The sequence below is a fragment of the Acinonyx jubatus genome, chromosome E2 (genome assembly GCF_027475565.1).
Source record: "Acinonyx jubatus isolate Ajub_Pintada_27869175 chromosome E2, VMU_Ajub_asm_v1.0, whole genome shotgun sequence".
NCBI lineage: Eukaryota > Metazoa > Chordata > Mammalia > Carnivora > Felidae > Acinonyx > Acinonyx jubatus.
The window spans coordinates 58,680,265-58,752,353 of NC_069396.1; the positions used below are offsets into that span (position 1 = coordinate 58,680,265).

Here is a 72,089-nt window from a genome sequence, read left to right on the forward strand (position 1 = left end):
AGGTGATCATGATGGTAATGATGGTGGTGATGGTGATGAGGATGGTGGTGGTGATGGTGATAACGGTGGTGATGGCGATGATGATATTGGTGATCCTGATGGTGATGGTGGTGATAATGATGGTGGTGATGATGATGATGGTGATGGTGATGATGATGATGGCGGTGGTGATGATGATGGTGGCGGCGATGATGATGGTGGTGACGATGATGATGATGATGGTGGCGATGGTGATGATGATGGTGATGGTGATGGTGATGATGATGGCGGTGGTGATGATGGTGGTGATGGTGATGATGATGGAGGTGATCCTGATGGTGATGGTGGTGATGATGATGGTGGTGGTGATGATGATGGTGACGGTGATGATGTTGGTGGCAATGACGATGGTGATGGTGGTGGTGGTGGTGATGATGATGGTGGTGATCCTGATGGTGGCGATGATGATGATGGTGGTGATGATGATGATGGTGGTGGCGATGGTGATGATGATGTTGGTGGTGATGGTGATGGGGATGGTGGTGGTGATGGTGATAACGGTGGTGATGGCCATGATGATGGTGGTGATCCTGATGGTGATGGTGGTGATTATGATGGTGGTGATGATGATGATGATGGTGATGGTGATGATGATGATGGCGGTGGTGATGATGATGGTGGTGGCGATGATGATGGTAGCGATGGTGATGATGGTGGTGATGGTGATGAGGATGGTGGTCGTGATGTTGATAATGGTGGTGATGTTGATGATGATGGTGGTGGCGATGGTGATGATGGTGGCTCTGGTGATGATGGTGGTGATGATGGAGGTAATCATGATGATGATGGTGGTGATGGTGATGAGGATGGTGGTTGTGATGGTGATAACGGTGGTGATGGTGATGAGGATGGTGGTGATCCTGATGGTGATGGTGGTGATCCTGATGGTGGTGATGATGATGATGATGATGGTGATGATGTTGGTGGCAATGACGATGGTGATGGTGATGAGGATGGTGGTGGTGATGGTGATAATGGTGGTGATGGTGATGATGATGGTGGTGATCCTGATGGTGGCGATGATGATGGCGGTGGTGATGATGATGGTGGTGGTGATGATGATGATGGTGGTGATCCTGATGGTGGCGATGATGATGATGGTGGTGGTGATGATGATGGTGGTGGTGATGATGATGGTGGTGGTGATGATGATGGTGACGGTGATGATGTTGGTGGCAATGACGATGGTGATGGTGGTGGTGATGATGGTGGTGATGGTGATGATGATGGATGTGGTGATGAAGATGGTGACGGTGATGATGTTGGTGGCAATGACGATGGTGATGGTGGTGGTGGTGGTGATGATGGTGGTGATGGTGATGATGATGGTGGTGATCCTGATGGTGGCGATGATGATGATGGTGGTGGTGATGATGATGGTGGTGGTGATGATGATGGTGGTGGTGGTGATGATGATGATGGTGGCGACGGTGATGATGATGGTGGCGATGATGATGATGATGATGGTGATGGTGATGATGATCGTGGTGATGATGATGGTGGTGATGATTCTGGTAATGTTGATGGTGGTGGTGATGATGATGGTGGTGGTGGTGATGATGATGATGGTGGCGACGGTGATGATGATGGTGGTGATGATGACGATGGTGGTGGCGATGGTGATGATGATGGTGATGGTGATGAGGATGGTGGTGGTGATGGTGATAACGGTGGTGATGGCGATGATGATGGTGGTGATCCTGATGGTGATGATGATGATTATGATGGTGGCGATGATGATGATGATGATGATGATGGTGATGATGATCGTGGTGATGATGATGGTGGTGATGATTCTGGTAATGTTGATGATGGTGGTGATCATGATGGTGGTGGTGATGGTGATGGTGGTGGTGGTGATGATCGTGATCGTGGTGATGGTGATGATGATGGTGGTGATTGTTGCGATGGTGATGATGGTGATGATGGTGGTGGTGATGAAGATGGTGGTGATCCTGATGGTGATGGTGGTGATGATGATAGTGGTGATGATGATGATGATGCTGGTGGTGATGATGATGGTGGTGGTGATGATGATGGTGGTGATTCTGATGGCGATGGTGGTGATTCTGATGGTGATGGCGGTGATGATGGTGGTGATGATGATGATGGTGATGGCGATGATGATGATGGTGGTGGTATAGGTGATGGTGCTGGTGGTGATGATGGTGGTGGTGGTGATGATGATGGAGGTGATCCTGATGGTGATGGTGGTGATGATGATGGTGGTGATGACGATGATGGTGGTGGCGATCCTGATGGTGGTGGTGGTGATGATGATGGTGGTAATGGTGATGATGGTGGTGGCGATGATGATGGTGGTGGTGGTGGTGATGGTGATGATGATGGTGGTGGTGGTGATGATGATGGTGGTGGCGATGATGATGGTGATGGTGATGATGATGGTGATGGCGGTGATGATGATAGTGGTGGTGGTGATGATGATGGTGACGGTGATGGTGGTGATGATGGTGATGATGGTGATTATTATTATCATGATTTTGCTATTATTTTCTTTCTGCCTGGAAAATATCAAGATTTAACTCCTTGGGTCCTTCTCACTCAGCTTATGAAAGTCAAGCCTCCTGGGCCATTGCTTATTCTTTGGACTCAAATTCCCTTACAGATCTGGGGGCAGAGAGGCAAAAATACCCAGGCATTCTCTATTCCTTTCCAAGCTTTTATAGTCTGATATCACTGAATCTGCTAGATTCAGCCATGCCTGAAGCCAACACTCCCCTCCATTGCACTTATCACCACTAGACATGCTATATAATTCTCCATTGCATTTATCACCACTAGACATGCTATGTACTTCATGAACTTTGTACATTGTATGACTTTCCCACCAGAATGTAAGTTTCATGAGGAAAGGGCTTTGGTCTGTTTTGTTCACTACACTATCAGCAGTGCTCAGAGCAGTGCCTAGCACATAGTAGGCACTCAACAAAGATTTGCTGGTGGAATCAATGAATGGATAACTTAAGCAAAAACATTGAAACTATTGGAATTGTATGAGGCAGCTGCTAAAATCTATGGAAAAGCCAAATCACTTTATCTCAGAAAATACAGAACTGAGACTAAAGTATTGTCTTCTGGAATCTCTGCAATGAGTTGACTCTGAACATTTCCAATCCTTGAAGCATGAGAAGGAATAGTGGACAAGCCACCTTTTAGTCAAAGGAGGACACGGCACCATAATTGGGTATCTCACCAAGCGTAAGTACTGTACTTACCTGTCTCTGGAAGAGTGCATTCAGCTGCAAGATATCAAATGTCTTTCAAGAGTGGCTTCTGTTAGAGAATGAGATAAGCTACAAACTAAGAAGAAATACTGCAAAAGGCACATCTGATAAAGGACTACTATCCACAATATACAAAGAACTCCTGAAATTCAACAATAAGAAAAAGAGATACTCATTTTAAAAATGGGCAAAAGGCCTTAATGGACACCTCACCAAGGAAAATATACAGATGGCAAATTTGCATATGAAAATGGGCTCCACCTTATACACACAAGGAAATGCAAATTAAACAATGAGACACTACTGAACACCTATTAGAATGCCCCAGATCCAGAACACCAATGTCACTAAATGTGGGCGAGGATGTGGAGAACAGGAACTCTCGTTCATGGCTGGTGGGAACACAAAATGGTGCAGTCACTTTGGAGGACAACTTGCAGTTTCTTACAAAACTAAACATAGTCTTATCATATGATCTGGCAACTGCACTCCTTGATATTTACCAAAAGGAATTGAAAACTTATGCCCACACAAAAACTTGAATGGGGGGATGTTTCTAGCAGCTTTACTTATAATGGCCCAAACTTGGAGGCAACGATGATGTCCTTCAGTAGGTGAAGGGATAAATAAACTGTGGTCCATCCAGACTATGGGATATTAGTCAGTGCTGAAAAGAAATGAGCTATCAAGTCATGAAAAGACTGGAGGACCTTTAGATGCATATAATTAAGTGAAATAAGCCAATGTGAAAAGACTACATACTGTGTGATACCAGCTTTATGACATTCTGGGAAATACAAACATACAGAGGAAAGATCAGTGGTTGTCAGGGGATAAGGAGAAGTAGGGATATATAGGAAGAACCCAGAGGAACTTTAGGGCTGTAGAACTATTCTGTAGGATGCTGTAGTGAAGGGCACATGTCATTATTCATTTGTCAAAACCCCTGGAATTGGGGCATCTGAATGGCTCAGTCGGTTAAGCACATGACCTTGATTTTGGCTCACTGACAGTGCAAAGACTACTGGGGATTCTCTCTCTCTCCCTCTCTCTCTCTCTGCCCCTCCCCTGCTCGCTTACTCTCTCTCTTTCTCTCTCTCAAAATAAATAAATAAACATTAAAAACTAAAACCCTGGGGGGCACCTGGGTGGCTCAGTTGGTTGAGCTCAGCTCAGGTCATGATTTCACGGTTTGTGGGTTCAAGTCCCGTGTCGGGCTCTGTGCTGACAGCTTGGAGCCTGGAGCCTGCTTCAGATTCTGCGTCTCCCTCTCTCTCCCTCAAAATAAATAAACATTACAAAAAAGATTTTTAAAAGTGGCCTAAGCAATAATAACTTAGTTAAGGGCTTACCGTGTGCCAGGCACTGATAGCTTTTCATATATTATGAATGATTTCCTTACAATAACCCCATGAGGTAGGAATTATTAGTATCTCCACTTTACAGATGAGAAAAACAGAAACACACAAGGGGTTGGGTTCACGCTAGATAGGAAACAGCTGAGCCATGTTTCAAACCTGGATGTCTGATGCCAGATCCCACATGCTTACCCACATTATAACATCCAGCATTTAAATTGTACGTATATGGGCCAGGCACACCTTATGTGACTTATGTATGTCAATTTAATTCTCATAACAATGCTGTGGGCTGACTATCCTCACCATCATTATCATCACCCCCACTTTATAGATGAGGAGAATGGAATTACAGTAGGTAACTGTCCTGACACCACGTAGCTCCTAAAATAAAGAAGTGGGATTTGGATTCATGCAGTCTTGCTCCAGAGAACATATATCCATTACATTCTACTGCCTCTAGAAGTAATAATAAGTTTACTGTCTCTTAAAATTGCCAAGTAAAATACAGGACACTCAATTAAATTTAAATTTCATATAAATAAAGTTTCCTTAAAGTATAATTATACCAATGATTTTTAGAACAAGTATGTCCAAAACATAGCACGGGAGAGGGAGGCAAACCATAAGAGACTCTTAAATACAGAGAACAAACTGAGGATTGTTGGAGGGGAGGTGGGTGAGGGGATGGGCTAAATGGGTGATGGCTATTAAGGAGGGCATTTGTTGGGATGAGCACTGGGCATTGTATGTACCAGATGAAATATGCGGAGCGCCCAGGGTGGTTCAGTCAGTTGAATGTCCAACTTGGGCTCAGGTCATGATCTCCCGGTTCATGAGTTCGAGCCCCACATTGGGCCCTGTGCTGATAGCTCAGAGCCTGGAGCCTGCTTCAGATTTTGTGTCTCCCTCTCTCTCTGCCCCTCCACTGCTCATACTGTGTCTCTCTGTCTCTCAAAAATAAATAAAAGTTAAAGAGATGAAACATGGAGTTCTATTCCTGAAACCAAGACGACACTGTATGCTAACTAACTTGAATTTAAATTTAGAAAAGAAATACTTTTAAAAAAGCTTGTCTATCTGAAACTCCAATTTAACTGGGAGTCCTACACTTCTGTTTGCTAGATCTAGCAACCCCACCACCTCATACAACAAAATGACCATAGATGAGTAGTTCTAAATTGGTCAATTCAAGGTATCAATGATATCAGACTTGCTTCTCTGTGAGAATCTAGGATTTGCCCTCATGATCACAAAACAGCTGCCAGTGCCCCATCCTCACCAGAAAACATCCAGAAGAAAGGACGGGAGGAAGATGGAGAGTGAGGAATGCAGTCCCACCCTTTGCCTCATTCTTTTTTATGTGGAGGAAAATATTTCTTTGGAGCAGGAGGGAACTTCTCATTAAATCTCACTGGCCAGATTGGGTCACATGCTCACTCCTAAACCAACCACCAGCAAAGGAGAAAAGGGCTGTTGTGATTGGCTAGTGCCTACAGATCATCTCCCAGAGCTGAGGCCCCAGTTCCCAGAGCAAATCGCCTTCTGGTTCTGCACAGGGTCAGGGTTCTCCTGGGAGAGTGGTGCCTGCCCCTGCTTGGGTTATTACTGCTGCCTGACAAGCTGCCTCAAACCTAGAGGCATGAGGCAACCCTATTAACATCCTCCTGATTCTTTGGGTTGAGATGTAGGACAAAGCTCAGCAGGATACTTTGTCTTTGCTGCACTATGTCTGGGGCCTCCGCTGGGAAGCCTTGAGGCTGGAGGTAACACCACGGCTGGAAGCTGGAGAGATATGGAAGTGTCTGTGCTCATATTTGGGAGGTCAGCTTGTGGTCAGCTGGAACCCCTACCTGTGGCCTCTCCAAGGGGTGTCCTTGTGAAATGGTTTGGGCTTCTGGAAGCAGGACACTCAAGTTCTGAGGAGGTCCTCCTCTGCTCCTCCTGCTCTCGTCCTCCAGAAGGTCCTCCTCTGCTCCACCTGCTCTCCTTCCCCAGAAGCTCCTCCTCTCCTCCACCTGCTCTCATCCCCCAGAAGGCCCTCCTCTGCTCCACCTGCTCTCCTTCCCCAGAAGGTCCTCCTCTGCTCCACCTGCTCTCTTCCACCAGAAGGTTCACCCAGGCATGCTTTCATTGCAAGGGCAGATGAGCAAGACTTATCCCAAGCTGTAGTGTGCATCACAAGTACCAGCATCTCTTTGCCAAAGTGAGTCACACGAATGCATGCGCTCTGTTGTTACACAACACATTGCCACAAATTGTGGCTTAAAACAACGCATACATATCATCTCACAATTGTGTGGATCAGGAACAGCTTCGGTGGGTCCTTTGCTTCAGAACAAATATCATGACGTCCAGTGGGTCTTCATCCCAAGCCAAGGCTTCCTCTCAAGTATATCCAGGGTTGGATATACTTCCAAGATGACACAGTTGTTAGAATCCAGTCCCTGGTGGGCAGTTAGGCTGATGACTCCAGTTTCTTGCTGGCCTTCTGTGGTAGATAGAATAATGCCCTTTGACCCCCTCCAGAGAGGTCCACATCCCAATCCCCAGAGCCTGTAAGCATGTTACATTACATGGCCAAAGGGACTTTGCAGGTGTGACTAAGGATCCTGAGATAGGGGATGAGCCTGGATTATCCAGGTGGGACCCATGCAACCACAAGTGATATGGTGCTAATAAATCAGGAAAGAAGGGGTGGGAGGAAGAGAAAGGTTGTACATCTCTGTACCAAAAGCCTCAGTTATTGCTCTCTGTACCCACCTACTCTGGGCATCTTCCTTACAAGTGCCAAATAGTCCAGAGACACCATCTAAGCTGTGACAGGCTGTAACAGCCCAGACAGTCCTCTCTTCCAGGTCTGCATGGAAATCTTATCATGCACGACATCTAAAGATTCTACCTCCCAGCTCACCCTGATGGCCTTGAGGACAGACCATCTGAAGATTCTACCTGCCAGCTCACCCTGATGGCCTTGAGGAGGATGGATTTCAAAGAGGCAAGTTTTGGTGCCTGGAGGCCAATCAGGAGGTGACAGCAGGTGTCCAGGCAGGAGATAGTGCTGGTGATGGGGAAATTTGGGGTATATTTTGGTGGTAAGACTTCAGGTTTATTTCAGCAGCAAATGTGACCAAAACCCAACCCAAATAAGGTTAAGCTGAAATAGAATTTTCTGGATCATGGAACTGGGAAGAATGGAGGAGGTCACAGAGTCAAAGAAAGAAAGCGAAGGAATGTAATCCTTGGAAGAACTAGGGATCCCGTCTTCCAGATCTTTCTGTATATATCATCTATCTATCTATCTATCTATCTATCTATCTATCTATCTGTCTATCTATCTATCATCTATTATCTATTTATCTATCTTCTATATACCTATCATTTATCTATCAAATATATATCTATCATCTATCTTATACCTACCTATCATTTATCTATCATCCATCTATCTGTCTGTCTAATTTTTTTTAATGTTTATTTATTTTTGAGACAGAGAGAGACAGAGCATGAACGGGGGAGGGTCAGAGAGAGGGAGACACAGACTCTGAAACAGGCTCCAGGCTCCAAGCTGTCAGCACAGAGCCCGACGCAGGGCTCAAACTCAGGGACCGCAAGATCATGACCTGAGCTGAAGTTGGCTGGTTAACCGACTGAGCCACCCAGGTGCCCCTGTCTGTCTATCTATAAGTAAACTATCTACTATCTATATATCATCTATCTATCTATCTATCTATCTATCTATCTTCTACCTATTATCTATCTATCTATCTATCATCTCTCTACCATCTATATATCATCTATCTATCTATCTATCTATCTATCTATCTATCTATCTATCATCTCTCTACCATCTATATATCATCTATCTATCTATCTATCTATCTATCTATCTATCTATCATTTCTCTCTCTCTCTCTCTCTCTCTCTCTCTCTCTCTCTCCATACCTCCACCTTTCTAGTTCCTTCTCCACCTCTCCATCTCATTATCACTCATATCCATGTGTTCCTTACACGGAATTTCTCACATCCTGGGCATGAAGAAATATGGCTAACATCTCCCCAACTCCAGCAAAATCTTCATGATCCCAAAACCCTTCAGTCCATCCCAACAAAAAACTAATTAGCTGTGTTTGTGTTGCTGCCTTCACTGAGAACCGACAAATGTCACCAGGGGTGGGAAGCTATGACTGGCTAAGCCTGGACCACGTGCTCTCACCTACAGCCAGTGGGGCAGAGTACTGTGATCCAGAGCCTAGTGGGACTTGCAGGAATGGGGTATATCCCCAAGGGGACAGAGAAATGTTGGCAGACATACCCCATGCTATGGCAGGTAGTCCTGAGCCACCAGGACAAGTGAGAAGCCTCCTTCCTACCGGCCTATGGAGCTCTTCTCAGAATATGCAGCCATGTGCAAGCTCCTGGGAAGCACAGGTCTCTCAGGATGCCAACTCCACTGGAGCATTTGGAAAAACCCAGAAATATCATTTTACACCCAAACAAGTGTGGCTCTGTTATGAAACTCCCCAACCCTCCACATGTGGTTTCTTTTTTCTATTTGAATCTCACGTCAAATGTCACCAGACCCTCAGAAAGCCTGATCACCTGTCTAATGCAGCCATCTCCTCATTCACTCTCTGGTATTCAGTTATATTTCCCCTCATCATTCTCTGAGCACAGAGAATACAATAGACAACTTACTAACTTGCTTTATAACATGTCTACCCATATCTCCATCCCTCTATCCACCTGTGAGTGCATCTTAATTTTTTATGCATCTCAAAGTAAGTTACAATCACTAGTATGTGGTCTTCCAGTATTTCAGCATGTACATTGCTAACTGGAGTTCACTGACAGTTCTTTTTTTGTTTTATTTTGGGGGCAAAGTTTACCTAGAGAAAAATGCCCAGATAATTTTTGATAAGTTTTAACAAATGCACATGCCTGGGTAACCCAAATCCCTTTCAAGACACAGACTGGTACCATCGCCCCACCCCCAACAAGAAGTGGGGTTTCTGTGTCCTAGGATAGATGTATGATTAACTTTATAAGAAACTGCCACCCTCAATGACAGAAATGATTAAATAAATGGTGGTATATTCATACAATAGTGAGAGACAATGGAAACCAGCCACAAGCAACAATATGGATCTATCTAGAAACCTAATTTGAGAAAAAGAAGCCAGAAAAGATTTTGTATGCTTTAAAACTTCGTCAAGTTTTAAAACACGTAAAAACTGATCAATGATGTGAATGCCTTTGTGGGATGGTAGAGTCTGGTAGGGGGGGATGGGGATTTCCAGGGCACCGATAATATTTGTCTCCCAATAAGTTGCTGGTTGCAAAGGCACGTTTATTTGGGAAAACTCACCAAGCTTCACAATTATGATTCATGTACTTTTATGTATGTAGGTAACACTTAAATAAAAAGGATATTTAAAAAAAACTAGGTCCATGCATGTTGTTGCAAATGGCAACATCTTAGTCTTTCTTATGGCTGAGTAATACTCCAACATGAGTATAACACTGTATGTTAATTATACTTCAATTAAAAAAATCTTTTGAGGGGAAGCTGGGTGGCTCAGTTGGTTAAGCGTCGGACTTTGGCTCAGGTCATGATCTCAAGGTTCATGAGTTCAAGACCCACATCAGGCTCTGTGCTGACAGCTCAGAGCCTGTAGCCTGCTTCGGATTCTGTGTCTCCCCCCACCCTCTGCCCCTCCCTTGCTTACTCTCTCTCTCTCTCTCCCTCAAAAATAAACATTAAAAAAAATTTTTTTTAACCTTTTGAAAATAACTAGGTTACCTGACTTGAGATCTCATGCCCTTAACCACTATGCTGTCAAGATAGCAAGTGCCCCACCAGTTCTTCAACAAACAAAATGTGGGGGAAACTTTAGAGGGAAATCCTCATAGATTAAAATACATTTAAGAGGGGCGCCTGGGTGGCGCAGTCGGTTGAGCGTCCGACTTCAGCCAGGTCACGATCTCGCGGTCCGTGAGTTTGAGCCCCGCGTCAGGCTCTGGGCTGATGGCTCAGAGCCTGGAGCCTGTTTCCGATTCTGTGACTCCCTCTCTCTCTGACCCTCCCCCGTTCATGCTCTGTCTCTCTCTGTCTCAAAAATAAATAAACGTCAATAAAAAAAAATTAAAAAAAATAAATAAAACCAGTGACATTGCATATGGACTCCAGGAGTTGATTAAAATAAAAATGGGCAAGTATTCTATTCAGAATAATGTTCATATAAAATACTTAGAAGTAGGGGCGCCTGGGTGGCGCAGTCGGTTAAGCGTCCGACTTCAGCCAGGTCACGATCTCGCGGTCCATGAGTTCAAGCCCCGCGTCAGGCTCTGGGCTGATGGCTCAGAGCCTGGAGCCTGTTTCCGATTCTGTGACTCCCTCTCTCTCTGCCCCTCCCCCGTTCATGCTCTGTCTCTCTCTGTCCCAAAAATAAATAAACGTTAAAATACATTTAAGAGACAAATATATCAAATGCAATGGCTGGGTATCATTAGAACATTTATTCAAAAAACTAAACCAACAATTGGGGGATTTGAACACTGTCTGCACATTGGCCGATGCCCACCTATATGGGGGAGGGCCAGTGGCTTACCTGGTCCACCACGTCAAATGCCAATCTCATCTTGAAACAGCCCCACAGACACACTCAGAAATAATGTTTAGCCAGGTATCTGGGCGTCCTAAGGCTGTCAAGCTGACACATAAAATTAACTGAAGTTCGTAAGTTATTCGTATTTGATGACTTTTTACCTGAGGTCCTTTTTCTGTTCCAGGATCCCATCCAGAACATGGCTTTACACGGAGTCACCGTGTCCCCTGAGGCTCTGTGACACTGTCTCAGACTTTGTCTTTGGTGACCCACACAGTTTTGAGAAGAACTGTTCAGGTCTACCATAAGGCGCGCCTGTATAGGAATTTGATGTTGTTTTCACAGTTAGGAGGGGGTTATGGGACCACAAAAGTCTGGTGCCATTTCATCCTGTCACATCAATGGCACATTCTATCTGCACAATTTAGGACACGCCATGACTGTTGATCAGGCCACGTTTTCAGGTTTTCTCACTGCAAAATCACTCTTCTCAGGGATTTTGTAGAGTGCCCCTCAATTGGGATTTGTCTGATGTCTTTCTTGTGATTACACTGGGGTTCTATGTTGGGGGGGGGGCAGAATACCGCAGAAGTAAAATGCCATTTTTGTCACATCACAAAGTATTTCTGTCTGCAGTTCTATTTCCCTGAAAGGAGCTATGCCTTTGTCACACATGGAGAGCCCATGCATGGGTGGCTGGGTCTTCCTCACCAGAAGGAGCCCTTCTGAAGAGCAGGGGCTGTTTCTGGCTCATTGGCAGATCACCAGCACGTGTTCAAGCAAGTGCCCAGTGTTTGAAAAAGGAAGAACAGACAGAGACTCTGAAGCAGGTGCCTAGAGCCATCACTCCAGTCAATGCAAAGTTATGGAGTATCTACTCATCAGACACGATTCTATTTGCTGGAGATACAGCAGTGAGCAAGCTGGACCCTGGCTCTTAAGTTCTGGTGGACAGAGGTGAATTATAAGCCGGAAAATCAGGGTTTCTCAATTCATGCACACTTGATATTTGGGGATGAATCATTCTAAGCTGTGGGGACTATCCTGGGCTTAACTGCGGGATGTTAAGCAGCATCCCTGCCCCCCACCACTAATGCCAGGAGCACCCCCCTTTCCAGCTGTGACAACCAAAAATGTCTCTAGACACTGCCAAGGGTTCCCTGGGGAGCCAAGTCACCCTTCATTGAGAACCACTGCAGTAAAGAAACATGTAAGATCATCTCAGTGATTTAACAGGTTTTCACTGAATGTGCACTGAGTGTTCTCGGCACCGGAGAGGCAAAGAGTGAACCAGACGGTCAAAGCCCCATCCTCACCCATGTGCCCACTTTACAAGAAGAAATGCACACGGCTAGGCAGTGGTTGCGCCCAGCCACGCCAAAAAAAATCTTTTCCTCTCTTGCAATTCTGGGATGTGCTTTCTCAGCACAGAGACACTAGCCCTTGGGGAAGAAGTGCCTGCCAGAACCGCGGATGCTTTACTAATGAGTTAAACAGGTCAAAAAGTTTCTTCACAATTCCCAGGCCAATCTCTGATTGCCAGTTCCTAACGAGCTCATAGGCCCTGGTCTCCAGTGGCTACTGGAGGGGAGTTGGAGGCCAATTACTGCAGTCCCGTCTGGCTCCTCATGCTCCAGGCCCCAGCCCTGCAATACCAGGGTGACAGAGGGGGCGGGGGGGATCTCTCTCAGGCACCAAGCATGTCAGCAAAGTTCTCGTCCTTGGGGAACCACCAGGAGTTTCAACGTAATGAGGCTTTTCTTAGCCGTAAAAGAATGGGTTGTTATGCCGAGCTAAACTGATTCGGGGCTGGTGGAATTTCTAGCCTGTGTTACCAGGTAAGAGCAGTCCCACTGGACTCCAGGGTCTGCAGACAGGTTAGCTAAGGTCAGTTGGAGTCAGACCGCGGCGTCTGTTTATTCTTCACCGAGTTACTTCCCTCTTTGGTGCAGACACTAAATATTCAGCCCAATTAGCAATGCTGAGGGTGTGTGCTCTCTAATTGCAATGATTTCCTGAGTGATAACACCCAGCCCCTTGGCTCTAATTGGTGTCCATATGCTGACAAGTCCTGACCCTCAGCTCCGTGTTTCCCTGTCCTGCTGTTTCTCTGCTTGAATGTCTAACAGACTTCTCACAGTTAACATACTAAAGTAGATGCGTGGCTTTGTGTCCCCAAATCTGATCTTCCTACAGTTTTCCCCAGCCCAGTAAATGGCATCCACTATCCACCCAGATACTCAGTCTGGAAGCCTAAAACTCACCCCCAGCACTAAAACAGGATGGTTGTAGCTATAGGGTCACATGGCCGGGTTATTGTGAGGACCAAAGGTGTGTGTGTGTGTGTGTGTGTGTGTGTGTGTGTGTGTGTGTACACACACATATGTAATCGTATGTGTCGTATACAGGACAGCGTGTAGTCACATACATATATAATTGTATGTGTCGTATATAGGACAGTGCATGGCTCAGAGTAAGCATGTGTTTGCTGCCATTGTTATGCTTTATATTACTTTATATTATTATATTACTTTATATTAAAATTACATCATTATTTTATATTACCACATATTACATTATGTATCATTTTGCATTATATTAGTATTGTTTCTCCCACAACCCATATGCAACCACTGGAAACAATTTTCAACTCCCCAAAGTTTAGACTTTCAATTTTCAACATACAATAAAAGCTCGGATTGCAAGTAAATTGTTCTGCAAGGGTTCCAGATAAATGAGCGATGTCTTGCAATATGAGTAGTGCGTGACGCCCAATGTCACATGATCACAACAGAGCCAATGGTTCTTGAAATTTGCTTTGATATGCGAGTGCTTTGGATTGCAAGCGTGTTTCCGGATGATATGTGCTCGCAAACCAAAGTTTCACTGTAGCATCCACGCCCACCCGTCACCACCTCTGCTGTTACCATGTTAGTCCAAAAGCCACCAACTGCCCTGGGCCAAACCCCTGCCAGCGCGGACCCCTGCCAGAGCACCTACACACCCTAGTTCTGCCCTTGCATCCTTAAAAGTTTATTCTCTACACCCTGTAACTGGGACCAGCCTGGGTCACAGCCTCATCCAAGCCCTGCAGGGCTTTTTTTTTTTTTTTTTTTTTTTTTTATCATGCTTGCTAATCCAACCCATACTCCTCACCATAGCCAGTCGGGTCACATGGTCTCCCCACTCCCGGCCTCTCCTCATCTCCTGCCATCCCTCACCCTCCAATCTGCTCCACTCACATCTTTCTAATGCCCTGAGTGCCTCCTGATCTCAACACCTTGCATGTACTGTTTCCTCTGCTGGAATGTTCTCTCCTCAGTTCAGTGCATGGCTCATTCTACCATTTGATCATTTGTCTTTTCCTCACTAAGCTGTCCTTGACCATACTGGCTAAATACATGCCCTGCTGTCCTTCTACGCCCCTTGTCATGCTGTATTTTTCTTCATATGTCGACTACCACCTGAAAGTTGAAAATGTATTTGTTTACTTATTTACTGCTTGACTCCCAGCTAGAATATAACATCCATGATTTTTAAAAATTTTTTAATGTTTATTTATTTTTGAGAGAGAGAGAGAGAGCACAGGGGAGGGGCAGAGAGAGAGGGAGACACAGAATACAAAACAGGCTCTAGTCTCTGAGCTGTCAGCACAGAGCCCGACATGGGGCTCGAACTCACGAACTGAGAGATCATGACCTGAGCCAAAGTCAGGTGCTTAACCAACTGAGCCACCCAGGCACCCTAACATTAATGATTTTACAAGATCTGGGATCTGTGGTTTACAGTGGTCTGTAAAGAAGTGTCTTAGGGGTATTAAAAAAAAGAGTCGTAGAATGAGTCAATGACATAAAAATAAAGAAATTATAAACCGTTATGCATTGGAATTGTGTCCCACACCCCAAAATTCAGATTTTGAAACGCTAACCCCCTATGAACTCAGAGTGAGATGTTATTTGGAAATGGGGTCCCTGCACAGGTAATTAGTTAAGATGAGGTCATCCTGGATTAGGATTCCTCTAATCCAATATTAATGGTGTACTCATAAAAATGGGCAATTTGGAAGCAGACATGTATGAGGGAAGGTGATGTGCACAGACACAGGGACAAGACAGACATCTACAAGCCAAGGAGAGGGGCCTGTAACAGATCCTTCAGAGCCCTCAGAACAAACCAACCTGCAGACACCTTGACCTTGAACTTCCAGCCTCCAGAACTTTGAGACAATAAATGTCTGTTGTTTAAGCCACTCAGTCTGTGGTACTTGTTATGGCAGTCCTGGAAACGGAGGCACTAAGTAGGACCTTTGTATCAAATAAACTAATATACAATATACAAGGAGTTCTTACAAACTACAAGAGATCAAAATGCCAATAAAGCATGGACAAGGAAGATGAACATAAAATTCACAAGAGAAGTGGAAATGGCCAAGCAGAATATTAAACATGTTACCCAATAGAACTTTCCAGAATAAGGGTGCAGTAAAAAGGAGGCAGCTTACCCAATAGAACATTCCAGGATAAGTGAGTGGTAAAAAGGAGGCAGCTTACCCAGTAGAACATTCCAGAATAAGTGAGCGGTAAAAAGGAGGCAGCATACCCAATAGAACATTCCAGGATAACTGAGCGGTAAAAAGAAGGCAGATTACCCAATAGAACTTTCCAGAATAAGGGTGCAGTAAAAAGGAGGCAGCTAAATGCAACTGGGACCTTGAATTGGCTCTTGGGAGAGAAGAGGGAAATGAGTGAGAAACATGGAGAAATCTAAAAAGCACATTTAGTTACTAATAATGGGTCGATGTCCATCTCTTTGACAGACACACATGGTTGTCTCAGCTGTCATATTAAGTGAAGCTGTCAGGAGGTTATATGGAAACTGGGCTATCTTTGTAACAGTCCCGTAAATATAAAATTATTAAAGTACAGGAAATGTAAAATATATGTTTGAAAAAGATTCAGTAATGAGTATCATGGTGAAAAGTCTAGGACTCTGGCCCCAGACTACCTGGATCAATGTCCTTGTCCTTGTCACTTACTAGCTGTGTGGCCTTGGACAAGCTCCCTAGTCTCTGTGAGCCTCCAATTCTCATCTGTGAATTAAGGACTAATAATAGTACTTGCCTTATAGGGTTGTTGTGAGGACTGAGTGTTTAATGCAGATGAACTCAGAATACCCTCTGAAGATTAGTAAGCAGTAGATAAATGCTTGCTAGTATTAATTTTATATTTGCTGATGATATTGGCAAATATTAAAACATTGAGTGACGGTAAACGGGAACTCATTTGCAATGTTTGTGGGAAAGAAATGGGCATTCTTTTTTGAAGGGAAGAGTGATCATTTAAAAAAAAAATTTTTAATGTTTATTTATTTTTGGGAGAGAGAGCGCGAGCAGGGGAGGGGCAGAGAGACAGGGAGACACAGAATCCGAAGCAGATTCCAGGCTCTGAGCTGTCAGCACAGACCCTGATGCCAGGCTTGAACCCATGAACTGTGAGATCATGACCTGAGCTGAAGTTGGATGCCCAACCGACCGAGCCACCCAGGCACCCTGGGAAGAGTGATCATTTTAATCAATATTTTCACAGCCTTATTGATATATAATTTACATACCACGAACTTCATTCATTTATTCTTTTTAAAGTTTATTTATTTATTTTGAGATATAGAGAGAGAAAGAATGCATTAGCAGGGGAGGAGCACAAAAACAGAGACAGAGAATCCCAAGCAGGCTCTGCACCATCAGCACAGAACCTGACACAGGGCTCAATCCAGCAAACCCTGAGATCATGACCCCAGCAGAAATCAAGAGTCTCAAGCAACTGAGCCACCCAGGTGCCCCAAACCTCACCCATTAAAATTGTACATTTAAAGAGCGCCTGGGTGGCTCAGTTGGTTGAGCGTCCGACTTCAGCTCAGGTCGTGGTCTCATGGTTTGTGGGTTCGAGCCCCACGTCAGGCTCTGTACTGATATCTCAGGGCCTAGAGCCTGCTTTGTATTCTGTGTCTCTCTCTCTCCCTCTGCCCCATCCCCTGCTCACACTCTGTTTCTCTCTCTCTCAAAAATAAACAAACATTAAACTTTTTAAATTGTGCAGTTAAATGGGTTTTTTTTTGGGGGGGGTATTTTTATACAGTTGTGCAAACCACCAATGTAATCTAATTTTTTAAGTGTGAAATTCAGTGGGTTTTAATATTGTCACAAAAATGTGCAACCATCACCACATACTCATGTATATGTGTACATGTGCACATTCTAAGGTTGATAGACATTTGAATTGTTTCCATTATGTTTCCAGCCACCATGACCAATGTAGCTATGAACATTATCTAAATTGTGTTCAAGAGCACAGACACATGCATTCCCCAGTGTATATTTCTGTGAGGGCAATTTCTGCATCATAGAGTACGTGCGTCTTCGGATCACCACACCTTAGAATGCTTTAACTATTTCTAATTTTTTTAACTTTTATTCATTTTTGAGAGACATACAGTGACAGAGCATGAGCAGAGGAGGGGCAGAGAGAGAGGGAGACACAGAATCCAAAGCAGGCTCCAGGCTTTGAGCTGTGAGCACAGAGCCTGACTCGGGGCTCAAACTCAGGAGCCATCAGATCATGACCTGAGCCAAAGTTGGACACTTAACTGACTGAGCCACCCAGGCGCCCAGAATGTTTTAACTCCTGTTATTTCCTCTCAGCCCAAATGTCACCACTACCTTGTGTTTTGAATGTATCTTGTTTGCTTTCCAGACCCCTTTGGACATTTTTGTTTCTGTTTTATATAATGTTTGTCCACACCTGGACCCATATTTACCTCTTTCTTTCCTTTTCATTTTTTGTTCCAACTCAGACTTTCCACCTTACATCTCCTTCCTTTCTGTCTAAAGTATACCGTCTAGTGTTTCCATCAATCTTCTACTGGTGGCAAACTCTCAATCTTTTCATCTGAAAATATTTTTATTTTTCATTCATTCTTGAGCAATGCTTTTTCTGGTATACAACAGGCAAATAGCCTTTCCACACATTAAAGAAATCCTTCACTGACTTTGACTTCCATTTTTGCTGGTATCGGTCAGTCTTACTGCCATTCCTTGGAAGGTGACCTTTTTTTTTTTTGGCTGACTTTAAGATAATCTCTCTAACTTTGTTTTTTTTTTCTGAATTTTGTGATGTTTCTGGGTGTTGATTTCTTTTTATTTATCATGCTTGGGATCTGCTGAACTTATTCAATGTGTATATTGGTATCTTTCATTAGTTCTGGGAAATTCCCAGCCATTTTTTTCTTCAAATATTGCTCTAACCTCTGCTCTGCTGGGGGTTTCTCTCTAAGCTCAGTCAAGTTCACTTGACCATCATGACTCCATTCTGTATCTTTTCTCTTGGGACTTTAATTGATTGCATACTGGATCTTCTCACTCCTCTTAGTCTCTCTTTTGTATTTTTTCTTATTTTTTGTCTCTCTGTGCTGAATTATGGATAATTTTGTTAGTATTTCTTCTAGTTCATAATTCTTCTTCTGGCTGTGTTCCATCTGCTGTTAAATAAATCTCTGTTGTCTGTATTTCCAGTTTTGTGATTTTTGTGTTTCTAGACATTCTCTCTGATTCTTTTTCAAACCACCTGTCCCTTTTTATAGGTTTCTGTTTCCTACAGATATTTCCAAAGTTACATTTCTTCAAACATTGCAAACATGGTTGTATAATCTGTAACCGGTGACTCCAGTGTCTCAAATGTCCCTGGGTCAGCTTCTGCTGTGTGTTGTTTTTTCTTCTGCTTCTTACTCATTTTCTCTTGTTTCCTTGGGTGCCTGGTTGTCTTTGAATTTTCATCGTCATTGCCATTAAAAAAATAACTTTGGGTTTTCTTCAAGGCACAAGATAAATGTATCCTCCTCCAGATAAGTTTTGCTTTGCTCTCACAGATGCTATGGTGGGCAAAATTCTAAGATGACTCCAAATGACCCACACCTTTGTATAATCCCTTCCCTTTGAGTAGTGTAGATAAGACCAGTGAATATGGTGAAATATCATTACTGTAATTATGTTACATATATATATATATGTATATGTATATGACAAATCTTCTTTATCCATTTATCAATTGATGGACACTTGGGCTCTTTCTGTAGTTTGGCTATTGTTGATAATGATGCTATAAGGTGCCTGTGCCCTTTTGAATCTGTATTTTGTGTTCTTTGGGTAAATACCTACTAGTACAATTGCTGGGTCATAGGGTAATTCTATTTTTCACTTTTTGAGGAGCCTCCATACTGGTTTCCAGAGCAGCTGCACCAGTTTACATTCCCACCAACAGTGTAAGAGGGTTCCCTTTTCTCCACATCTTCGTCAACATTTGTTGTTTCCTGTGTTGTTAATTTTAGCCATTCTGACAGGTGTGAGGTGGCATCTCATTGTGGTTTTGATTTGCATTTCCCTGGTGATAAGTGATGTTGGGCATCTTTTTATGTGTCTGTTGGCCATCTGGATATTTAGGAATAAACCTAACCAAAGAGGTAAAATATATATACTCTGAAAACTATAGAAAGCTTATGAAAGAAATTGAAGACACAAAGAAATGGAAAACGATCCATGCTCATGGATTGGAAGAACAAATATTGTTAAAATGTCAATACTACCCAAAGTAATCTACACATTTAGTGCAATCCATATCAAAATACTGCCAGCATTCTTCACAGAGCTAGAACAAATAATCCTAAAATTTTTATGGAACCACAGAAGACCCTGCATAGACAAGGAAATCCTGAAAAAGAAAACCAAAGCTAGAGGCGTCACAATCCTGGACTTCAAGCTATACTACAAAGCTGTAATCATCAAGACAGTATGGTACTGGCACAAGAACAGACACATAGACCAATGGGACAGAATAGAAAACCCAGAAATGGACCCATAAATGTATGGTCAACTCATCTTCAACAAAGCAGAAAAGAATATCCAATGGAAAAAAAAAGTCTCTTCAGCAAGTGGTGCTGGGAAAACTGGGCAATGACATGCAGAAGAATGAACCTGGACCACTTTCTTACACCATACACAAAAATAAACTCAAAATGGATGAAAGACCTAAATGCAAGACAGGAAGCCATCAAAATCCTCGAGGAGAAAGCAGGCCAAAACCTCTTTGACCTTGGCTGCAGCAAGGTCTTCCCAGACACATTTCCGGAGGCAAAAGAAATTAAAAAAAAAATTAACTACTAGGACCTCATCAAGATAAGAAGCTTCTGCACAGCAAAGGAATAATCAACAAAACTAAAAGGCAGCTGACAGAATGGGAGAAGATATTTGCAAATGACATACTGGATAAAGGATTAGTATCCAAAATCTGTAAAGAACTCAACGCCCCAAAAAACAAATAATCCAGTGAAGATATGGCCAGAAGACATGAATAGACACTTTCCCATGATACATTAAAAAAATTCCTACGAATTCTTAAGAAAAGTCAAACAGTCCAATAGAAAACATTTTATGTATAGACATTTCACAGAAGAGTAAATGCAATTAGCCAAACAGATAAAAAAGATGGTTAACCTCTCTAAAAACCATGGAAACATAAATCAAAACAAAAATGAGATCATTTCTCACCACTGGATGGGCATGAGTTTAAGGGACTGATACATCCACTATTGGCCAGAAAGACAAAAAGTTGAGTTTTATATACATGGTTGGTATTCACTGATAAAAGGTGTTTATGCTGACTTTGCATAACTAACCAGAATTTGAATGTGCACTCCTTTCAATTTAGAGATCCCATGTTAGTGGAAGCTAGTCTGTTCATATATGTGAATAGAGTACACATATCTATCTATGGCTAGATACAAGATCAAAATACAAAGTTCAATAACTTATGTGACTATCAGCAATAATCAATCACAAGTGTCATGGAAAATTAGATCTCATTCACAAGAGGCACTGAAGCTCTAAGTTAATGAGATGGAGAAAAAAGAAGTATGCAAAACTCACATGAAGAAAATTACTTAAAAATAAAAATTTCTGAAAAACATAAAGTAAGATGTCCGAGAAAGGTGTAATAAGTGTTGGCAGAATTGTCTTGGCAAAAAAAAAAAAAAGGTGAAAACAACCTAAGAGTCCACCAACATGTGGCTGGCTACATGAATCTTTTATCCATAGTGTGATAGTCAAAAAGACTGATATATTTCTACGTGTAATCTCTATTTATTTAACACATATATCTCCAAGACACAGAAAGCAAAAACTATACATTGCAGAAGAGCGTTTCTCAACAGTGAATAGCATCGCTAATGTCCAAAAACGTTGACTAACATGGTTTTGATATTACCACTCTAGAAAAGTTGTGAGCAGTTGGCATGGCTGATGCCCTGCTTGTCAACGAGTCTTGTGCTCAGAGCCTGGAGTCACCGAGGGACAGAAGGTCCCCAGAGGTGACTTTGGACGAATCCCCAAGCTGAGAGACACTGTGTGGCTCAGGGCTGAGTACTGCAGGAGTCAGCAATGCTTGCCCGTCCCTAATGCCCTCACTGCCCACAGCTTATAAGTGGGGAGTCAGCCCAGGGACGGGAATCCCAGCTTGGATCTTTGTCACCTCACACCCTTGGAGGAGTTGGCCTCCCACAAGCCCAGCTCAGCACCTTGGAGAGGTCTGGAGGAGCTGTCCTCCCACAAGCCCAGCTCAGCAGCTTGGAGAGGTCTGGTTTCACTGCGGCTGGGGGCGGGGGGGGGGGGGGGAGGCGGGGAGATGGTCGGGACACCCCACCAGGTAAGTCAGGCTGATACAAATTTCCGAAAGGCTTCCATCTCGTACCGAGTATGACTGGAGGCCGCAGAGCAGGGATGAACACCTATGATTACAGGGTTCATCAGCTGGGTTTGAACCCTAGCACTACCACTCACTAACTCTGAGACTGTGAACAAATTGCTTACTTTTCTGTGCCTCGGTTTTTCCATCTGTGAAAAAAATGGGGATGATAAAGTAGGGTGGTTGGGAATATTAAGTCTATTGTATGAGAAGCACTCAGTTCAGTGTCTGGCTCTCAGGATTTTTATTTTATTTTTTTATTAAAAAATGTTTTGAAGTTTATTTTGAGAGAGAGAGAGAGAGAGTGCACAAGGGGGGGAAGGGCAGAGAGAGAAAGAGAGAGACAGAATCCCAAGCAGGCTCTGCACCGTCAGCAAAGAGCCCAATGCAGGGCTCGAACCCACAAACTATGAGATCATGACGTGAGCCGAGATCAAGAGTCAGATGCCTAACCGACTGAGCCACCCAGGCGCCCCAGGAAGTGATATTTAAATGCCAGTTATCCTTCTGCTGACGTAGTACAAGGGACTCAAAACTAAGTCAGAGAGGCAACCTCAGTGCTATTGACATTTTGGGGCCAGATCATTCTTTGCTATGGAGGGAGGGGCTGTCCTGTGTACTGAAGGATGGTCAGCAGTGTCCCACTAGGTGCCACTAGCAACCTTCCCAGGCATGACAACCCAAATTATCTCCAGACATTGCCCCATGTCCACTGGGGGTGGGGGGACACAATCATCCCCAGCTGAGAACCACTGCTCTAAAGTGAGCTCCCTGTGAGTGGAGGCATGCGAGCCAAGGCTGTGAGACAATGGGGCGGGGAGACTCTGGGTCTGATTCAGGCTCTTGTGAAGAGGCAGTTCCTAACATCTCATTACACCCCCAGGATCGACACTTCTGTGTCGCTCATCAGGCAGCCTCATTTCTCCCATCAGCTGGCTGATGGCTCACATCCAGGGTCTCTGCTCCCCTCCACTGCTTCAGATTACGCTGTTCTAATCCACATCCGTGAAGAGGTAATACCGCACAGTTCTGAGAAACACAGACTCATCCATTTGGACAAAGTAATAAAGACCCCACACGGTGCTCTAAAAATTCTGCACATACTAATAATCCCATGGCATGGGTGACACATGGTCACCATTACTCCTACACGTTACGGATAAAGAAACCAAAGCACAGAGAGGTTAAGTAGTTTACCTAAGGCCACACAGCTAGCAAGTGGCAGGGCTGCGATTTGAACCCAGGGGCTCTTTCCTTGCCCCTGCCTCGCTTCTGGTGGGTTGCCAGCCATTCCTGGCATCCCTCGGCTGGTAACTTCATCACGTCAAGCTGTTTTGGTCATCACGTGCTATTCCCCTACGTGTCTCTGTCTTCATATGATCACCTTCTTGTAAGGACCTCATCTTAACGAATTACATCCACAGTGACCTATTTCCAAATGAGGTTACATTCTGAGGAACTGGGGGTTAAGACTTCAGGGGGGTGGGACACAATTCATCCGCAACAACTGGATAGTCCAGGATAATCTCCACATCTCAAAACCCTTAACTTCATCACATTTGCAAAGTTCCTTTTGCCATGTAAGGTCACATATCCCCAGGTTTCATGGATTGGGGTATGGACCTTTCTGTGGGGGCCAGGCATTATTCCACCCAACAAGTGAGGTGCTTATGTCCCAGCCTCCCGGGGCTGCCCTTCTGTAGCACTGGAGGTGACAATGGCAGGGGGCTGACGGAGTGTGAGAAAACTAATACTTGCCATGAAGAAGTTTAAGACTACGTTTTCATGTCTATTTTATTACACAATCCCAGCAGCTCAGGCACTAATAATGGAAAGAAAGACAAGGAACACACACTTGCAAAGAAACTGGTAATAGTAACGGCTGACCCTTAGTGACAGCTTGCCACCTGCCTGATCTTGTTTTAAGTATTCTTCTTCCAGGACCTCGTGTGACCCTCACAGCACTACATTATCCCATTCTACAGAGGAGGAAACTGAGGCTCAGAGAGATTAAGGTATTTGTCCAAGGTCACACAGAATCCAAACCCTGGATGTCTGGTTGCAAAAATATTCCTTTTTTTTTTTTTTAAGATTTATTTATTTTTGAGGGAGCACACAAGCAGGGAAGGGGCAGAGAGAGTGGTGGGGGGAGACAGAAGATATGAAGTGACAAGACAGGGCTAAAACCCACAAACGGTGATATCATGACGTGAGCTGAAGTCGGAGGCTCAACCGACTGAGTCACCCAGATTCTCCACAAAAGCATTCTTAAATTCTATTTCCCTACCATACACTACCTCCTATGCTGGATGCTGGGGAACAAAGACATGAGAAAGAAGTGGTCCCTGCACACAGGTGGGCGGGTGCTCACAGTCTAGTGGGGGAAATCGATCATTAGAAGGCCTTGGGTAGGGAACTGTAATTAAGATGCTATGGGGTTGTCTGGGTGGCTCAATCGGTTAAGCATCTGACTTCGGCTCAGGTAATGATCTTGAAGTTCATGAGTTCAAGCCCTGTGTTGCACTCTGTGCTGACAGCTCAGAGCCTGGAGCCTGCTTCAGATTCTGTGTTTCCCTCTCTCTCTGCCCCTCCCCCACTCACTCTCTCGCTCTCTCGCTCTCTCTCTCTCTCTCCCTCAAAAATAAACAAGCACAAGTTGGGGAGGGGAAGAGAGAGAGGGAGAGACAGAATCTGAAACAAGCTCCAGACTCTTAGCTGTCAGAACAGAGCCAGATGTGGGGCTTGAACCCACAAGCTGTGAGATCATGACCTGAGCTGAAGTCAGCCGCTTAACCAACTGAGCCACCCAGGCACCCCAACATTAAAAAAAATTTTTTTAAAGATGGTATGGAGTTATGAAGCAGAGACACACGACAAGACCAAAACTCTTAAACTAGAAGCCCCATTTGATGGGCAGAGTGTTTTAAGTTCAGGCTCACTGCCAACATGTAATACTTGGGAAATTTCACATTTACAAATTTTCTTGAAAAATGTCAGAAGATCTGGCAGTGCTTGGCCCACCACTAAAGCTGGTGAGAGCTCAGAGCAGCTGTCTCATGTGAGAGCCCTTCCCCCCCCCGCCCCCACCTGTGGCACTCAGCCAGGCTCACTAACTTATGCATGTGCCAGGCCTCCATAGGTATTTGAACGTGAGACCTCCCAGGAAGACAAATAATGCACGTGTGCTTCGTGAAGGAACGTTTGAGCATCCTTTCCAGATGAGCTCAGCCCCCTTCCTTTCTCCTAGGTCTCTGCTCTGGTCTCATCTCTCCCCTCTTGCTCTGCTCCTTGGGTGTCCTCTGTGGTCCAGGAGCTTTTCCAGAGAGAGACCATGGCCAACCTGACAGCAGTAACTGCCTTCCTCCTCCGGGGCTTCTCGGCTGTCCCTGAGTTACAGCTGCTCAGCACGGCCACCTTCCTCCTCATTTACCTGGCCACTGTTCTGGGAAACATCACCATTGTGGCGGCCGTGACACACGATGCCCGCCTGCACACGCCCATGTACTTCTTCCTCAAACACCTTTCCTTGGTGGATATCTGCTCTGTGTCCACCACCTTGCCCCGGGCCCTGGTGGCCACCATGCTGGGCTCCAGGGAGATTTCCTTGTGTGCATGTGCATCCCAGCTCTTTGCCTTTGTCTGCCTTGGGTCCACGGAGTGTTTTCTCATCACCTCCATGGCTTTCGATCGATGTCTGGCCATCTACAAGCCCCTAGTTTACACAGCAATCATGAGACCCCAGACCTGTATCTCCCTGGTGGCAGTGGCCTGGGGCAGCGGGCTCCTTTTCTCTGCCTTCCACACAGCCAACACCTTCTCCCTGCCTTTTTGTGGCCCCAACGTGATTGAGCACTTCTGCGACATCCCCCCACTTATGCGCCTGGCCTGTGCCAACGCGGATGCCCACGAGGCGGCAGGGTCCACAGCCAGTGGCTGCATCATCATGAGCTGCTTTGCCCTCACTGTTCTGTCCTATGTCCGCATTGTGGCCACCGTGTTTCAGATCCATTCCACGGCTGGCCGCTGGAAGGTCTTCTCCACATGCTCTTCCCACCTGGCCACCGTTCTCCTGTTTTACGGCACCGGTAGCTCTGCCTACATGCAGCCCGCCGCCAGCTACTCCCCAATGCAAGGGCGTGTAGCTGCTGTCTTCTACTCTGTCCTCACACCCACCCTGAATCCACTAATCTACAGCCTGAGGAACAAGGACATGAAGGGAGCCCTGAAGAAGCTTTATCTTCAGGTACCCTTTTAGAACTTGGTATGTGGACATGGGAGGGACCCAGAAACCCTCCCAGAATTTTCCTCCTGGTCATGGTCCAGGTATTAGTGCCTCCAAAGACCACCCGGAACACACCTGTAGCCAAAAAGTTGGCAGCAAAGTTGGATGACATTGAGCCCTTCCGGGGTCCTACTGGATGACCAGATAAGGTGGAGACATGTCCAACATGCATCTAATTCAGGAAAATGCTACCATATGTACACAGGGAAAGACAGAGCTAGAGGGAGCGAATAAATAGTGGGGATCATTCCATCCAAGAGCCCCTTCAATGACCCTTTGCCCTGGAGTGTGAGTCCAGTAGGAAACCATCCTCTCAGTTCCCATGGCCCTTCCACAAGAGGACACAGCATGGCCGACTCAATGTGAGTCTAATGTCTAATGGCAGACATTCTTCATCTAGTATCTGTCCTAAATGCAAGCCAATGACTTCATCAGAAGAAGCAACGATTCCAGAAGGAAAACAGACCATATTGGACTTGCAGGGATACACTGTGTAGTCTTCATGTGACTCCTTCTAAGGGAATGTCAAAGGCATTTTTGTCTTCCTACCATGTTTACCTAGTAGCATTGCATGAGTTGGATTTTTTGCTCAGTTGCTTTCACAGAAAATGGGTTAACGGTGGCTTCAAAACCACAGAAGCCCTCGTTCTCATTCATGTAAACACCTGTGCTTGTCTCATTCATGTAAACACCTGTGATCCTGGTGTCTGTGTGCCACAAAGTCATCCTAAGACCAGATTTCTCCTATCTCATTGCTCTGTATCCCTCAAGTCCTCCAATCCATGCAGCTTTTTAAAAAAAAAAAATTTAACGTTTATTTATTTTTGAGAGACAGACAGAGACAGATCATGAGAGGGGGAAGGGCAGAGAGAAAGGGAGACACAGATTCTGAGGTAGGCTCCAGGCTCTGAGCTGTCAGCACAGCGCCTGATGCAGGGCTCAAACCCATAAGCCGTGAGATCGTGACCTGAGCCGAAGTGGGGTGCTTAACTGACTGAGCCCTCTCTATCACTTCAAAAACATTACTTTGTTGAGACATTGCGGGGGTGGGGGGAGGTTTTAGGAGAAGTTTGCTGTGCTACTAACATATCCTTGAGGATTAAGAGTCCTCTTCTACTTGGGAATACCAGCCTCTTGATCAAATGCATAAGTCCTGGGAGATACATAAATTGTCCAAAAAGAGAAAAGGGGCATGTGATGAGCCAGTTAGATTACATAAATTTTTGGTGATCACATGGGTGTGGCAGACACACCCTTAGGTGATCACCAATGAATCACATCCTCCTTATATAATCCCCTTACCTGAATGTGGAAGAAACTTGTGATGCATTTTTAGCCAAAAGAATATGGCAACGGTGATGGGATGTCATTTCCATAATCACTTGAGATCTACTCAGTGAGACAGAAAACATCCAGTCACTTGGGTATCCCAGGTTTGGGGTAGCAGGCTCTCTACAATCCTGTAGGTCTCAGCTCCAATGCCACCTCCTCAGAAGGGTCTTCCTTAACTCTCCCATCCAAAATAGGTCACCTCCAGGTCACTCTCAATCCCCTCCTTTTGTTTTATTACCTATGTTGCATTTATCACCCTTCTGAACTTAGTTTTTTTGGCCACAAATCCCCATCCCCTCCCTCCAAATATAACCTCCAGGAGGGCAGAGCTCTGTTCTCTTCAATGCTGTGTGTACTGTCTGGCACACACTAGGTGTTCAATATGTGTTTCTCCAAACAAACAAACGTGAAGCAGAATAACAAAAACCCAAAAAGCCAGAGCTGCACTGGTGTTATCTGGAGTCAGGGGGCTGGGACCCCTGAGCCCTTAATGGTTTCTAGTCCCCTCTCCACGGTTATTTATGCCACACCTGCATGGCATCATGGGGCTCCACAAAACCAGTAGGGACAACCCTTTCCCTAGTCAGATTAACTAGTGCAGTTGAATCCAGACCACCACCAATTGGAGGATAGTCCATCATTTCACACTCCACCAAGAAAGAAAAAGGCATCGCCAATCGAACTTTGACACTTTGTCAATAAAACACATCTTGGTTTCCAATATTAAAATGTGCTGCTCAGCCTTCAGATCACACCCCAATATCACTTCCTCAGCACCCCTGCTGGCAAAGCTGGGTCATTTTCCTTCTATACTCTCAGAACTCTCCTTTCTCCAAAACATGCATTTCAGTGTCAGTGAATTGTTTAGCTATTTGTTTACAAACCTATTTCCCCATGAGAATTAAAGCTGAATGAAGGTAGAGATTACATTTGTTTGCTTTGTGTTATCCAATGGCATGATGGAAAACCCGCTCTCTGAAAAAAATTGTAGCATTTGCTAATTTCCATGGTGTAAATAACCTCACCACAGCTGATGTCAAACTATGAATCTATAGGGTAACAACTGGTTTGTAACATTTTCGAATGTTAGTAATTAACCCTTGTGAGATGTGCTAGCATGCTCCAGCACCAAACACGATGTCCGTGAAGAATAGAAACTCAATAAACAATTGGTTCGTGAATGAATACGTTCATGTTAAATCACATTGCACGAATACGTAGCAAGTCCTTGAAACTTAACACACCTACATGCAGTCTCTATTTTTCCTCCTTCCCCAGTTTTCCTGCTCCTTCCCCAGTGTTCACCCCATTTAGTGCACTGCCATCCATCCATCCCCAGGGCAGAAATCTAGCAGGTTACTGATTTCCCTCTTACCCCCACCTCTCCCCATCACACTCCACATCCACTGTGTCCCTCCCATACATTTAACACCGGGCCTTGACCAGCATCCTAACCCAGCACACACCATCTCTGCCTAGACTATCCCACAGGCCTCCTCCCTGATCTCCCTGCCTTCACTATTACCTTCCCAAACTCCCCTCCACCCAGAAAACATGGATTCCTGTTTAGAATATGAATCACATCGTGCTATCCCTGTTGCAGCCCTTCACTGCCCTAGGCTCTCCATGTGCGGAACCCTATCCACCTCTCCAGTTTCCTTCCCTGCGCCCTCCCCTGCATCTTTTATCCCAAGCTATGCTGGTGTTATCTCAGTTCTTCAAACACGTCAATCCTTTCCCTGCCTCAGGGCCTTTGCACTTGCTCTTTCCTCAGTTCAGAAAACCTTTCCCTACATTGGGGCATTGCTGCTGCTTCATATTTGTCATCTCTTTCAAAAGACCTTTCTAAACCACCTCTGAGTAGCACGGCCCTTCCCATCCCTTATCATACTTGGTTCTGAGACAAGGGGAGTTTACTCCGGGGAGGACGCAGCCGCCACGCCACAAGGAAGTGCGCCTGTGCGCAAGACTCGGGACTACATTTCCCAGAATGTTCCGCGCGCGGGGGCCTGGCGCACTTCCGCTTCCGAAGGGGTCAGGCGGTGCGGCGGGGTCGGAGCAGCGCAGGTGCTGATCCTGTTTCTGTGCGTGTCCGCGTGTGGTGCGCGTGGCGGGTGAGCGAGTGCAGGTCTTTGTGAGCGCACGCGCGTGAGGGCGGATCACAGGTGGGCGGGCGAGTCCCTTTGTGTGTGTGCGCGCGCGCGCGAGGGCAGATCACAGGTGTGCGTATGAGTGCAGGTGTGTGTGTGTGTGCATGTGCGCATGAGGCCGAACACAGGCGGGTGTGCGAATGCAGGTGTGTGTGTGCGTGCGTGCATGTGCGTGCGCGCGTGAGTGCGGATCACAGGCAGGCGGGTGAGTGCGTGTGCGTGTGTGTGCACGCGCGTCAGGGTGGATTACGGGCGTGCGAGTGCAGGTGGGTGTGTGTGTGAGAGAGAGAGCACGCGTGAGGGCAGATCACGGGCGGGCGAGTGCAGGTGTGTGTGCGCGCGCATGAAGGCGGATCACAAGCGGGCATGTGAGCGCGTGCACAGCGAGGGTAGAGTGTGGTTTGTCACGTACAGGTTTGCCATGGCTGAGTTGGGGGTTCGTGCAGTGGGGACGTAGTCCTGAGCGATTCTGTGTGGGAGGGACGCACCCCGCCTATCGGATGTTCGCGTGGACAGGGCTGACACATACCTGCCTGCGGAAGTGGTGTGTGTGTGTGTGTGTGTTTGTGATCGTGCACAAGTGCACGGGGGTCTCTAAACCTGTGGTCACACCCATGTGAGTCCATGCTCATCGCCCTTGTGTCTGAAGTTCTGGGGGCGCTTGTGGAGTTCTACTCGTGGGTGGTGCATGGGACGGACCTTCCATTCCCGTGGGGAACACAGGCCAGGGACAGCCGTAAAACAACGCTGTCACTCATGAGTGCTCTGAAGAAACCACCAGAGGGCACAGGGCACAGCGACTTAGGGCTGGGCCACTGGGGCAGTTAGAGACCCCCTCCAGGAGGGCCGTCTGGGCTCAGCCCTGAGGGATGATCATATGCTGGAGGAGAAGCTGGAGGAAGAAGGTTCTAGGCAGGGGGAAGGGCAAGGACAGAGGCCCTGTGGCAGGAACGAGGTCGGGATGCTGGAGGAACGGGAGGACCACCGCTGCCCAACACAGGTTAGGAGGCCAGACCAAAGCCAAGAGGCGGAGGACGCACCGCGCTTAGTGAGAGGCCACAGCGGATAGGTGGCCAAGTGTGTGGCTACAGGGAAGGTGAAGAACCCAGGGCCAGTAACACCATCTGCATTCACTAGCTCATGGTATGCCTGCCACGTCCTACAGGTACATCCCATTCCTATCCCCATTTCCCAGACAAGGACACTGAATCTCAGAGAGAGGTCATATAGCTAGTGGGTCACAGATGGGATTCAAACCCAGAACCCTGGTTCCACACTTCGAGTGCTCAGCTTGGATCAGGCTGCAGGGAACAGTGGCCATTTACCCATTCCTCCAACCCCAGAAAGGGAGGTGGCCCTTCTGGGTCCCAGAGGAGGGGCTGGCAGCATGGCCCACCAGGGCCCCGTCACTCACCGCTCTTTCCTTCTCCACCAGTAGAGGGTCTCTGAAGAGCAGGGCATGGTTCTGGGCTTGTGACTGCGATGCCCCTGGTAAGTCGGTCGATGTTCTGGGCTTATGACTGCAAGGCCCCTGGTAAGCCGGCTGTCTCTGGTCTTCTCTGGAAGGGTCCCTGGGATCTGAAAGACAGGACGTGGCTGTGAGTTGGACACATAGCACACCCGGCCCAGGCAGCAGTGTGCCGGTGGGTGCGATCCGTTAGTCAGCGGATATCCACGGGCCTCCTGTGTGCCGGGCGTTCTCGGGCACTGGGATGCAATTCTGATGCAGACTAACGAGGCCCCTGCTTGCGTGGAGACCAGGAATGACGGAGACATTAAAGAAACCCACAGGCGTGGTCATTCAGCTGGTCACAAGTGCTGTGCAGAAAGTAAGGCCGCGGTGGATCAAGCAGAGTCCAAGGGCAGCATTCATACTAGCAACACGAGGCCAGTGTTGGGGGACAGCCTTAGCTGGGCTGAGTAGGGGCACCCTTTTTGGCTGCAGGGTCTTCCCATGTGCCACAGTGCCCACCCTCCCTGTTTGTTGGTCCCCAGCAACTGAATCCCATTTCTGTTGTGGGCAGAGAATTACTTCCATCAGAAAAGGGGGAAATGGAAACAAGACGAAGAAGGGCAATGTGTTTCAAGAAAAACAGAAGCCAGCATTCAGGCTGCCCACTTCACTTATTCCCTTGCCAGCCCCCCTGGACACTGAGTCTGAGATCCTCAGAGGTGGGGAGGTTGGGGTCCTACAGTGTCAAACTGGAAAACAACCCATCTACGGGGGCCAGTGTGACCTGGCTCCAGCCTGTCATCACTGCAGGAATCCAGGATTTGCAGCTTGAGGGCCCCTTGTTTTTCAAGACCCTCATCATTTGGGTTTTTGTATGAACATCCGCAGTTTAAAGTATCGGTGGTGGACCCATCTGCCGGTAGCCATGTGGCACACACCTCACCTCCCTCAGGTCTCTGTCCAGTCACCTTCCCGTATCTCTCCTGACCACGCTGGCTGGCACCTAATCTCCCATCAGTCTCGTCCCTGCCTGCCTGTTTTCCTCTAGTACTTGGCACCGTGTGACGTGCTCTGTGTTTTGCTGGTCTGTCTGTTGTCTAGCCTGACTAGAATGTGGGATTCGCAAGGGCAGGGTTTCGGTCTGTATCCCTGGTGCCTAGAACGGTGCCTGGTGTAAGTCGACCCCAGTAAATCTTTGTCACACTGAGTGCATTGCAGTTTCCTGTAGAGCCCCATAGGAAGGCCAGGTTCCACGAGTCTGTGAGCTCTTCTGGCTCTTGGACCGCCACGTGCAGCCTCAGCCATGCTGTGAGGAGTCCTGAACTTTTCTCTTTTGACTCCCCTCCCAACCCCAGACTCCCTTTCCCTGTGACCATGTGAAGGGCTAGTCATTCCAGGAGCTGATTGCTCTCCAGGATGCGGTGGTAGACTTCTCCCAGGAGGGGCGGGGGCAGCTGAGTCCTGGCCAGAGGCCCTGTACTGGGACATCATGCTGGAGAACTACAGGAACCTGGTCTCACTGGGTAAGGGCAGTGATTTTTCAGTGACCTCAGACCCCACCTCACTGCATAGAAGCCAAGGGGCATTGGAAATGTCAGCACTATGTTGGGATGGGGTTCAGCCACTCAGTGCCTCTGTTCGTGGTCTTTCCACCCTGTTTCTCCTGAAGTGCCCACCTCTCTGGATGAACATAGTGGAAAAGCTAAGGGTGACAGGCTTCTGGCATGGCTGGATCTAGGAGCTCAAGTGTCACTTTTTGGTCTTAGTTTTCTTGGTCCTCCATAGGCTCCCACTGTCTGTTTCTCAGTTATGTTTTCTCCTCTCTTAGCTCCACTACCACTTCTGGCCCCTTCCACTTCTGGCAGCAGTAGGCTTTAATGACGCTCAGTGGTCCCAGCAGGGTGGGCGCCTCTCTTTCCCAGAAGTTCTAGCAGAAGCGGCAGACCTGAGTGCCATCAGACCATGTCTGTTTCCTCTCTTTTTTTAAAATGTTTATTTATTTATTTTGAAAGAGTATGAGCTGGGAGGGGCAGAGAGAGCCAGGGGAAGAGAGAATCCCAAGCAGGCTCCACACCGTCAGCACAGAGCCCGACACGGGGCTCAATCTCATGAACCGTGAGATCGTGACCTGAGCTGCAACCGACAGTCGGAGGCTTAACTGACTGAGCCACCCAGGCACCCCTGTTTTCTTTCTGAAGCCAATGGCTGAGGCCAAGAGATCGGGCTCTGTAATTGGCCGCACTTGGGTTACCCAGTACTGGTAGCCGACACCTGCTGAGCACTTGTGTGCCGGTGTGTGGGGGAAGGGAAGAGGACAGGCTAGATGGGGCTGGCAGGGCCAACAAGGGCCCAATAGTCAGAGTCCCCTTGAGGGGTGCCCGCAGAGAACACACTGTGGACACCTCAGCTCGGTCTAAAGCCCTGTTTCCGTCTCTGGCTCTCGGCCCCTGTGTCAGTTCCTCAAACTTGTTTCTACCACACCCTGATGAAGGGTGCCTTTTACTCCCCAGCTCACTGCACATACTATGGCCGCATCTGATACGACTGAAACGAAAATTTCACAAAATGATACTTACCCTTATTATACACGACAGGCTGTTCCATTCTGTTTCATTTTTTAAAACCTCACGTCACAGCCCACTACAGCAGTGGTCGAACCGGGAGAAGTTCTGCCCTGAGGTGGAGTGTAGCGGTGTCTGAAGATAGTTTGGGTTGTCGCAGCTGAGAGGGTGCCGTCGGCGCCTCGTGGAAGTGGCCGGGGACGATGCTTCACATCCTACGATGCCCAGGACGGTCCCCACACAGAGAACTACGTGACCCAAGATGCCAGCAGTGCCAGAGTTGGAAATGTGACTCAGCGAAGAACAGCAGCTGCCTGAAACCGCGGGTTCATGTGATCCAGCACCGCTGAGACCCGGCTGCGAGGCAGTGTGGGCTCACTGCAGCCCACGCAGACTCCTGAGACCCCCAGATCCTGTCCCGCCCTTTCCAAGTTCTCCTTTTCCCGGACGACACGTTCCATTCCTCTCTGGGTCAGTCCTGCTTTACCATATTATAATCTGTGCACGCTTCCCCTGTTCCCAGCCTGGACCCTGACGTCCAGCCTCACCGGAGAGACGCTGCCTCAGAGTTCTCCAAAGACACAGAACCAATAAGCTGTGTGTGTGGAGTGATTTATTTTACGAAATGTCTCATGCACTTCTGGGGCTGCCCAGCAGGCTGGAAACTCAGGCAGGGGCTGATGCTGCAGTCTTCAAGCAGAATTTCCTCTCGAAGAAGCCTCAGCTTTTACTCTTAAGGTCTTCAACTGATTGGATGAAGCCCACTGACATTATCATGGATGATTTCCTCTACCTAAAGTGATTGTAAGTGCTAGCTACATCTATACACTAGCTTCCTAGCAACACTCGGGTTCATATTTGACTGAAATCACTCGGGACTGACAAATAAGACTAACCATCACAACTGGTAATGGAGCAGCCACCTTGGTTTCAGTGTCTTGTCTCACATCTTACAGGCGTTTGCAGTTTTGAAAACTGTCTTTCAGACCGGGACACCGGGCCTGACAACAGGGACACCTTCAAAGAAGAACGTCTCTGGAAAGTCCCCAAAACAAAGGACCTGGGGACCTGAACTTCATAAAGACCTGCAGAGAGGACAGCCTCCCCAAGAGGCTGGTCCTGGTGACATCTCTCAGCATCTTCACAGAGAAGAAAGGCCGTGGATGTCCTGAATGTGGGAGAGCCTTCAGCTCCAAGCCCTTCCTCACATAACACGGAAGATCCACACTGAGGAGAGACCCCATACATGCAGCCAGAGGGCAGGCCTTATTCACCATCAGAGAGTTCACGCTGGCGAGAAACCCCATCACTGTAATGAGTGTGGGGAGGTCTTTAGTGACCAGGCACTCTCCAGCCAACACGGAGGATCCACACTGGGAGAGACCTTACAGATGCAGTGAATGTGGAAAGGCCTTTAGCTGGGCCTCATCCCTTAATCTCCATCAGAGAACTCATACAGGCGAGAACCCCTACAAGTACCCTGACTGTTGGAAACCCTTCTGGTAAAGGTCCTTCCTCACTAAGCACCAGAAAACCCATTTGTAGGAAAACCTACAAATGCAGTAACTGTGAAAAGACTTTCAGCTACAGCAACTCCCTCAGCCTCCGCCAGAGAACTCACACTGGGGAGAACCCCTACATGTGTGAGCAGTGCGGGGACACTGGAGGGAGAGCCCCTACACATGAGCAGTGCGGGGACACCTTCAGTACTGCTCCTCCCTGACCAAGCAGCAGCACACCCACAGCATCAAGACACCCAAGAGTGTAGGGAGTGTCTGAGAGCCTTTAGCCATGTTTCACCCCTTAAAGTACATCAGAGGACCCATACCAGAGAGAAACCCTGCACGTACAGTGAGGGTGAGGAAACACTTCTGTGGCAACTAACTCCCAATAGTTCTTACTAAGACTTACCACCCACACGAAACTTCAGAGCTCGTTCATCGTATCACATATTAGTCTTGGGGAAATGCCTTGGGGTTCCCAAGACCACCCCCCAGTTTGGTGACTCAGTAAGAGGACTCAACTCAGCACATAATCATACTCGTGGCTACGAGTTACCATAGCAAAAGGATACAAAGTAAAACCAGCAAAGGGAGAAGGTGCATGGGGTGAAGTCCACAGGGAACCAGGCACAGGTTTCCAGAAGTCCTCTCACAGAACACATGTATTTCCTCTAGCAAGTTGTAACAACACTGCTCCCCCATCTCCTTCTCCAGCATTTAAGCTTTATTTCCTGACCTCAAGCCCTTTGCTCGTGCTGTTCCCTCTGCCCAGAACCCTCTCTTCCCCAGTGTTCCATGGCTGATTTCTCATAAGTCCACCTCTTCAGAAAGCTTTCTTCAGACCACCTGGTCTAAAACTAGCCCTCCCAACTGGCACTCCCTCTGCCTTCTTACCTTGTTTTCTTTTTCCTTGTAGCACACACCACCTTGTTTTGCTTATTACCTTTCTCCATATTGTGCACTAAAGTTTGAGAAATCCTGGTTTTCGGGATCAACTTGAAAGCCCATATGCCTGTGGGGGCCAAGCACGTCACACAAATGCACAAATGCCTTTAGGTCAAGATCACCTCCTGATCTGCCACAGGCCCCATTAACATGTTCGCACAAAATTCCTGGTCCCTGTTTTTTCAACCCTTGGCTTCAGCCTTTGTTTCGAAACTTTAAGTTCTGACAGAATCTCCTGGAGGGCTTGTTAAAAGACAGTGTGCTGGGCTCCGCTCCCAGAATTTCTGATTCCATAGATCTGGGATGGAGCCTCAGAATATTCACTCCTAACATGTTCCTAAGCATACTGGTTTCCTGTGACTGCTTTCAAAAATGGCCACAAACTTGGTGGCTTAAAACAACAGAAATGTCTTCTCACAGAGTTCTGGAGGTCAGAAACCCAAAATCAGTATCACTGGGTCCAAATCAAGATGTCAGCAAGGATATAATCTGGAGGCTTTCAGTGATGATCCTCTGTTGCCTCCTCAGCTTCTGGTGTTCCTTGGCTTGTGGCTGAATCATTCCAGTCTTCAAATCTTGTGTGCACGCATGTGCATGTGTGTGCATGTGTGTGTGTGAAATCTCATTCTGCCTCCTTATAAGGATATATTAATGGCATTTAAGGCCCACCCAGGTAATCCCTCCATCTCAAAATCCTTAATCAGATCTGAAAAGCCACCTTCTCCAAATAAGGTAACATTTACAGGTTCCAGGGATTAGGAACTGGTCTCTGGGGGCCATCACTTGTCTGCTATACCAGGTAATGGGGTACTGCTGGTCCAGGGACCACACATCGAGAAACACTGCCTTAAACCCATGGGCTCGGTAACAGCACGGCTTGGGAGTCACACAGCCTGACTTTGACTTAGTTATGACACCACCAGTTTCTAGCTGGCCCTCTTGAGCAAGTGACTGCCTCTTCCAACCTATTCAACTCTGTGTCCCTACCTGGTCAAGGCATGAGGGTTAGAAACCAGCAGAGGATCTGGCCCCTAGTGAGTCAGATGCCCCAATATGGGGCCTATGGAGCAGACATGGCCTGCAAATGTTCTCTGTTCCTGAGTGGGTTTTTTAAAATTAGCTGTCCCCATTAAAATATTGGGAGATGTCACATACAAATTGAGCATTCCAGCTCAATTTTGATTTCTTGAGAAATCAAAAGATTCTGTAACAGGAGGTTCTTTGTTTAGGGTTATCCCCCTTCCTCCTCATGACATTGCCCATCCTGCCCCCTGGCTCCCTTACGTGCGCCTCATGGAGGTTCTCTGCCGCTCAGGTTGCTTCTTCTCTTTATTCCTATTCCAAGCCTATCTTTTTACCTGAGAGGCTGAAGTGGGTGAGGTGCCAGGCAGTGGGTCCTGTACTTCCTTCCTCCTCCAAGATCCCACCTGTAGGAGATCTAATTATGGCCTGGGCGCCAGCACTGAACTCAGAGCTTCCCAACTGCAAGCGTCAGGGGGAGGAGAGATTCGAAGCCGAGGTGGGGGCACGGTTGACCCCACTGAGGTGGCATTCGTAAGTCTCTGTGTGGGCGCACACACGCACACACACCTACCCTTACTGCTAGGCATCTCTGAATTTCCTGGGGAGAGAGTCCCAGGCTCTTATCAAGAGCATCTCTGGCCCCCAACTGCTTCTGGAAGTCTGGGGTTTGGTTGGCTTGAAGGCATGCAATGGGGGCAACACCGAAGTGACCCCATTCCTGGGATGCTGGCTTTCCTTTTTTATATGAGAACTATAACAGAAAAAAGAAAAGCCCTACACAAGGAAACCCACAACTGCAACAGTATTATAGGAATGGCTGAGGAAAACCTGTGACCTGATGAGAAGAAAAGTATAAAACCCTCATCAATACTCGAGTTTGAATACATGAAAGGACATGAAACAATGTTAATTCTTTCTGATTTATTTATAGTTTACTAGTCACCAAAAGGCTGTTTTTAATTGATAAACATAAGTGTTCATCTGGAAGAATAGCAATTATATATTTTTCATATAAAATACATATAAATACACTTTAAGGCACAGTAATAGAAAACTCAACTATAAGGCTATAAAGAAGAGTACAGATCTAAGATACAATAGGGCAACAAGCAAATGAAACAAAGTAGATGGTCCAGATACTAGATTCCGTACTATACAACAATATGACTATGAATCATTTACTGATAACTGATGTTGAGGCAATTTACAATGGGTAATTTTGATCTTCTCTTCATGCAATATACCAAAGGGAATTCAAGAGTAGTTAAAGGAGACTTAAAGTGAGGGGTGCCTGGGTGGCTCAGTCGGTTAAGTGGGCAACTCTTAATTTTGGCTCAGGTCATGATCTCAGTTCATGAGTTCGAGCGCCACACTGGGCTCTGCGCTGACAGCATGGAGCCTGCTCGGGATTCTCTCTTTCCCTCTCTGCTTCTCCCCTGCTCGAATAAACTTTCTCTCTCAAAATAAGTAAATAAACATTAAAATAAAATAAAATTGTGAGGGGTGCCCGGGTGGCTCAGTTGCTTGAGTGTCTGACTTAAGCTCAGGTCATGATCTGGTCTGTGGGTTCAAGTCTCACGTTGGGCTCTGTGCTGACAGCTCAGAGCCTGGGGCCTACTTTGGATTTTGTCTGTCCCTCTCTCTCTGCTCCTCCCCTGCTCATGTGGTCTCTGCCTCTCAAAAATAAATAAACATTAAAAAAAAACTAAATAAATGCAATAAAAATTGGATGCCCTTTCCCCTATTAAATTAACAAAGTGAAAAATGCTGTTAATACATAATGCCAACAAGGATGTGTGGGACAAACACATTACAGGCAGCAGCGCAAACTGGGGTAATGTTTTCAAAGGAGCTTGGATGCATCAAGAACCTTTAAACGATCATAGCTCTCCTGACCCAGTGATTCCCCTTTGGCAAAACCTATCTGAAGGAAAGAATCCTAAGTTTGGGAAAACATTTCAAGCACCAAAATGCTCATTACGGTATCATTTGCAATTATGAAAAATCAGAACTAAGTCAAACAAGCAGACAACACAGGGAAGGCCCCACATAGAAAGCTCTGGTGTGGCTATTAATGAGGTGATAACAGACAAGGGGGTGAAAAAGCAGGGTGTGGGTGTAGGACTGGATGGAAATAAGATCCGCTATTGCATGCATGGAGTGAGCACAGCTCTATGAAAACTTTAAACACCTTACAATAGGTAATACAGTCACACGGGTAGAAACGGCAGAGGTGCTGTGAAAACCAGACCTTTCCCCACTGCTCTCCAGGGGCAACCATTTTCATGAATCTAGTTATCATTTTTAAATTATAAGAAAAAGGTGTTCATGGTGCTTGGCGGGGGGTGCACAGAGGGAGGAGAACTCTACCTTTCTAAGAAATACAAATTGTCTTTTTTTTTTAATGTTTATTTATTTTTGAGAGAGAGAGAGCAAGCAGGGGAGAGGCAGCGAGAGAGGGACAGAGGATCCAAAGCAGGCTCTGCGCTGACAGCAGCGAGCCCAGTGCGGGGCTTGAACTCAGGAACCATGAGATATGACCTGAGCCAGAATCAGACGCTCTACCAACAGGGCCCACCCAGGTACCGCAAAATACAAATTGTCTTTAATGAGCCAAGTATTACTTTAAAATGGAAAACATTAACCCTTCAGAAGTGCACACTTCAAAAAAAGAAAAGTGAGTTCAGGCAAATCAATAAGAAAATGCATGAAGACCCAACAGCTAAGTAGGTACAGAGCCTCAACTGTTCACAAAGAAATTTAAAAAAACATACGGGGAAAAATTCATTAGTAAGCAAAGACTCACTACTTTGGCTTATCAAATAGGCAGACTTTTTTGTTGGTGTGTTTTAAATGAGTTATCCACCAGCTACTGGGAAAGCTGTTCAAATGCTTATTTACACCAGGTGCGGCAAAGACATTCCTTTGCACATACAAACTTTGCTCAGTTGGCCTTGTCTGCCTGGAGTGAAAGACTCTCCCAGTGCAGTGGACACAGAGCATAAGTGATAAGCAGCACCTGTCAGTGACTCAGGAGGGAGGACGGTTGTCACTTATTTCCCACCCATGGACCTCCTGGCCTCCCTCTGCTACAAATGGCATTGCCCCTCCAGACACAAATTCATCAGGCTCTTTCCCCAGAGCCACAGAAATGTTCGTCACATCTCATCTAGTAATATCACTTATTTGAAATCTAAGAAAACTATAAATACAATGCTTTATGTTCTCTGAATCAAACCTTTATATAATTAGCCACTTTTTGAAAATGTGATTATGAAATGAGAACTTCAGATTTGCAACATGTTCTGAGAAACCTTCACCCAAAGATAAACTTCTTTGTATAGAGAATCGTTTTACTAAACGATAAAATGTGTTTCAATGTTTAAATCTGGTTTATGATTCTGTAGTTTGCTGTCACTAAGAAAACCTTAAAAAGTAAGTGAAAACTACATGAAAACAAAGCATTATGTAACAGCAGCTACTGGTAGCTGAGTATCTACTATTCACCAGACACCATTGGGCTCTTTTACACAGATGAGCCCCAGGCCTTTTGGACAGTTCCAGGGGGAAGCCCTGTTACCCCATTTCCTAAGGAAACAAGTTTTAATCAGTCAGCTTCCTAGAAGGGGCAAGATTTGGTGTGGGTCAGCCTGGCTCCAAAGCCCACACTCTCTCCTCTGCCAAGAGCTCTTCTACCTGTGAACAGGACTACATTCCTGGGCTTGTACTTGTTGAGATTCTGGGACTCAGGAAATTGATTAGCCTTGTTTTCCAACATTTTCTTTAATATGCTTCATATTATTTGTTTAATGAGGAAAGTAAACCTAATAAAACTATGTTAAGGGGCACCTGGCTGGCATAGTTGGAGGAGCATATGATTCTTGATCTCGGGTTCTGAGTTAGAGCCAAATATTGGGTGTAGAGAGAACTTAAATAAATAACTTAAAAAAAAAAAAAAACTATGTCAAGAGGTGCCTGAGTGGCTCAGTCGGTTGTGTCCGGCTCTTGATTTCAGCTCAGGTCATGATCTCATGGTTCGTGGGATCAAGCCCACTCAGGCTCTGCATAGACAGCATGGAGCCTGCCTGGGATTCTCTCTGCCCCTCCCCTGGTCAAGCTACTTTGCCTGTGACTCTTTCCAGCTCTGACCTCACTCCTATTATTAGATGGGTTCATAGTGAAAATTCTTCAAGGAGAAAAGGGGTGTGGAAGAGAGTAGTTCCCTAGAGAAAAAAATCACAACTTTCAGACCTTGCTGGGATGAGGCCAGGAATGTTTCTAAAACCTTCAAGATACACATACCTTTTGGCCCAAAAATTCCTCTGCTGGGAACTCCCTCTTAGGAAATATGACTATATGCAAAGACAATAGAGCAGACTGATAAGGGATATGCTAAGGTCCAAGAGATAGCAGGGAAGTGTAACTATAGCAGTAATGTGCACACAGAGACAGATTACAAGCAACCCCAGTTTACAACCTTAGAAGGCTAGTGAAGTAAATCAGGATACACCTACGTAACCAAGTACGAGGCAGTCCTAAAAAAAACAAAAGTTAGGAGCATACTTATGGATATGGGAAGGTGTTCATGGTATATTAGAATAAAGATTACAACCTTCAAAACAGTGCTGATATGATTCTACTTCATAAAAATATTTTAATGTAAAAATCTATATAGATCTATGCATAGGAAAAAATATCTGGACAATTTTCTATCCCTTTTAGCAGCAAGTATATCTGGGAGAGAGAGATACAGGTATTCAAAGAAAAACATGTTATTTTATAATCTTCAAGGAATAAGGGCGCCTGGGTGGCTCAGTCAGTTAAGCGTCTGATTTCAGCTCAGGTCGTGATCTCACAGTCTGTGAGTTCGAGCCCTGCATCGGGCTCTGTGCTGACAGCTCAGAGCCTGGAGCCTGCTTCCGATTCTGTGTCTCCCTCTCTCTCTGCCCCTCCCCTGCTTATGCTCTGTATTTCTGTCTCAAAAATAAATAAAAACATTAAAAAAATTTTATAATCTTCAAGGAATATGCATTACGTGCATAATCACAAAAAATGCTTAAAACATGAGTGTTTCAAAATTTAAAAAATTAGCCCAAATAAAAGAGCAGTGCCCTGTCAGATGTCAGGAACTGCATGGGAAAAGCAGGGAAGCAGGAAAGCATTATCCTCGGAAGCCCACAAGGACAGCAGCAAGCTGAAAGCCAAAATAACAGGCTGAGATACGCACCATCTCAGTGAGCTCGAGTTTGTAAAATATGGAAGCTGTGGCTTGTACATATTCTGTGTGTTCCAAATAGTTCAGGGGTGACAGGCAGGGTGAGCGATGCCATGCTGTCACCGCTGCCAGTGTGGGTACGAGAAAAGCATCAGAACAGACTTAGTCAAGTTGTGCTCCCTGACTTTCTCTAGTGAAGGCTCCTCAAGAAGCATGAAGCCCTGGCCCAGGGTTCTCAACAAATGGCCCACTCTGAGACCCCTCAAGAGTCTCCACTACCTCTTAATTCAAGGGTCTAAAGACTAGGCTGCAGTGATGAAGGAGGAATGCAGAGAAAATCTAGAAGAGGTAATGAAGAAGGAACTAAACAGCTGGCCTCTGTATAACCCAGGGTGGTGAACGCTTTGAAACCTCACTGTGACTGGTGCAGTGGCCTGGAGAATGACTTGAAAAGGCTAGGCCTTTGGGAAAAGCCAACACCGTGTGCCTCCTGACAGAATATAATACAGCGTACAAACCACCCTCCACCATGATGTATTCTAGCCAAAGAAGTTGAAGATGAATCTAAGTCTCGGATACTTAGAGCTAACTTAGAGAGGAAGGAGCTTAAGGAAACCACGGGAAGCAGACACATTCAGAAGGGGGGATATCCCACAGGATAACAGGCAGTTTCTTCCAGTATTATCTGCATAACCACACAAAGCTTTAACAGAAAAACAGTGCTAGAATGATGGCCCCTGGGGCTGGGGAAAGGGAGAAATGGGAGTTACTGCTTAATGGGCATAAAGTTTTAGTTTTGCAAGATGATAAAGTCCTGGGGATCTGTTGAACATAATGTGACCGTAATTAACACTACTGAACTGCACACTTAAAAAATGTTTGAGATGGCAGTATCCAACTCTTGATCTCAGGGCTGTTAGTTCAAGCCCCACACTGGAGCTGTAGAGATTACTTAAAAAAAATTTTTTTAATGTTTAACTATTTTTCAGGGAGAGACAGAATGCAAGCAGGGGAAGGGCAGAAAAAGAGGGAGACACAGAATCGGAAGCAGGCTCCAGGCCCTGAGCTGTCAGCACAGAGCCCGACGCAGGGCTTGAACTTGCAGACTGTGAGATCATGACCTGAGCTGAAATCAGACACTCAACCGAGTGAACCACCCAGGTGCTCCTATAGAGATTACTTTTAAAAAAATTTACTACAATTTAAAATAAAAATGTTTTAAAATAAAAGTGCTTCCAAATTAAGAATTAAACCAGGTGTGCCTGGGTGGCTCAAGTCAGTTAAGCATCACAATTTGTGAGTTTGAACCCCACATCAGGCTCCATGCTGACGGTGCAAAGCCTGCTTGGGATTCTCTTTCTTTCCTTCTCTCTCTGCCCCTTCCATGCTTGCTCTCTCTCTCTGTCTCAAAAATAAATAAGTAAACTTAAATTAAAATTAAAATTAAACCAGAATATAACAGTAGTACCAAAGCTATCAGATATATTAGGAATTGGGTGGGGAAGGGAGGAAGGTATATCTCTATCCCAAGGATCACATAAAGCATTAAAACATAAGAGGAGGGGTGCCTGGGTGGCTCAGCCAGTTGGGCATCCAGCTCTTGATCTTGGCTCAGGTCAAGATCTCACGGGTTCATGAGTTCAAGCTCTGCATTGGGCTACGCAATGTCAGTGCGGAGCCTGCTTGGGATTCTGTCTCCCTCCCCTGCCCATGTGCTCTCTCCCTCTCTCAGAATAAATAAATTAAAAAAAATAATAATAATATAAATTTGTTTTAACTTAAAAAAAAATAAACTTAAGCAAAATTAAAAAGAGGAGACTGCTGTAGATTAAGACTCGAGATCAGACAACCAAATGCAATTTGTGGACCATGTTTGGATCTGATTCAAATAGGCCAACTGTAAAAAGACATCTTAGCAACAACCAGGGAAATCTGATTACGGCCTGGGTAAAACCCTTTGTTTGAGGTGACTTAATATTTTCCTTTTAAAGTAGTATATTAAAGTTTCAAAAAACAGGGATGAGACAATTGAAAGAAATGTATTAAGTGAATCACAATCCTGATATAATGCAGATTTTGCAAAAATGGTGAAGGGAGAAGTGAAATGACTGAGACTGATAAGAGCCTGAATAAACTGATAGCCTTGGGGAAAGAAGCAGATTTCACAGGACAGGAGAGAGAAGCCATCAAGAAGTTACAGCAGGGTTTACTTGGAAGTGAAGGGAGAGAGATTAAGGAGGGTGTAACAAGTTAGAAGTGTTCAGAAAAGAACGGGAGCTTGTTGAAAAGGTCGAGGAGCCAACATGACAGGGTTGGAAGCTGGCCAATGCCATACAGCCAAAGCTGAAAGAATCTGAACAAATGAATACCAATAGTACTAAATTACAACCCAAGAGATAAAGTAAATATCCATGAATCCATACTGCTATAAAAAAAAATTACCGAGTAAATAAATAGGGAAGGCAACTCTTCCTCACAGGAGAATTCTAATTACTACGTGTAGAAGGAAGGAGAGAAATAAAAATTCACCATTGCTATTGCAGTGACAGTAGAGTAATAATGCACAGAGTAACAATGGCTGTAGGCAAGATCCGCTTGCTAGATGCTAAACTTTAGTGACTTAAAGTTTGAGGAGAAGCTGGATACAGATGGCCCCCGACTTATGATGGCTCAACTTATGACTGTCTGACTTTACAATGGTGCAAAAGCAACATGCATTTGCTTGAAACCATACTTCAGATTTTGAATTTGGATCTTTTCCCAGGCAATCATATGTGGTACAATACTCACTTATGATACTGTGCAGTGACAGCAAGCCCCAGCTCCCTGTCAGCCTCGCAACCAGAGTAAACCACCAGCACACAAACATTATGTACCCATGCAGTCATTCTGGTTTTCACTTTCAGTACGGTATTCAGTAAACAACATGAGATATTCAACACTTAATCATAAAATAGGCTTCGGATTAGATAATTTTGCCCAGCTGTAGGCTAACATAAGTTTTCTGAGCACATTTAAGGTGGGCTATGCTAAGCTATGATGTTCAGTAGATTAGGCACATTAAATTAATTTTTGGCTTACGATATTTTCAATGTATGCCAGGTTTTATCAGGAGAAAATCTCATTGTAAGTCAAGGAAGATCTGTGCTTGCATGGTCTCAAAGTTTCTCCAGCGAGAAATTTATTAACTACAAAGGGAAATCAATAGCAACTTTACAATAGAAAAACCCAGCGCACGCCATTTTAAATCAAGGCATCAAGGCTAATTACCATCACCATGACGAACGAGATGCATCGACATCGTTTCCCCTTATGGTAGTGGTGACAAGATCATCAATCAGTTTATGGTGTGTTGAAGAGGGGACTGTGATTAGAAAATAGGGCCAGCCCATGAGGTCTGTTTCATCAAGAACTTTGGAAATGAAGAAGGGGGGGTGTGCAGCTAACGCTCATTTGGCTCATCAAGGTCTGATGAGTCCTGTTTGTTTTTAGTTTCATGACCTTGGAGCCGCCTATTGTAAACCAGCCTCAAAATGGCTGGAAGAGAAAAAGCTGGGCAGCGAGTAACAACAGCAACAACCCCCCCTCCAGGCAAGGAGTCAGGTTCTGGGACTCCAGGTCCAGCTGGTTACCATGTGTCTTTGTATTTGACCAGCAGGCAAGGCAGTGATGGAGAGCCTTTATCATTATAGCAATATGGCATTAAAGAGATTTTTAGTGCAATTCAGGGCTCATACCTTTAAAAGGAAGTGTGTTCTGCATTGCATTAGGATTTTAGGTGAAGTCGGCATGCTACCAGTGCCAGAGCCCAAGAAAGCTCTCAAACAAGATTTGTTTAAAGGGAGAAGAAGGGAAATAAGAAAGCACAACCCCTTAGACAACTATAGGAAACTACCAAAAAACTCTACTTGATCAGTAATGGTTTTATGATCTATAAGAACAATTACAAGGAAGTGTTTAGCAAAAATATACTTTCACAAGTTAGCGTCTCAAAAAGTCATCATCTAATCCTAAATCCTGAGAGAAATGGCCATCAAAACTTCACCCTAAGAAAGCTTTCTGAACCTCTAATACTGTGAGTGTCTTCCTCTGATTTCACATGAAACAGTGCCGGGACTGCTCAAGAGGAAGGTGGCTGAACTCGGTATCCTACTCTACCTGTTCTTCTGAGAGGATATGGCAGGAATAAAGAAAGCCTGGGTTGAACATCAAAATATGAAATAAATGTCTCATGAAATCTCAAAAAAAAACCCCACAGAACCTGGGTTTAGTTCCTACTTCATCCCTTACAACCTAGGTCACAACTGACAACTTGGGACTTTCAAGTTTGCTTTACCTATAAAAACACAACAGATGTGCTCACTAGGTACACTGCAGCATTCCTTAAAATATCAAATAAAATAATATACATGGCAATGTTTTGTAAATTATGATGTACTGTGTAAATACCAATTACATCAGCTTTGTGGCTGAATCACTATAAGCACAGCTTGAAAATCTTTTTTAACCATGCTCTGGGTTGACGCATCCCACGTGGTGAAGTTACTGTATGTAAACACTTCTAGAAAAACTTGGGAATAGATTGCCTGCCTGGAGCCCAACTGCCAGTCACAAATTTTTTGTCACGGTGTCAAAATGAAGGTTTTTCCAATAAGATGAAAACAGAGAGGGAGGCAAACCATAAGAGACTCTTAAATACACAGAACAACCTAAGGGTTGCTGGCGGGGTGTTGGGTGAGGGGATGGGCTAAATGGGTGATGAGCATTAAGGAGGGCACTTGTTGAGATGAGCACTGGGTGTTATATGTAAGTGACGAATCACTAAATTCTATTCCTGAAAACCAGACTACACTATATGTTAACTAACTTGGATTTAAATTTTTTTAAAACGAAGTTTTTCCATTCCACGAATACCACCAAAGAAAGGCAAAATCTATTAGCTTCTTTCCTGTGCAACAAAGATATTCTTCGTAAGGATTTTCATCTGTGTGACTACTGACACACGTGCTGAATCTTCTTTTGCAGAAAGACTGTTGTATACCCTTGCAACTATTCGCCATTTTAAAAATCACATCATGATGAAATTGTGAGGGATGGCAGAAGGCCTTCTCACATTCAGAGGGTCTCTCTCCAGAATGAAGCCAACGATGTTGAGAATGTTCTCTGACTAGAGGTTTTCAGTGGGAATTGCACTCATCAGCTTTCTCTTGAGAATGGAGCTGATAATGTTGAGTGAGGTAGGAGGGTCGGCTGAAACATTTCCCGCACAGCTTACACTGGTAAGGCCTCTCTTGGGCGTGAATTCGATAGTGCTGAATGAGGTGTGAAGTCCTGCTGAAGGCTTTGCCACAGTCACAACACTGACAGGCTCTCTCTCCAACATAGTCATGTTTCCGCTGATAGCGAATGAAATATGTCTTAGTGCAGGGCAACCTAGGGGGAAGAGCTTTGGCTGCCTCGTGGGCTTTGAGATGTTGGAAAAGATGCACATCCTGGATAAAGGCTCTGCCACACTGGAAACATTCGAAGTAGTCTTCCTGACCCTGAATTCTTACACGGCCACAGGTGTTTGTGTGCCGGGTGAAAGACTTTCCACCTTTACTGCATCCACGAGACTTCTCACTGGAATGAGTCCTCTGACGTCTGGTGAGGTGTGGCATGAGGTTGAAGGCTTCTCCACATCGTTTACATTCAAAGGGTTTCTTCCCAGCATGCAACTGCTCATGTCTCTCACGAGCTCTTTGGGTGATAAAAATTCTTTCACAAAATCTACATCTGTTGTCTCTGTTCTCTTGGAGCAAAGGCTCATCAACCACTGGCTGGGGGCTGGTGACAATTCCAGGAGTAGCACATTGCTGGGGGTCCTTTCCTGGAGGACCTTCTGACTGTTTAGTGAGATCTGAGCTTCTTTCAAAACCATCACTGTCACGGCCTCTTTCCTGAGCGGGGGTCTCCGGCTCACTCATCTTTATAGAACTTGAAAGTTTCTCCTGGTCGACCTGGTACAAGTCTGTTGGACCATCAGGAGAAGACTCTCCTTCGTGGACACTGAAGAAGTTACCTACCTGTAAATCCTCCATTCCCACCCCCAAGGATGGCTTTTCCACAGGCAGGCTTTGCTCTGGAGTTAGATCTTTGGTTTTAGGTCTTTTTTCCCCATCTAAAAGAAATGTAAAATTTCCTCTATTCTTTCCTCACAGAGACACATTGTAGAAACCGAAGAAAGGGAACAAAAAGAACTGGTCTCCTGCAGATTGACAGGGATTTAAATGTTTTGCTAAAAGTTTGGATTTTCTTCTGAGAGTAGTAGTAGTCAAAACTTTATGCTTTATACAAAGGCAACCCCCTGGGTGGGAAAGAAACTGAAGCCAAGGAAATCAAAGGTGGCATCCTGGCAGACATCACGGTGTGTGAGCAGAGGACAGATGAGATAGCAGAGCCAGACTACGATCAGGCACGCATCAGGATGGGGATAACCAGACCCATCACAGTGGATTAGATGTTTCGGGAAATGGTCTTTGAGGAGCTGACTCAAACATGGAGGACTGAGATAGCTGTTCTGCCAGCTCTCCTCACAGAGTCCCCCAAACCTGTCCTCTACAATCCCAGCACCGGCCTCCACGAGCTTTAGCCTGCAAGAGCAGACTCCCAACTGGTTTCTCTGCTGCTCTTCCTAAAGCCCATTTTCCACAGAATCACCAGAGCGATCTTTCTAGAACAGTGCTGCCCAGTGGAATGCCCTGAAATGAGGTAAATCATCTATATTTTTGCCGTGTGATATGTAGCCACTAGCCACACATTGGTAATGAACACTTGAAATGCGGCTGGTGTGAGTGAATTTAAATTTATATACTTTTAATTGGTGTAAATTCAACTACATGTGTCTAGTGGCCACTACATCAGACAACACAATTCTATGGTGTCAATAATAACACCTCATTCCATGGCTCAAAACCTCTGTCTGTCTCCTCAACCTCATCTCCTGTCCCCTCCACCTTACTCAGACCATATTGCTTTTCTTCCTGTTTCTGGAACACCCAAGCTCATTCCAACCTTGGGGCCTCTGAATTTGCTATTCCCCCTACCTGTAACATTCTCCCTCAATATTTCTATGTGGCTCCCCCTCCGTCTCGTTCAAATATTCCTCAGTGAGTTCTTTCCTGACGGTCCTGGCTTCAGCAGCCTCCCATTTGTCACTGTCTGCTTTACACTCAGACTCTATTATTTGACTGGGTATCAACCATCACCCCCATTAGAAGGCAAGCTCCATGGGGGAAGGGATTTGTTACTGTATCCACAGAACCTAGGACAGGGCTGGCCCACCACAGAAGCTCAGTAAATATGTGTGGAATGACCGAGTGAGTCAAAGAGTGAATGAACAGACTAAAGAAGACACTGAAGGCAACACGGAGGCAGGTAGAAGAGTCCCCACGGTAGATCCTTGAATTTTATTGGGACATTCACTTCTCTGCCCATACAGGACAAGGCAGGGAGGGCTGCACTGATCAGCACTAGACTGGGCACAGCTACTGGTTCAGGGGTGGGACAGGACCCAAATGGAACACTGAAGCTTCCTCACTCATGACAATGCTTCTCGGACTCACCTGCTTTCTCTTTCTCTTTCTTTCTCTGTCTCTCTCTGTCTGTCTCTCTCTTTCTCTCTCTCCTTGCATGGAAAGAAGAAAGAAGATCTAGGATTTGTTGGCAGAGTGACAAGAGGAAATGAAAGTAGGCCTTTGATAACATCACTGAGCCCCCATTTCCAGTGATCCCTGAGGTCCACATGAGCGGTACTGTAAGCTAATAATCCCCCTTCCAGCTTATACAGTGTTGGTGTGGTTTTCTATTGAGAGGCACTGAAGGACAACAACGATCCTGGCTGATACACAGTGACCCAACTCAGAGAAGGAAAGGATTTCATAAAGATGGCAAATGTTATCATATTGTAGCCACAGAGTTGGAAAAGGTAAAGTCTAGAAGGTTCTTGTCCTGAAGTCATAACGATGTTGGTAGAACACAGTGTGAGAGAGGGAGAGGGAAAGACAGAGAGTGTGTGTGTGTGTGTGTGTGTGTGTGTGTGTGTGTTGGCAAAGGTGGGGGGATGGAAACGAGATTGTGGGGGTAAAGGAGGGAAGGGGAGGGGAGCCTCTGCGTGTCAAATCTGAAGACCTGGCATGAGGGAACATAGGAAGCAAGTGGAAGGAAGAGTGGTGTCATGCCAAGGTTTTCTCTTGTCTGAGTTAAAAAGGAAAGACCTGGGACTTCTAGCTGCAGAGGCAAGGGCGTGAAAAAGTGCAGGGGTTGGAACACTAGAGAAAAGGGAAACGGCGTCCCTGGAACCAGGCAGGAGAAGAGCTCAGTCAGCAAGAAGAGAAGACGAAAGGAGGTACTAAGTGCCCACAGGGGGTGAAGCCTCAAGAGCCCTGAGTCAAGCGCGCCTACCAGCCCCCTCCCTGGCCTGAGCGGACCCTGAGGAATGCCCTCTGACCACAGCTCCCAGCCCCCAGCCTGTCTTCCCACGATTCCGGTTTCCATGGGCTCTCTGCTCTCTACTCACCGTGATGCATCTCTGTATCACTGTCTTCCTCCATCACATGTGACTCCTCCTCTTCCAGCTGTGAGATAATGTCGGGTTTAGAGAACTGGTACCCTGTTGAAGAAGGAGACTCATAACTGGGGGATTCTTCCCTGACCCACAGCAATTCCCAGCCTAGGCTCTAAAGACTCTGTGATAATAAGGAAGATGCAAATGCACAAGAAAGAAAAATGAAGCCCATTTCTAAAGATTGATCAGGGCCCAAGGGACAGGTGGCATTGTCTGGAGCATTTTTGGCTGTCACAAGTTCAGAGAGGAAGAAAGGCTATTGATATCTAGTACAGGGGCTAGGGAGGCCACTAAACATCTTAAATGCCCAGGACATTCCTCCACAGCAAGCAACGATCTGACCCACATGTCAGCTGTGCCACGGCTAAAAAACTCTGCTTTAGAATAAAACCTGAGGACAGTGTGCTGGGCCCTCTACTTCAGCCTGGGGGATCTGATGTCATAGCTGCTCAAAAAGTAAACGACATGTGGTTCTCTTCCTCCTGTGATACCTTCATTCCCTTGGTCGTGAAATGCTCCTTTTCCCCTACTTCTGTATTTCCCAAACTTAAGTCATTTGCATACCACCTGCCATGGTCTGGATGTTCCTGTCCCTGTAAAATTCATATGTGGAAATCCTAATGCCCAGTGTGGTGGTGATAGGAGGTGGGCCTTTGCGGGGTCCTTCAGTCATGAGGGTGGAGTCCCCACGGATGGGATTAGTAACCCTATAAAGAGAGGCTTCAGAGAGATTCCCTAGCCCTTTCCACCAAGTGAGGAGCCATCAAGAAGCCTGTGACCTAGAAGAGAGCCCTCACCTGACTGTGCTGGCCCCCCGATCTTGAACTTCCAGACTCCAGGACTGTGAGAAACAAAGATCTGTTGTTCAGAAGCCAGCCATTCTGTGGTGTTCTATTACAGCAGACCAAACGAACGAAGACACCACCTCGTTATTTCCTTGCTTACTGTCTGTCTCACGGCACTGGCATTAATAACATCCACAAGAACAGGAATCCTCATCCATTACCTATACCGCAACCTGGCACGCTGACAAATTTATTACTGACCCTCCCATTTCAGCCCTATCTGTGTGCCATTTATAGTAGTGTTTAGTGTTTAATACTTTTCTTTCTTTTTAAAAAATGTTTATTTATTTACTTATTTTGAGAGAAAGAGAGCATGTGTGCACAAGTGCACAGGGGGAGGGGTAGAGAAAGGAGAGAGAATTCCAAGCAGCACACAGCCTGATGTGGCACTCGATCTCATGATCTGTGAGATCATGACCTGAGCCAAAATCGAGTCGGACACTTAAATGATGGAGCCACCCAGATGCCCCTTAATACTCCTCTTTAGATTACCTCTTTTTTTTAACTTAAATACACTTAATTAATTAATTTATTTATTTACTTATTTATTTATTTATTTATTTATTTATTTTTTAATTTTTTTTTCAATGTTTATTTATTTTTGGGACAGAGAGAGACAGAGCATGAACGGGGGAGGGGCAGAGAGAGAGGGAGACAGAATCGGAAACAGGCTCCAGGCTCTGAGCCATCAGCCCAGAGCCTGACGCGGGGCTCGAACTCACGGACCGCGAGATTGTGACCTGGCTGAAGTCGGATGCTTAACCGACTGCGCCACCCAGGCGCCCCATTAAATACACTTAATTTAAATGGAAGCTTAATATCAATGTTAAAACAGAAACCACTGTTATTTGCAAAAAAAGAAAAAACCCTTAAGGTAGTAGAGCAATAGCTCCACCAGAAATGAACGTTACTGAGTGCTGCCAGTCTAAGGCTTAGGGCCTCAGGTCTGCTTTCTCTTTACTCAGATGGGAGACCAACAATATTTACTACCCAAAATACCCTTGGGTCTAACCCACCATACCCACCCCACACTTAGGAAGACAACATCCTGGGTGATATGTAAGATCTCAACTAACCCCAAACCTTCAGTGACGCAAGAGGTCAAAGCATCACAAGACAGAAATGCCTCTGCGTCACCGCATGAGAGCTAAAGAGGTAAAACTGATTTATTCCCTCTATTTTAAGTCACAAATATGGTAACTGAGAGAAGAGTTACATTGGAAAAGGCACTCTTTTTTGCCTTCTTTGTGACCAATAAAAGTCACGGTTCACATTACACACTTTTGTGCCAGGTTTGAGGTAAGGCACCCCCAACCCCTGCCCCACCCCCCAGGTCTCTGACTTCACAAGGACCAGAGCACCAACTTGCTGCCAGTGGAATGCTGTTTGGTTTTGATTGTGTGTTTCAGGAGACCTCAGGGCCCCCCAAAAAGCCACTAAAATGAGAATCCTGGCACTGGCAACAAAAACATGTAGCCTGTCAGGAGAGGCAAACCACCTTGCCTCTGGATGTGAAGAGAGACTGGGAATCTCTGACTCTAAAAGTTTAAGTCCAGCAGAAGCCTTTGGAGCTCCTGAAAGTTTCATCGATTCCTTCGCACATTCAAAAAACATCACAACGTGGGTCGCCTGGGTGGCTCAGTCAAAGTGTCTGACTTCAGCTCAGGTCATGATCTCACAGTTCATGGGCTCGAGCCCCGCGTCAGGCTCTGTGCTGACAGCTCAGAGCCTGGAGTCTGCTTCAGATTCTGTGCCTCCCTCTCTCTCTGTGCCCCTCCCTGGCTCATGCTCTATCTCTCTGTCTCTCGAAAATAAATAAACATTAAAAAAAAATTTTTTTTAAATCACCATGAGCCTTCTACTGCACCAAGACCTGATGAAGCAAACCCCTGTCTGGCAGTACAGCCATTTAATTTCAGGGAACAGATCCTGGGGCTGAACCGCTTAGGGTCACACCCCAGTCAGCCACTTAGTAGCTGTGTGGTTTTAGACAAGTAATTTAACTTTCCCAAGACAGTTTCCTCATATGTAAAGTGGCAGTAATAATAAAAATAACAAGAAATATATATCCCCCTCACGGAACTAATATGAGGAATAAAGGAGTTAGGACAAGTGCAGTGCTTAGACTAGTGCCTGATAACACATATTAAGTACTCAATGTTACCTCTATGATGAGTAACTGAATTTGATATTAAAATACTGTCTCTGGTCTGGGTTGAGATTCAGACGTGGTGAATCACCGTTACAGACGTTCCTGACGTGAGGAGAGGAAAGAGGTGAGAACCACTGCCTTATCAGACAGAAACCAAGTTCCATGGAGAAGACGGCCTTACCTAAGGAGACCAGGTTCCTGTAATTCTCCAGCATCACCTCCCGGTAGAGATTCCTCTGAGCAGCACTAAGGTAGGTCAGTTCCTCCAGGCTGAAGTCCACAGCCACATCCTGGAAAGTCACCAACTCCTAAAATACCAGAAACAATTCTAAATGATCAACATCCAGAGATTATCCTAAGGGGGGAGAGGAGTCTGATGAGAGAGGACTGAACATAAAGCATTCAGACCGGCAGAAAGCTTCTAACCCAAGTGTTGTAATCCAGAGGGTGTAGGGACTTAGTAAAGTACCCTTCTGTCCTGAAGTACAAGGAAAGAGGGAAAATTTCTAAGACAGTTCCTGCTGCTAACTACTACAAGTTTGGATTGGAGGAAGAAGATCCTTTTAAGCCACCTAATAAACAAATAATGAATATGAGTAACTGGAAGCTGAGCAGTATACCTCAGCCTCAGGAATCAGAGACTTAAGTTTAAGTCCTGGCTCTGGTTCGCATCGTCTTTGTGAGTGTGGGTACTGAAGCCTCCGTGACTCATCTGTAAAACCCAAAGAGCTCATAGATATTCAATCATATTAACAGAAAAATACAAATAAAAACAACAAAGTACCATTTACATCCATGCAACTGACAAAATGTAGTAAGTCTGACAATACCAAATGTTATCTAGTATGTGGACCCATGGGACCTCTTGCTAGATGCTAAAGGAAATGTAAATTGGTAAACTACTCTGGACCCAGAAATTCTATTCCTAGGTATATTTGTTCATGTGTATTTGGAGACAGATATTCTTAATAGTGCTGTTTGTAACATCCAAAACCTGGAAACAACCCAAATGTCCGTTTAGAGTAGAAGAAATGGTAGAGTCACAGAATGGAATAATATTCCAGCAATGCAAACCAATTAACCACAGTTACACACAACCATCTTGATAACCTAAGGTTAAAAAGTGCATACTAGAAGACTACATGAGAATATGATACACACTTTATTAATACACATCTCTTGTGTTTTCAGGAAAACATTATGCAGATCAATGAACAACTGATTTAAACTAGAAGTCATGTACTGGATGCCCAGCAACTACAGAGGGGTTTACCTGGCTTTTATTATGATTTTTTATTATTTTAAATATTTAAAATTCATATTAACTGCCAACACCAAAAAAATTGTAGATTTAATATTATTAACTGGAGTTTTAAAACCAGAAGTCGGAAGACCAGAGACCTGAGCCCACATTCTCACATGGCACCACCCACTGAAGCTGAGCACAGCTGCTCCTTAGATGGACACTGTAGGGACAGAGGGCCACTCACAGGAGCAGATCTTCTAGAGCAGTGTTTCTCAAACTTTTTTTCCTTGTCTCTCCCCTCAAGGAATCTTTTTAGACTATTTCTTCCTAATCGCCAACCCCCATGAGGCTTTTTTCTGGTTCTAAAGGAAACGCAGTGTATTGATTTCATTAATTTCATTATTTATGAATTCATAAATTCATTAATTCCATTAATTATCATTTAGGTTTCAAAATATGATTTAACATGAACATTAAGGAGAGTATTTTTGAAAAAAATAAAACCTCTCAACAGTATTATGTCCCTATATTAGCTGCCATTCGTTTCAAATATAAAGGAGCATAACAGTGCAAACCACATGAGGGTTGTTTTGAATAAGCCAACACTGGGCATAAACTGGAATACTAAGAAAACAAACAAACAAAACAATTAATGCAAGAAATAGAAAAAGAGGGAAAATGTCAAATGTATCTGGGATGGTGATTAAGAACAACAGAGAAAAATAAAGCAGAGAAGAATATAGTCAGGAACAAATTTTAAACAGGGTAGCCAGGGAAAGGCTCACTTAGGTGATACTTATATAAAGACTTACAGAAAGTGAGAATGTGGTTTAACTGGAAAGGGAAGGTCTGGAAATCAGGAAGGTGAGATCCCCATTTGGAGAACGAAGTCAGAAGAAAGACTGACTCACCTGGGGTCCAGCAGATAAGGGGTTTTCAGACATCTCTGTGTTCTTCTTTTGTTTTTTGGTGTTCCTCTTTTCGGCAAGGACAAAGTCCTGAGCAGGGAAACCTTGAAGGGAGAAAGGAATGACCACGGAACTGAGTTCAGTCTGGCAGCACCCACAGACACAGAGAGTGGCTTGCCACCCCACATCAACCCCGCCCCTGCCATGGAAGACAGCAGCAGTCCTGGACTTCCTGTAAGAGAAAAACCAGAGAAATCTTTCCTCCTCTCAATATAGCAAGTTCCAAAAAAGGGCTCTGGGCGTTTCCCAGCTCTAAATCCTTCAATGACTCCCCACTGCCTTCCACATAAAGTGCAAGTTCCCTGTTTACCAGTGGTTCCCAGCCTCACTGTTCAGTTTCTCAACTGTAAGATGGAAATAATAATACCCATGCTCGGAAGGGATCTTATAAGGATTAAGCATTACATGTACAACACACACACAAAGCATGTTAAAGTGGCAGCTCTTCAAGCTTTTCCTACATCTTTTTCATTCACTGATCTAGAAGACGGCCACCACATTCCCCACAGAAACCTGCACCTTGAAGGCCTGCCCTGCCTGTAGTCTCTTCCCAAGTGCACCTTTCATCAATCTGTTGTTTCTTCCTCATATCCTAGGGAGCTTTCTTTCCTTTTCCCTGAATTCGAGCTCCATTTGTTAATAGCTCTGGCCCTTTGGCCAACTTTTCAACTTCTGGGGCAATATCCCCTATGTCCACCGGAGGCAGTATAACACCATGGTTGGAGTATAGATGCCGCAGCCAGCTGCGGGATAGGAATCCTGACTGCCGGGTACAATTGTGGGCAAGTTATGCAACCTCTCTGTGCCTCTGTCTCCTGTACAAAATAAGGTAATAACTATTTCAAGAGCTATTAAGAGAAGTAAATAAATTAGTTATGTATAAAACACCTAGGATGTAGTACATTGGAAGTATCCAACGTGTTCACTATTACCATCTTCCAAATTCTTTCAAGGGATGAAGGTGCACAGAATTGGGTTAGTAACGATCCTTAATTCACGATATCCGTACTAAACCACGGGTGACCCTACTTATTTTAAATGTATTCATTTACAAGTATAATTAATGCCTGTGAATTCACTACCCAACCCCCAATCTAGAACATTCCCAATAACTTACACCTACTCGTGTGCTTTTTCCTGTCCACAACCCAGCCTTTTCTCCAGAGGTAACTGTAGTCTTATATTCATATTTTTTGTTCCTTTGCGTGCCTCTATCTCTCCCCCATCCATCTCTCTCTCCCCCTCTCTCTATATAATGCTCCTAAACAATACTTTGTTTTTAGTTAGTATCATTTTTGTTCAAAGGACTATGAGGAATAAATGACTTTTTTCTTTCACTATTAAAATACCCTTCTTTCATTATTAAAATCCCAATCTGGTAACTTGAGTTTCCAAGAGCCCACATTTTGGTAGAGGTTAAACTTCCAGGCCTTGTTTATCTCACATTTTATACCCTCATTTTTCTGGTTGTGTGTATTGTTTTGTTTTGTGTTGGTACTAAAGTTTAGGCTGGATAATAAATAGAGCAGGGGACAACAAAGCTGGAGAGAAGGTATACTCTCAGAGAAATAGTAAATATTAAAAACTTTTTTTACATTTATTTATTTTTGATAGAGAGAGACAGAGCACAAGTGGGAGAGGGACAGAGAGAGAAGGAGACACAGAATCTGAAGCAGCTCCAGGCTCCAAGCTGGTCAGCACAGAGCCTGATGTGGGGCTCGAACTCATAAACCACGAGATCATGACCTGAGGTGAAGTCCAACACTTAACCGCCTGAGCCACCCAGGCACCCCAAGAAATAGTAAATATTAAAAGCAAAAGCCAAGCCCCAAATTTCTTCCATCTCCTATGAGGCAGATTAGACTGGATTATAAAATTCATTCACTTATTCTTTTGACAAATTTTTAAATGTATTTTGCTAGAGAGTACGCACATAAGTAGGGGAGGGGCAGAGAGAGAGCGAGGGAGAGAGAGAAACCCAAGCAGTCTCCACAACATTAGTGCAGAGCCCAATGTGGGGCTTGAACCCATGAACTGTGAGATCATGACCTGAGCTGAAGCCAGGAGTCAGACACTTAACTGACTGAGCTGCCCAGGCGCCCCTGACAAGTTGTTATTCATCTCCTTTTACATGCCATGCACACAGGGGATGTTCAATAAGTGGAAATGGCAGTTGCTTCCTCCCTCTCTCACCTTTCTCCCCACATGCTTGGATCAAGCCGGCCACCAGGGCTCCTGCCTCCTTGCTGTTCTTAGGCTGTTTTGACCTCACCCAGGTCTGCACCTCCTCCGGTAGGGTGCTCAGAAACTGTTCCAGCACCAGTCGTTCCATCATCTGCTGCTTGGTGTGGGTCTCGGGCTGCAGCCATTGCCGGCAGAGCTCCTGGATTTGGCTCACAGCTGGGTGAGGCCCAGTCACTGGAAGATACTGAAAATGCCTAAACGTTTGATGAGAAGCTTTCAGAGCCCCTGGACTTCTTATGGGGATGGTTTCTGGATTCTCTTCTTGATCATGTAGGTGGAAGAGCTGGGGATTCTTCAAGATAGCCAAAACGTCTGTCACGTGCACCATCTTTACAGCTTGGCCCTTCATAGGATGGAGATACTCTAAAAGGCAGGCTGCTACAGAACACACTGGTGTGGAAGATGGTGGGTGGAATTGTAGCGGATGAAAACAGGATACGGAAACCCAGGACCTGCAGAAATCATGTAGACAGACTCACAAATGGCCTGCACAGTTGGGACTGGACAGTGGGGTAGAGGTGATTTGAAGCAAAAGGAGTTACCACATTTCACACAAATGCCTAACTACACATTTACAGAAATTTGCACATCTTCAGATATGATGTTACTTCAGTCCCTTCCCCAGGTCTACAAAATTCATGGGCACAGGCTAGAAATATCTCAGAAATGGCACTGAAGGGAAAAGAGACTTGAACCTCAAAACACAATGAACTGTATTAATTTGATCCACAGAAGAACTTCACTTCAAAAATAAATGACTGTGTATTATACAAAATAAGGAAACAGCCTTTCTAAATTGTTTTAAACATTTATTTATTATTGAGAGAATGAGAGAGACAGAGCATGAGCATGGGAGGGGCAGAGGGGGGGGGACACAAAATCCAAAGCAGGCTCCAGGCTCTGAGCTGTCAGCACAGAGCCCAACATGGAGCTCGAACTTACAAACCATGAGATCGTGACCTGAGCCGAAGCCAGACGCTTAACCGACTGATCCACCCAGGCGCCCCATGAATCAGCCTTATGATATGTATACCCTACAAACAACTGGATTCATTTGCAAAATATTAAATCAGTTAGAAAAAGGCAAATAAGAGCAAAAAAAGTTAAAAGATATAAGCAGGTATTGTGCAAGATAGCTAAACGGCCGAACAGACACGAAATGGGGCTCAACTGCATTAGTCATCAGAGAAACAGGAATCAAAACCACAAGGAGCTATCACAACACACCTTCTAGGATGTTCTCGTTGAAAAGAATCAGACAATAGTAAGTGTTTTACAGGCGACAATTAAACATTTCATGTTAATTCTTTGGTCAAAATCCAGTCTGGAGTAAAGTATGAAAAGTATTTTTTTTTCCTAAAAATTTTCCTGCCACTACAAATAAAAATTCGCTATCCTCCTTCTTGCTTTTTTAAAAAAATGTTTATTTATTTATTTATTTTGAGAGGGGCAGAGAGGGCACGTGTGCATGCATAAGCAGGGGGGAGGACAGGGAGAGAGAATCCCAAGCAGTCTCCCTGCTGTCCCCAAAGGGCCCAACAGGGGGCTTGAACCCAAGAACCAGGAGATCACAACCTGAGCTGGAACCAAGAATCAGATGCTTAATGAACTGAGCCACCCAGGCGCACCTGTCCCCCTTCCTTCTTGGGATGTGTGACGTTCCACCCTGAATTGAACTTCCAGGTGTGCAGCCCAGGGAAGGACCCTAAGAAAGGATTACTAGAAATGAGTGTGGGATCACACCAGCCTAGCCTGCCTCCCTATACTAGCCAGGTTCAAGGCGAGTAGGGTGTAACAATTCTTCCTCCTGGCCCACAAAGGGAAACTATGACCTTGAAGGGTCAAGGCCTCCAGGTCTCAAGTACTGAAAGAAAGCTCATGGGCCTGCCTCCTCAGAGGGCACCTTCAGCATCCCTCCATTCTTCATAAATTCTTAACTCTCCTTCCCTTAAATTTTTATATTTTGGATTTCAGCCTTATCTTATTCCTACATCCATACCATCCAAGTTCTAACCAATTACTTCATAGTTTTGGCACCTTCTATTTCTTCCCAACACTCTTTTACTCAACCTTTATTTTTTAACTCTTAATACCACTATAATCATCTGCACAGAAAGCTCTCTAACGTCAATCAATTGTTTCACAACTTATTTCAGTTCTTTTCCATGGCCATTGGTCTATTTGGGCTTTCCACTCTTTGAACCCAAGTTTAAAAACATCCTTTTTCAGAAAAACCATCCATTTGCTTGAAATTGAAGTATACTAATACATGATTGCACATAGTATTCTCAGAATATTAAATCCCTTAAGTATGCAACTTTATCCTTTACTAATCAGTGATGCTGCTTTATTCCTAGGTTTTTAAATTTCTATTGTTTGTTCTTTATTGCCACTTTCTCTTTTTCACCCCAAGTACCACCTGCTAGTTCCAAGGCTATTATTTTTGTTTTCTCATGTATTTTTATTTATTTTCATTATTTTCTTACTCCTTTTTTAGAGTTTTATCATTTTTTGTTTGTTCATTTGTTTGGGGGAGTTTGGGAACCTCTTGAAAAAAATGTATAATTTATTTTCCTTCTTCTTGACTACTGAAAGCTGTTAATTTGGGTTATACATCAACATTTAGGGATGTCACTCCTCTTATTTTCATTATTTTTAAATAATTCATAATTGCACTCCGGGAAACATGAGGGAAATCATGTTAAAAAGTAGTGACAAAAGCAGCTAAGGTGTTAAATATTTTTTAAAAAGGGGGGGGCTAAAAAAAAGTCAGTATTTAACATATTAAAAATACTTAAAAAAAAAAAAAAGGAGTCTCTTGATTTCAGAGTGGGGAAGAGCTTTCCGAGAAGCAGGGCTGAGTGTCCGGAGAGATCCCGGGTGGGCAGAGGTCTTGGTGGGAGGAGAAAGCAAGGACTGAAGGGAACGAATGGAAGAGAGGCACCGAGGCAGGAGAAAGGGAGTAAATCAAGGCAGGCAGGGAGCAGGGCAGAGCCGAGGACGGAGTGGGACAAGACAAAGAGAAGGAGCAGATGTGAGGCGGGGGAGTCACGGGCTGGGAAAAGAGGGGCATGACCAGGGCAGGGAGGAGAGACAGACAGGACTGGTGGAACAGAGGTAGAGGGGAGCACTGAGAGGGAGGAGCGTAGAGCTGAGGGAGGGGGAGAAGATGCCCTGTCTTCAGACCCACCCTGGGTCTGAGAGCAGAGAGACATGGCCCTGATCCCGGAGAGGAAAGTCAGAGTTGGGGGCTAGGGCCTGGCATGGATCGAGGCCGGGAAGGAGTGGGGGGGTGGGGGGGTGAAGGGGGCCGGGGGCCGGGAGGGGCGTGTCTTGAGGCCTATGGGTGGGGCCTGGCCCGAGAGGGGGCGTGTCCTGTTGTTTGGGGCGGAGCCTTGATGGGGGCGGGGTTTCAGCCAGGGGGTGGGGCCTGAGGTCGGGCATGGAAGGACCTGTGGCTGGGGCGGGCCCTGGGCTGGAGGGGCATGTCCTGGGGTCTGGTGGGGGAGGACGCTGGGGTCTGGGCCGGGAGGGGCGTGTCGAGGTCTGGAGGGATGGGGTCTGTGAATGGGGGTGGGGCCGGCAGGCTGAGGGAGGACTTTAGCCTGAGGGCTAGGCGGGCAGTAACCAGAGGCCAGACAACTGAGGTCACAAATGCGCAGAGAGGAGAGGCCACGCCAGTGCAGCGGTGTCCCTCAGCTCCCTGGTCTCCTCAGACCCCATGTCCCACCCAGGCCCCTTCCCCACGAGGGCTACTTCCCGTCACCCTACACGGAGGCTCCACTCACCCCACTTCCTCCTCCCCAGGCACAGCTGCGCTGGGCGCGGGTTCAGTCCCACTGTGGCGTCGCACCTCAGGGAGGCCTGCGCCACCAGCCCCGGGGCTTCTCGCGCCCTCGGGTGCCCGCTCCTCGCCCTCGCGTCTCCGCCAATCATGTCCCCCTCCCTGTCCCGTCCCGGGCTGCCCGCGCGCCACTCACACGCTGACCCCGACGCCCGCTCACGCTCACCTTGCCTGCCTGGAGCCTCGCCTGACTGACTGAACAGCTCGCGCTCAGATTTGGCGCCTACGCTGCGGCGCATGCGCCCTGCAGCGTCTGCGCGTGCGCTCTGTGGGGCCTGCGGAGCAATGCACCTCAAAATCCAGGCCGCTCCTCGCTCGTTCCGCTGGGGGGCGCGCGAGGACACACATGACAGAGATGAGGGAAGGGGAAGAAGGAAGTGGCACCAGGGTCGCCTGAGTACTTAAGGTGCTTTCCTTGGCTTTTTGGTTCGTTAATATATGGTTTGCACATTTTTAGGTAAACCAACAGTATGAGGTGAAATGTCTTCCTCCCCTCCCAGTGTGTGCCCCATGATGAGGGAGTGTGGGGCAAGGTGAGGGCAGAGTACAGGCCAGCAGCACCCCCACCCCCCAAAGTGGGATATGTGTGGTATTCCTTGGACATTCCTGGCTGCCCAAGAACAGGGGAAAGGGATTTAAGTGCTTGCCGTGGTGCTATGGAAAACTAAGGCAAATGAAAAATTAAATTCCCTTACTGCCTACAGCCCATAGACAAGTCCTTGAAACTGGCACAGTGGCCTCCCTCTAGGAGCTCAGCTGCCTCGATGATGACACTTTGCTAGGGACAAAAGAGAATCTTGGCTTAACGTTATTCTGACACCCCCACCCCGACCCCACAGGATCCTGTAAGTCTACTTATTTTATTTTATTTTATTTTTTATTTTTAAAGTTTATTCATTTATTTTGAGATGCAGAGAGAGGAGGGAAGGGAGAGAGGGAGAGAATCCCAAGCAGGCTCTGCACTGTCAGCACAGAGCCCCATGCGGGGTTCCAACTCATGAACTGAGATCATGACCTGAGCTGAAATCAAGAGTTGACCTCCTAACCAACTAAGCCACACAGGTGCCCCAGGATCCTGTACGTCTACTTTCACATAAAAAAAAAATTCCTTTGGAAACTTCCTTTGTCTCAACTCCCCTGAGATATATGTGGGCAATCATACTATGGCCGCTGATATATATCCAAAGGGTCCCATGACTGCGGTTTTACTAAAGGGTAATAAATGGTGTTTTCCTAACAGTAGCTAGCCCCTCAAGGTCCTGGAAACCTTGCTTCCAAAATTCCTTAGAGACAACACTATCCCTAACACCCTCCCAACCTGAGGATATATAACGAGTTACCCCTCACAACCCCAGTGCAGCTCTTCCTGCCCATGGGTCCTGTCCCAGTGCGTTAATAAAATCACCTTTTTGCACCAAAGACGTCTTCAAGAATTCTTTCTTGGCTGTCAGCTCCCAACCCCCCACCATCACCCCAAAACTTCATCACATCACCCACCAATTTTTTATGCCCATGAAACATGTGGTAACCACTGCGATTAGTTTGTGTCCTTCCACATTTCTTTATGCATGGTGTGTGTGTGTGTATATACATATCTTCCACACATGCATATAAGCACATATGATCATATATATATCTATATGTGTGATCATACATATATCTGTACTAGAGTATATATTCCTGTACATATGCATGTATCAATAATATTAATGAATTTTAAAATATGAAATATTTTTATAAATATATAAAAATTAAATATTATATAGCACAAATATTTCTTGTATAATATAAATTATTTACATATGTAAAATGATATGTAATGGAAATATGTAACTATATAATCTATATTATTATAATATATAGGTTCACTATTATACATAATTATACATTTTCATAAATATAAGACATATTTTTAGGTTTGTGTAAGTACTCGTACTCTCATTTCCTCCCTTTTTTAGACAAAAGATGGCACACTTTACCCATTGTTCTGTGCCCTTAATTCTTTTCACTTACCAGTATGTCTTGCAGAGCTTTTCATATCAGTACAAAGAGAGATTGCTCACTGGTTTTGGTTTTTAATTTTTTAATGTTTATTTATTTTCAAGACAGAGAGAGACAGAACACGAGCTGGTGAGGGACAGAGAGACGTAGACACAGAATCCGAAGCAGGCTCCAGGCTCCGAGCTGTCAGCACAGAGCCTGACGCAGGGCTCAAACTCACGAACTGCGAGATCATGATCTCAGCTGAAGTCGGATGGACACTTAACCGACTGGGCCACCCAGGTGCCCCTCACTGTTTTTGAATAGCTGTTTGGGTGATCTTGTATGGTTTTGACTTCAGTTATTTAACTAGTTCCTCACAGTTGGGTTTTCAGTACTTTCTCCTGTGACTAGTGTTGAGGGCATACTCTTGACCTTCAACAATTGTGCTGGTGTGTAAATCTACAGGTAAGATAAATTCCCTAACATGGGGTTGCTGAAGCAAAACATGTACATGTCTCTTATTTTTCTAAGATTTTATTTTTAAGTAATTTCTATACCCAACATAGGGCTCGACTCACAACCCCAAGATCAAGAGTTGCACGCTGCACCGACTGAGCCAGCCAGCCAGGCACCCCACGTATGTGTCATTTTGAGAAAGGTTTCTAAGTTGCCTTCCATCAACACTTTTGCATCTTAGACCCCCACTACCCTTTGTGAGCGTGTCTGTCCAGGGGCTCAGCTCAGGTGACAGAAGGAAGCCCTGGATGAACCAAGGCTGAGACAGAGCCCCACCTTGCCCAGAAAGGCCCAGAATGGCCAGGCTGCATCTCACAGATATGGGAGCACAGGCCCAGAGGAACCAAGGACCCCTGAACTGAGGAGTCTGGGATTATTTTGGAACCCTCATTGATTCTGTGGATATCAAGAAACTGACTCTCAAGTTTACAGGAGAGGCAAAAAGACCCAGAATGGCCAATACGATATTGAAAGAGAAAAACAGTGTCTAAGGACTTGAGCACTTGACACTACTGGACTTTCAAGACTTACTTGTGAGAAAATTTAATAAAGGGAAACCTCACTAAAATGAAGTTAGCAGACCAGAAGGGGGAGCTCTCACTCTAAATCAAGAATTGTGGATTACACACCTCCATGAGAAGAATGCGGCACAGGGAAGAATCATCAATTCCAGGCCCCCACAGGGAAAGATGGACACTGCATCTCCCACAAGATACTGACCACCCCTGCAACTCAGCCAGTGACAAACCATCACCACCCTGAACCCCTGCTTTTTATCCAACGGACTTTCATTCAGAACAACCCCTCCCAACTTCCTCCTTCTCCATAAAAAGAAGTTCCTCTCCTTTGTCTGTCGGACTAGCCTATGCTTTTTGCAGCAGCTTGCTTGGCCCGAACTGCTATTCGCTGCTCTTCCCAATTATGAAAGACCTTTTCAGATGGTAAATGAACTGTTTTATTTTTTAAGGTCAACACTCTAAAGCTAAAGTAATCAAGATAGTGTGTACTGATGAAACAATAGACCAAGCCATCAATGGAACAGAACAGAGAGCCCAGACACAGACTCACATAAATCTGATCTTTAACAAAGGAGCAAAGGCAGAGCAACAGAGAAAAGACAGCCTTTTCCACAAATGGTGCTGGAACAGATATCCATACACACACACAAAAATGAACCTAGACACTGACCTTATTCCCTTCACAAAAAATAACTCAAAATGGATCACAGACCTAAGTGTAAAATCAAAACTATAAAACTCCTAGAAGGAAACATAAAATACACATAACCACATCCTGGCAGAGTAAAACCCACAAAGTCAGAACACACAAATTCCCCATGTGGGGGATCCCCCAGAAGTGTTCCCCTGTGTGTCTTATCTGGAAACCAATGATTCCAGAATTATGCAAACTGTCTGAGCTTCAGTTTACCCCTCTGTGAGGGCAAGGGTGGGGTGGGGGGTGGGAGGAAGGATACTAAGTTATTAAATGTAAGGATTACATATGATTAAAAAGTTTTCCTCAACCCTCTTAGGATCCCAGCTGGGTCTGACAATTAACAGGAGAAAAGTTCACCAGTTCAATGTAAGTTTTCTGTGACATGAGAGCCTTCCTGAGAAAATGAGAAAGACGCATTTTATGCTAGGTTTGATGAAGAGTGGACACTCCTGGAGGAATCTGACCAGTTAAAGAGTATGAGGGATTGTAGGAAACTGTAGCAAGTCCTGCTTGTTAGAATTCTTCTCATTCTCTTTTTCTTCAGACATAAAGATGTCCCTTTCCTCCTGGTTTAAGGAGGGAAACTTTCACATGAGAGTTTTATAACCTGTTTCAAGAAAGAAGGTGGAGGATGTCAGAGTGACCGTATTTCTGGTGTTTTTCTCAAACTCCTTGAGGTTCAATACGCCAAGGTGTCATATTCAGGGTATGTTATCCTGAACCCCAACACATAACAAGTGATTAAACAATGTCTGACCCCACTATAGACAGTTTGTGTACTGGCTACAATTTTACCATTATTAGTGGATGAGGGTCAGGAAGCATCTCACTCCACCTCCTCTCCTGGATCACAGCTACCCTGCATCATTGTTCCTCTGGGTAGGGGCTTCACCTGGCCTCAGATGTCAGCTCTCTGCCTGGTGCCTCTGCCCCATGTACTACAGCCCCTGAGTCTCAGCCAGGACTTACAGGAAAAGGTATATGACAGTTGAAAGGAAGATCAGAGGATCACAGAACTTCATACTTCAGAGCAGCAGAGACACAGGGGCCTGGATTCCTGATCATGGGGTGGGCTGGTGGTAGGGGCTAAGCCCTGCAGAGTCATCAGTCATAAAATGATCCTCAGGCTGAAAGAGAGGCAGCTCACACTGTAAAGCATTCAAAGCACGAAAAAATAACATAACTGCTAAGATAAAGGAAGTGCTAATTAACTTGATATTGATTATCATTTAAAGAAATATACCGATATAAAACATTGTACCTTTTAAAATGTACAATTTTTATTCATCAATTACACCTCAAAATATGGGGGGGGGGGGAACAAAATTTCTTTTTCTGGGGGAAAAAAGACACAGTTACAACCCACCAGCCATTCCTCCACACCTCCCAACCTATACACAGAGACCCCTTCAGGCACTCCACACACACACTCAGACCACACAGAGAACCCACCATTACCCAAACTACGATCTTTTTAAAATAGAGATTCTGGGCACATCGACAAACAGACACGTTCAGAAATACATCCACACACTCAGAACAGACAGGGATACACAAACACACACATAAAAAAAAACACATATTTTGAAATGAACCCCGAGGACACCAGGAAATAACGTCACACACACGTCGGCAGACACACACTGCAGGGAAACTCAGATACGCACATGCCCAGGCCAGCAGGTCTCCGGGAACATGGACACGCATGCGCACACGACCGGGGACACATGCATCTGCAGACGCACAGTTTGCAAACCCCAAGTCACCCTCCAGACACGCAGACGCCTCTGGCTGACACCCTGGACCCAGGCTGAGCCTCGCGGGTGGACCTACCCCACCCGTAGGTGTCCCCTCCTGGATGCACTCACCCCACACGCGCCCAGCCCCCACCCCAGCCGGGCATGCGCACACAGACTCGCTGGAGGCGCTGGAGCCAGTGCGCAAGCGCCCTTCTCCTCCGTGAATTTTCAGGCTGAGTCCTCCTCACAAGTCCCCCCACCTCTGTCAAAGGCCTCTTGAGGGGCTCCCCGCACCGGATCCGGCCCCATCCCGCCCCAGCCCTGGCCCCAGGCTGACTTCGGGGTGCCTCCAAATTCATTGTTCTGTGTCCCAGCCCTTCAAGTCGTCCACTGTCTCCCCTGATCCCCAGTTGACCTGTACAGAGCCCTCAGGCCTTCCAAATAACATGTGCCTCCTCCATCAGACTGCCTTGGCCCAAGGCCCTACCCTCCTGCCTCTTGAAGACCTCCCCACCATGCCCAGGTCTGCAGGCCTGACCTGAGGGGACGGATCCTTCCTCCCCTGCACCCCCACCCCCACCCCCACATACCACCAAACACACAAGCAACTTCCACCACCAGCAGCCCAGTCCAGGAGCCTGGGCCAGGCCATCCGGGGAAAGGCAATCTGAGTTGACAGGAGAGAGACGGGCAGGCACAGAACCTCATGCTTTTGGAGCAGCAGGGGCACAGTGCCTGGCGCCCTAGTCCCGGGGGTGGGAGGGGGCTGGGCTATGGGGGCCGGACGCAGGCAGGATCATCAGATGTACGATGACCCCCGGGTGCCACTCCAAGTCACCCTCCAGGGCACGAGGACGCCTTCTCGCTGACACCAGGGCCCATGCAGGCTCTCACCCAAGCCTCCCCCCCTGGAGAGCCCCCCCTCCCATGCACACACTGGGCTGTCTCCCAGCCCCACCCACTGCAGGGCTCCGCACGCACACTCACTGGAGGCTCTAAGGCTGGTTTGCAGGAGCCTTACCCTCTGGGATCTTCACAGGCATCCTCCACACCCTCTCTAATCAACAACCCCCCACCCCGACCCTCACCCTCCCCAACCACAACTTCACCTCCACCCCCTGAAAACATCCCTCAGGACTGTCCCCTAAAATCCTTCTCCTATGCTCACACCCTGGCCGTCAGGTCCATAACTTTTTCCCATGACTTCTAACTGACCTCTCCAGAGTCTTGAACCCACCAGATGCACGCTTGATTCCCCTCCCAGTCCCTGACCACCCCACCTCCCACCTCTAACTGGCATGGAGGGTGTCTCCAGCCATCTCCTCTTTGAGGTCCCCTGTTGTGTCCCCTCTGGTCTTCTCACCTGCAGGTGGCAGGAGGCAGTCACACAATTCAGAGTGGTTGTCAGCTAGGAAATGGCCTGGAAAGTGCCAGCAGTGGTCGGGATGATTCTCTGGTCCTCTGCGTGGATCTGTGCCTCCCACACCCATCTCAGGGACTCCTAGACAGCTCACGTGAGCCCCAAGACCCGAGGCGCTTCTGTGCTGTGCTGGCTGGGCGCCTAGAGGCTCAGCAGTGAGATCCTCATCCCCATCTCCATCCTGATCCGGATCCATTCTGATCTGCTGCCACCTGGCCGGCCCCAGATTACCACCCCAGATCTAAGCTGAGAGCAGGAGGTCCCTTCTGAGCCTCACCAGCATGGGACTGTCCCTCTGACCCTGTCAGACTTGGCGGCTGCTTTCCCGCTGGGCAGGGGCGGGGCGGCCCTGCTCAGCTCCTCTCCATTTGCCTGCTCAGGGCCCCTCAGGACTGGCCCAGAGACCCATGCAGGACAAAGAGTGTGGGAAAGAACGTGCTCTCCCAGGGCTCAGGGACACTCCCCGCCCCCACTGCCCCATCTGTGCTCCCAAGACAAGACAAGCGATGCAACAGTGCCTGAGCAGGACACAGGCCGCTGTGTGCTGGCGACAATTTTATTCTGTTTACAGGTTGAGGGGCAGGAGGCCTCTCCCACCTCCTCCTCTCTGGCCCTGAAGCACTGGCCCAGTCTCGGGGTCTTCTTCGTGCACCCAAATGGAAGAGGAACAGGAGGGGCCCTGCAGGAGCATCAGATCAGACACACCGGGACCCCCAGGGACACTGGGCTCCCCCCACACCACGCGGAGATTGCACACAATGCATACACAATGAAAACCCACAATCACCCCCTTGGCGCTCACAGTCTTATGTGGAATCATTGAGACTCACGTGGATCCCACAGACACACAAAATCTATAGACGCATCCTCATGCTCACAACACGGGGGGGAGGGGTGCGGTGTCAGGTCCCTACACAATGGCAAACACACACATTCCTGGAGCCTCACAGACAACCTGCAGGCTTCACACTCCGATTAGCAACCTAAGACTGACTTGCAGACCCTCACACGGAAACAGGCAGACACAAAGTCCAAAGAAAGCACAATGAAGCACAGACACACAAACCTTTACACACACACACACACACACACACACATTTTCAAACGAACCCCAGGACGCCTGGACATAACGTCACACACACGTCTGCAGACACACGCTGCAAGGAAACTCTGAGACACGCACACACCCAGGCCTGCAGGTCTCTCCGGGAACACGGACACGCATGCGCATACGCCGGGGGACACACGCATCTGTAGACACACAGCTTGCAAACGCCAAGTCACCCTCCAGACACGCAGACGCCTCTGGCTGACACCCAGGACCCAGGCTGAGCCTTGTGGGTGGACCTACCCCCCCCCCAGGGGTCCCCTCCTGGATGCACACACCCCACACGCGCCCAGCCCCCACCCCAGCCGGGCATGCGCACACAGACTCACTGGAGGCGCTGGAGCCAGTGCGCAAGCGCCCTTCTCATCCGTGAGTTTTCAGTCCTGTCCTCCTCACAAGTCAGCCCTCTCTGTCAAAGGTCTCTTGAGGTCTCCCCGACACTCCACGGCCCCCTCCCCTGCCTGGTCCTGGCTCCAGACTGACTTTGGGGTGCCGCCAAATTCATTCTTCTCTGTCTCTGCCTGCCAAGTTGGCCACTGTCTCCCCTGATGCCCAATTGACCTGTTCAGCATCCTGGAGGCCTCCCGAATTACCTCTGTCTCCTCCATCAGACTGCCTTAGAACAAGGCCCTACCATCCTGCCTCTGGAAGCCCTCCCCACAGTGTCCAATAACAGGGCCTGTCCTGGAGGTAAGTCTCCTTCCTCCCCTTCACCCCGACACCCACCACACATACCCGCAAACACGCAAGCAACCTCCCCCACCAGCCCAGCCCGGGAGTCTAGGCCAGGCCATCCAGGGAAAGGCAATATGAATTGACAGGAGAGACGGGCAGGCTCGGAACCTCATGCTTTTGGACACTCCCCACCCCCACTAGCTCCCAAGACAAGTGATTCCAACAGTGCCTGAGCAGGACACAGGCCGCTGTGGTGCTGGCGACAATTTTATTGTGTTTACAGGTTGAGGGGCAGGAGGCCTCTCCCACCTCCTCCTCTCTGGCCCTGAAGCACTGGCCCAGTCTCGGGGTCTTCTTCGTGCACCCAAATGGAAGAGGAACAGGAGGGGCCCTGCAGGAGCATCAGATCAGACACACCGGGACCCCCAGGGACACTGGGCTCCCCCCACACCACGCGGAGATTGCACACAATGCATACACAATGAAAACCCACAATCACCCCCTTGGCGCTCACAGTCTTATGTGGAATCATTGAGACTCACGTGGATCCCACAGACACACAAAATCTACAGACGCATCCTCATGCTCACAACACGGGGGGGGGGGGGGGGGAGGGCGGTGTCAGGTTCCTACACAATGGCAAACACACACATTCCTGGAGCCTCACAGACAACCTGCGGGCTTCGCACTCCGATTAGCAACCTAAGACTGACTTGCAGACCCGCACACGGAAACAGGCAGACACAAAGTCCAAAGAAAGCACAATGAAGCACAGGCACACACACACACACACACACACACACACACACGCATTTTCAAACGAACCCCAGGACGCCTGGACATAACGTCACACACACGTCCGCAGACACACACTGCAGGGAAACTCAGACACGCACACACCCAGGCCTGCAGGTCTCTCTGGGAACACGGACACGCATGCGCACATGCCTGGGGACACATGGCGTCTGCAGACGCACAGCTTGCAAACCCCAAGTCACCCTCCAGACACGCAGACGCGTCTGGCTGACA

At 46.3% G+C, this 72,089-nt stretch overlaps 2 protein-coding genes across 3 annotated transcripts; one reads left to right on the forward strand and one right to left on the reverse strand.

The window, feature by feature from the left end:
- The first annotated feature begins 25,368 nt into the window (after window positions 1-25,368).
- LOC128313185 (olfactory receptor 10C1-like) lies at window positions 25,369-26,292 on the forward strand. Its single transcript, XM_053210117.1, has one exon. It carries the CDS (start codon window positions 25,369-25,371, stop codon window positions 26,290-26,292), a length of 924 nt encoding a protein of 307 aa, XP_053066092.1.
- Window positions 26,293-29,968: 3,676 nt separating this feature from the next.
- On the reverse strand, window positions 29,969-59,268 carry ZIM2 (zinc finger imprinted 2). 2 transcript variants are annotated; one of them, XM_027037501.2, is made up of 5 exons: window positions 58,510-59,263; window positions 56,260-56,360; window positions 54,284-54,410; window positions 51,058-51,150; window positions 29,969-31,379 (listed from the first exon to the last, which is right to left on the reverse strand). In XM_027037501.2, exons 1-5 carry the CDS (start codon window positions 58,907-58,909, stop codon window positions 31,123-31,125), a joined length of 978 nt encoding a protein of 325 aa, XP_026893302.2. In that variant the 5' UTR covers window positions 58,910-59,263; the 3' UTR covers window positions 29,969-31,122. The 2 variants fall into 2 exon arrangements, with proteins under 2 accessions (XP_026893302.2, XP_026893305.2); XM_027037504.2 differs by lacking the exon at window positions 29,969-31,379 and adding an exon at window positions 39,701-48,660 and having other exon boundaries at window positions 58,510-59,268.
- Between the last annotated feature and the right edge of the window lie 12,821 nt (window positions 59,269-72,089).

Excerpts from the sequence above, each read along its gene's own strand:
- LOC128313185 (XM_053210117.1), top strand. The coding sequence starts at position 25,369 with ATGGCCAACCTGACAGCAGTAACTGCCTTCCTCCTCCGGGGCTTCTCG.
- ZIM2 (XM_027037504.2), bottom strand. The coding sequence starts at position 58,909 with ATGAAGGGCCAAGCTGTAAAGATGGTGCACGTGACAGACGTTTTGGCT. Across the intron at positions 56,361-58,509 it reads CCAAGCATGTGGGGAGAAAG|GTTTCCCTGCTCAGGACTTT; the intron begins GTGAGAGAGGGA and ends TCTCCCTTCAAG. Across the intron at positions 54,411-56,259 it reads CCTTATCTGCTGGACCCCAG|GAGTTGGTGACTTTCCAGGA; the intron begins GTGAGTCAGTCT and ends CTGGTATTTTAG.